The sequence below is a fragment of the Trachypithecus francoisi genome, unplaced genomic scaffold (genome assembly GCF_009764315.1).
Source record: "Trachypithecus francoisi isolate TF-2019V2 unplaced genomic scaffold, Tfra_2.0 Contig00511, whole genome shotgun sequence".
Lineage (NCBI taxonomy): Eukaryota > Metazoa > Chordata > Mammalia > Primates > Cercopithecidae > Trachypithecus > Trachypithecus francoisi.
The window spans coordinates 1-69040 of NW_022680688.1; the positions used below are offsets into that span (position 1 = coordinate 1).

The 69040-nt window shown below is 47.3% G+C and overlaps 4 protein-coding genes and 1 non-coding gene across 8 annotated transcripts in view; 1 reads left to right on the top strand and 4 right to left on the bottom strand.

Annotated features, from left to right (window-relative positions):
• Window positions 1-1017: 1017 nt before the first annotated feature.
• LOC117084877 (sphingomyelin phosphodiesterase 4-like) lies at window positions 1018-6745 on the bottom strand. Its single transcript, XM_033213312.1, has 9 exons — window positions 6515-6745; window positions 5780-5860; window positions 4156-4242; window positions 2787-2929; window positions 2555-2630; window positions 2066-2174; window positions 1909-1961; window positions 1643-1794; window positions 1018-1275 (listed from the first exon to the last, which is right to left on the bottom strand). Exons 2-9 carry the CDS (start codon window positions 5816-5818, stop codon window positions 1263-1265), a joined length of 672 nt encoding a protein of 223 aa, XP_033069203.1. The 5' UTR covers window positions 5819-5860; window positions 6515-6745; the 3' UTR covers window positions 1018-1262.
• Window positions 6746-7109: 364 nt separating this feature from the next.
• LOC117084848 (mitotic-spindle organizing protein 2B) lies at window positions 7110-16200 on the top strand. 3 transcript variants are annotated; one of them, XM_033213305.1, is made up of 4 exons: window positions 7110-7658; window positions 7841-7989; window positions 8997-9176; window positions 15941-16200. In XM_033213305.1, the coding sequence occupies exons 1-4, from the start codon at window positions 7351-7353 to the stop codon at window positions 16096-16098; spliced, it is 795 nt and encodes a 264-aa protein (XP_033069196.1). In that variant the 5' UTR covers window positions 7110-7350; the 3' UTR covers window positions 16099-16200. The 3 variants fall into 3 exon arrangements, with proteins under 3 accessions (XP_033069196.1, XP_033069195.1, XP_033069198.1); XM_033213304.1 differs by lacking the exon at window positions 8997-9176; XM_033213307.1 differs by lacking the exons at window positions 7841-7989; window positions 8997-9176 and having other exon boundaries at window positions 15941-16199.
• A 1019-nt stretch (window positions 16201-17219) lies between these two features.
• On the bottom strand, window positions 17220-24070 carry LOC117084835 (tubulin alpha-3 chain). Its single transcript, XM_033213301.1, has 5 exons — window positions 23961-24070; window positions 21775-21997; window positions 20707-20855; window positions 19407-20087; window positions 17220-17602 (listed from the first exon to the last, which is right to left on the bottom strand). Exons 1-5 carry the CDS (start codon window positions 23961-23963, stop codon window positions 17306-17308), a joined length of 1353 nt encoding a protein of 450 aa, XP_033069192.1. The 5' UTR covers window positions 23964-24070; the 3' UTR covers window positions 17220-17305.
• Window positions 24071-66231: 42161 nt separating this feature from the next.
• Window positions 66232-66303, bottom strand: TRNAE-UUC. Its single transcript has one exon. It is a non-coding gene; the product is annotated as a tRNA-Glu (tRNA).
• A 1085-nt stretch (window positions 66304-67388) lies between these two features.
• Window positions 67389-69040, bottom strand: part of LOC117084901 (coiled-coil domain-containing protein 115) — a 4406-nt gene continuing 2754 nt past the window's right edge. The window contains exons 5-6 of one of the 2 annotated variants that reach the window (XR_004437736.1): window positions 68645-68856; window positions 67389-68317 (exon numbers count right to left, since the gene is read on the bottom strand). Coding sequence is in view for 1 of the 2 variants with exons in the window: in XM_033213321.1 (XP_033069212.1) it covers window positions 68205-68317 (113 nt within the window). In the remaining variant the exon portion in view is untranslated. The remainder of the gene's footprint in view (window positions 68318-68644; window positions 68857-69040) is intronic. The other variant, XM_033213321.1, reaches the window with a different exon arrangement.

The window sequence follows — 69040 nt, forward strand, 5'->3', positions numbered from 1 at the left end:
AACGTTGCAGTGAGCTGTGATCACAACACTGCACTACAGCTTGGGCAACCAAGCCAGACACTGTCTCAAAAAAAATTAAATTAAATTAAATTTAAAAAAAGGCTGGGCACGGTAGCTCACACCTGTAATCCCAGCACTTTGTCTGAGGCCGAGGCAGACAGACTGCCTGAGGTCAGGAGTTTGAGGCCAGCCTGGCCAACATGGTGAAACCCCATTTCTACAAAAAAAAAATACAAAAAATAACCGGGCATGCTGACCTGTGCCTGTAATCCCAGCTACTCGCAAGACTGAGGTGGGAGAATCACTTGAACCCAGGAGGCGGAGGTTGCAGTGAGCCGAGATCGTGCCACTGCACCACTCCAACATGGACAACAGAGCGAGACTCCGTCTCCAAAGAAAAAAAACCCAAACCATACATATACTTCTTTTTGTGTGTGTGTGTGTGTGTGCAGGGGCGCGATCTCAGCTCACCATAACCTTCGTCTCCTGGGTTCCAGTGATTCTCCCGCCTCAGCCTCCTGAGTAGCTAGGATTACAGACACCTGCCACCACGCCCAGCTAATTTTTGTATTTTTAGTAGAGACGAGGTTTCACCGTATTGGCCAGGGTGGTCTCGAATTCCTGACCTCAGGCAATCCCTCCGCCTCAGCCTCCCAAAGTGCTGGGATTACAGGTGTGAGCCATCCCCCCAGCCTACATATATAATTTCTAAAACAAAAAATTAAATTTAAAAACCCAAAAAGTTAAAACAAGGCATCAAAAACTGCTTGGCAGCTGGACTGTGCATCTGAGGGTGTGAATCTGCCTCGCCTCCAAGTCCTCCACAGGATCAGCACCATTTCAGGGTCACTGATCACTGCCGCCAACCGGGCAGCATCTCCTCCCTGCCACTCCCTTTCTCCCCTCCACCCTCTGGGGAATCTGTCCACATGTGTGAACTGTAGGTAAAGGCCTGGCCTGCCTTGTATATGCCAGCAGATCTGGGGTGTGCCAGCATCTGCAGGAAGGGGCCTGCAAGCAGCTTCCCAGGGAAGGTGATGGGCCAGTGAGATTAAGGAGGGTCAGAGGTGCATAGGCAGCTGCTGCCGGGGCAAGAGGGTCTCCTGGGAAGTCGGCCAAGAGGCCCTGCGTTAGGGCCCACTGAGGACCCAGGACAGCCAGGCATGAGAGCCCCTGCTTTACACTCCCTACCTGTGCAGGCGGGCATCAGGCTCAGCCTGTCTGGACTGGCACAACAGGCTCTTTGGCCCAGGGCCTCCCCTTCAAGACCTGCTCCTGGGGCCCAGAGATTTCCATTTTGTTTTTGCTCATAGGACAACCTTTCCACCCTGCTCACTGGCTCAGACACTGCCTGTGGGGAGGGCTGCTCCACGCACAACACAACACATTCCCATGAAGGCCAGGGAGGCCTCCAGGGACCTGATAGCTTCAGTGATGGCCAAAGACACTGAAAACTAAGGACAGATTGCCCTCCACACCCCCACCCTCCAACCTGTGCTAAGACAGCTAGGGGTGGGGAATGAGGCATGAGAAAAATTGGGGAACCCCGGACAAAGGGTGACAACATTGTCCCCGTGGGCGATGCAACTGACCAGGCCACTCCCTCATGGAAGAGCCACGTCTTAACAAAGGGCAGCCTTACCTGGGAGGTGGTGAGGGGCTGGTCCCCCCTGGGCTGGAGGAGAGTGGCGGAGGCACACTGCCTTCGGTGGGCAGGAACCACGACAGGTACCTGTCCACCAGGATGAAATAGGCACAGTCTGAAGTACGGACGTGGAGGGACACAGGGAGTGGCTGGAAAACCAAGCTAGTTGTTAGCATGGGCTCTGGACGCTGCCTGGCCAACAAGTGCAGGGAAGCCCTGGGCCATGGTCCCACCTCTCCCAGCTAAAGGCATCCCTTCCCTACCTTTTGAGTGATGAGGCTCAGGGCAAAGAAGAATATGTAATACTCGAACGGATCTGAGGGCAGCGTCAGGGGCAAACAAGCAGGGTTGATGAGCAACCCCCAGTGTCGAGTGCTGGGCCACCCACAGCCTCCCTACCTCAGGGCCACCAAAGGATACTCAGGGCCAGGTTCAGGCCAAGGCCCCCAGTAGGGGTGAACTGGACCTTGTTGTGGTACAGGGGACTGTCAGGGAGGATGCACTCCTGGATGGACGCCTTCACAGGACCCTGCAGAGAGAGGCAGTGAGGCTTGTGGGCAGGTGCTGGTGCACAGTGCCCGATAGGCAGTGCCCCACATGCACAGCAGCACTTTGGGAAGGCCGCTGGGGAAGAGACTCACACACAGAACCCATCTGTGGGGACAGTGCCCTGCCTCTCAGCAGTGCCTGAACAGGAGTCTTTGCTTAGAACTTCTCCTACCATCTCATAAAAAGCTACACACAGCAAGGGTAGCAGCCATGCAATACCCATTTCCTTTGCCTCTCATACCCCGGGAACAAATCACTCCTCAATTTGCCCTCAGAGGACTGGAGGAGATTGCCCATCACCACAGGGCTGTGCAAGGCCCACTGCCCGGAGCACCACTCTCGCCACTGTGGTTTACTTACAGGAAGGTAGGAGACAGGAAAGTCAAACTTATAGTCTTCAGCTTGAAGCTTATAAACCAATTTCATCATGGGGCCACTGAACATGAAATTGAACAAACACACAAAAAAGCAAATGAACTGCAAATTATCCTGCTTTGATTGCTTCTCAATCGTAAGAAATTCAGAGAGTGGTTTAAAGGCGGAATCACCATGAGGAATCACCCAGCCTCTCTCCGGTGACCAATCTACCTACCCAGGGTCAAGAAATTCCATCACGATGCTGTACTCCACAGGATTCACACGCCCTTGTAAGCAGCGGAGGTTCCAGCCAATGAGGACACCATCTAGGCTGCCAAAAATGTTCTCTACCAGCCATGGGAAGATGGTGTACAGCTCCTGAAACAATGTGTGGTGAGGCCGCGGGCAGGACCGGCACCCACTCCTGCCCCAGCTCTAGTCCTGCACTACCTGCTGCCTAGCTCCCTCTGAGGAGGCCACTCCCTGGCTGAGACCTATGGGATCAGCCCTGCACCCAAAGGAATCCTGGTGCCATGGTGCCAACAAGAGCAGCTTTGGGTTCTTCCAGCGGGGTACATGGCATACCAAGCAGGTCGCTTTAGACTTGGGCCAGGTAAGTAAGTCAGCCTCTGATCAAAACACATTTTTTGTGTGTGATATAAGACTAAATTAAGAAAAAAAAAACCAGAAACAATGAAAAAATAAAAAATAAAATAAAATAAATAAACAAAATACATATGTTTTGAGACAAGGTCTCACTCTGTTGCCCTGGCTGGAGTGCAGTGATGCAATCATGGCTCACTGCAGCCTTGACTTCCTGGGCTCGAGCAATCCTCCCACCTCAGCGTCCTGAGTAGGCACATACCACCACACTCAGCTAATTTTTAAATTTCTTGTAGAGATAGGTTCTCAGTATGTTCCTAGACTGGTTTTGAGTTCCTGGGCTTAAGTGATCCTCCCACCTCGGCCTACCAAAGTGTTGAGATTACAGGCATGAGTCACCACCCCAAAAGATTCTTTAGAAAGTGTTGGAAACTTCTGACTTGAAGGATGCTCTATCAGAAAAGAAAGCAACATCCTTCCCAGAGTGAGGCCCCTAAAACCGAACTGACCTATTGCCATTTGGTATGAACTCCTTGTCTAGGCCAGCTTCCTGGGCTTGACAATTCCAGGTGTGATTTAAATACATATTTTTAGCATTTACATCAGGGTTTCTCAACCTTGGTGCTACTGACATTTTGGGCTAGATACTTCTTTGCCGCAGGGAGCTGTCCTGTGCTTTGCAGGATGCTTCCAGCAACCCTGGCCTCTACTTCCTAGATGCCAGTAGCACACACTCCCCATCTACCTCCAGATGTGACAACCAAAAATGTCTCTGACATTGCCAAGTGTCCCCTGAGGGACAGAGCACCTGTGGCTGAGAACCCCTGGTCTATAAGTTCACATGTTTAAATGTGTCTATAACATAATGGTTATGATAAGGGCTGGCACTCTGTGCCAGCAGTGCTTGGGGTTGGGGCGGGGAGGGAAATTAGGAATTATAATAAAGTTCTTCAAGGAATGTTTAAGACATGCTCCAAAGAGAGACATTAGCAGAGCTATACCTTTGCTGGGAAATCCTCAATGACTTTAACCAAGTCTTGGCACTGCTGTGCAAAGGGCTTATTTATAGAGTCAGCTTTCAGGCTAGCCTAGGAGACAGAACGAAGCAAAAACATCACGAGGACATTCACTCTGCAGCTTTTCGTGATACTCTGGATTGACTCAAACAGAAATTCAGGCAATAGGTTGAGTCAGACACATAAACACTGGCCTGCTTCCCCAGCCTCTCATGTGCGTCAGTGGCCCAAAGAGTCCTACTAGGAGAGGCCACAGTTCGATGCTCTCTGGACCCAGAACTGTCGGGCTTGTTTCCCAGTGCCCCTCAGAGGGCTGCACATGGTCAGAACAGGACTGACTTCTGCCAATCCTTAAGCAAGGGCTGGCCCCAGAGTCAGCCCCAGACCCAGAAGAGGATCTTGATTGTGTAAGGGCACCTCTCACAAACCACAGAGTACCACTGAGTTTGTACACATCAACTGGAAATTCCCAACCTGATGGACCACCATGATGACACCATTGTGATCATCAATAAGAACGCCCAACAACATTAGGGATATGGCAGAAGCTCTCTTAAATGAGCTGTTCTTTATTCAGCAGACAGTAAATCTACTAAACTAATTATCTTAAAACACAGGGCAGACAAAAATTATAGATGGCTTCAGCCAAGTAGACACTAATCATGAAGGCAATGGAGAGGCCAGAAAAGACTCAGGACAAGGATTAATGAAATCTACCTAGTCATGGGATGTGAGGAAAGCACCCTGACTACAAGAAGAAAAAGGGCATCTGTGCAAATAGATTAAGATCAGGAGAAACGGCTAGAATTTCAACCTAGAGAGCTCTGCCAAAGGATATCTAAGGCCTTGTCTACCTCCAAATGAGGGTGGATTTCACAGGGCTTGAGATAGAGACCTGAGCCATGGGCCAGACCTGTTGACTCTAGTGGGGTGCACTGAGGAAGAATGTCCTTCCACATAAATGTTTACAAAAACACCTCCGAAGAACTAAAATTAGGAACTTTCATCGCCAATACTTGCCTCATACCTAACTTCTCATTTCTCAGTATCATTTTTTTCTTTCTTTTTGAGTCTACCATGTTGCCCAGGCTGGTCTCAAACTCTTGGGCTCAAGTAATCTTCCTGCCTCAGTCTCCTCAGTAGCTGGAACTCCAGGCATGAGCTACTGTAACCAGTTCTCAGCATCATGTTTAATACTTAAAGTGCAACCTAGCAGCCCCCAGCACAACAGTGTCTCCATTTTTCACCGATGACTGTTACGACTGATTATTAGAATGCTTCGTATCTATTTGAGAATTTACAGGTCATGAACACTGTGATATGCATCCTTCTCACTTGCTCCTCCTCCTCCTCATACCCTCGAGAAATAGAGAAAATAGAATTTGAATGAACTTGTAGGAGAAAACCCAGAGCACAGAGGCTGCGTAACCCTAAGGTCCTGTAGTAATAAGGAGCCACAGTCAAGCTTAAGGAGTCTGGCACTGTTTCCATCACATGCTCCTAAAAAACAACGACTACAGAGTTCTTCAAGTCAATGGGAAGAACATTCAAGCCCCACAGCTACAGAACTATGGCCACACTGACATTGATGCAAGCAGTTGATATTTACCAGTAGAAAGCTGGGCTGCTGGAGGTGAGGGAACGCCATAGCAGCCTCCAGTGGAGAGTTGAAAACGGCCTTAGCAAACCACTGTGGAAAAACAAAGACAAAAATCTCAATATCTGCAACACAGCAGAATCTTTCTATGTTAGTTTTTGAGAGACAGGGTCTCGTTCTGTTGCCCAGGCTGGAATGCGGCAGCACGATCATAGCTGACTGCAACCTCAAACTCCTGGGTTCAAGCAGTCCTCCCACCTCAGGCTCCTGAGTACAGGCACATGCCACTATGCCTGGCTAATTTTCTTCTTTTGTCTTTTTAGAGACAGGGTCTCACTATGTTGCCCAGGCTAGTTTGTCAGGCTATGATGCCCAGGATCCTGGCCTCCACTGATCCTCCTGCTTTGGCCTCCTAACACCTATTTTCTCCAGGCGCTGCTTCGGACCCCATCTTTTTTGTTTTGTTTTCCTGAGAGCGACAACCCTTGGGCAACACCAATCATTCCAAGCAAATTCTGTCAGGCCAAGATCTCCCTCAGCAGCACGCGCCCACCTGTTCCCAACTCTCCCGCCAACTGGGCTTCAGGACCCTCCGAAACCAAGGCTGGGAGAAGTCGAGCATACATGGGAAGGGTCGAGCTGGGACCCACACCTGGCTCTTCCTCCCACACCGCCTGTTAAGCCCAAGGCTCAACTTCAACACAAAGCTCTCCTTCCCCGGTAGGTTTCTCTTCAACGAACACCTACCGGACTAGGACAGAGTGCAGGAGCCGCGAGGGAAGGTGACACAAAGGCATGGCCCAGCGGGGTGGCAGGAAGACTCAGCCGGGGCTCTCCACTCCCCAGCCTGCCCGGCCTGGGCAAAGCAGCCAGGCCGGCCAGAGTCCTGGGGCTCGCGGAGGAACGGACATGGCCTCCGCAGCGGCTCGGGGAAGGCCCCAGGACGCCGGACTGTCTCACGCGCGCGTCCCGCCCCACTCACCTGTGGGACCCATAGCGTCGCCCGCCTCAGAGGTAGAAGCCGCCATTCCGCCACGGCCGAAACTTCCTCATCAAGCTGCGCGCAGAGCCACGCCCCGCGGCCGGGCGGGAAAAGTGCCTCTCTGGGCCGTTACCTCACAAGGCGCCTGCGCAAAGCGAAGGCCTGCCGGGCGAGGAGGGTAAGTGGTGAGGCAGGAGTGCGGGGGGGAGGGGGTGGTCCGCAGCTGAATGCGCCTGCGTTGTGGTGGCTTCTGGCGTCTCAAGGTGGGGCTCACGCACTTTCGCCCTAGCAAGGAATGCGCGTGCGCGTAAGCAGGGCGGTTGATTAGTGCCCCCCCCCCCCCACCCGCGAAGAGCGATCCCCTAGTGGTGCACCGGCGCGGACCAGAAAATTGCACACTTTCTTGTAAGAGGCATTTACTGAGCGCCCAATGTATGCCTAGCACTGGGCTGGGTGCTGCCACCTAAGCGAGCACGATCAATGCAGTCTGTCAGGGAGGCCCTGACCGCCAAGCAGCGGGCCCCTGCAGTCCGCCATGCCACCCCCGACCCCTAGCGCGCCGCTCAGCACACATTGAGCGCCCAGTAACTGTTGGACTCCAATGACGCCGCGGAGGCGGCCCCGTCCCCGGCCCGCCCTCCCGCCGCTCCCGCTGGGGCCGCCGGGGCCGCCTGGGAGGCAGGACGCTGGCGCTGCAGGGAGAGCGCGGCGGGGGCGCACCTTTTCTCGGGCCGCGCGGATGGCGGCGCAGGGCGTAGGGCCTGGGCCGGGGTCGGGGGCGCCCGCGGGGTTGGAGGCGGCCCGGCAGAAGCTGGCGCTGCGGCGGAAGAAGGTGCTGAGCACCGAGGAGATGGAGCTGTACGAGCTGGCGCAGGCGGCGGGCGGCGCCATTGACCCCGACGTGTTCAAGTGAGCGGGGCGGGTGGGGGCCGCATCCTCGCCAGACACCCCGACCTCTGCTCTCCGGGTCCCCCGGTCCCACTGGTCGGGAGGAGCCCCCCGCGCCCCCCGTCCTCGTCCTTGTCGGGTCTTCAGGGAGGTGGCCGCGCCAGGCGGAGAGGGCTCACCGGCCCCGCGTCTGTCCCCGCCAGGATCCTGGTGGACCTGCTGAAGCTGAACGTGGCGCCCCTCGCCGTCTTCCAGATGCTCAAGTCCATGTGTGCCGGGCAGAGGCTAGCGAGCGAGCCCCAGGACCCTGCGGCCGTGTCTCTGCCCACGTCGACAGTGCCCGAGACCCGAGGTCAGACCTGGGCCCGCTGTCCCTGCCCCAGTGGCGGGCGGGGAGGGGGCAGGCGCGGCACAGCGGCGGCGTGGCCCTGAGTGGCCAGGCGTGTCTGTCGGTCTCGGCCCAGCACCTGCAGGGCCCATCCGTGGGCTCTGCTCCCGGGCTTCGCTACCAGCCTTAGGAGGCACGTCCAGGTCAGGTGGACGCAGAGTGCGTGCCCCAGGGTGGTCCAGGCTGGGTAGGCTCCTCTGCTTAGCTCCTCCCCACCTCTTCACTCAGGCCTTCATTTTACAAAGTCGGGAATCCAGAAGGTTTGGGATTGGGCGCCATGGCTCACGCCCATAATCCCAGCACTTTGGGACGCCACAGCGGGAGGATCGTTTGAGGCCATGAGTTTGAGACCAGTCTGGGTGACAGAGTGAGATTCTGTCTCTAAATATGTTTTTCAAAAGACAGTCTCTATCCCTGTCCTGTGGTATACAGCATCCAGGGAAGTGCCCAGGGAGCAGGGCAGGCAGAGGTCTTCCTGCCTGTACCCCACCTAGGCCCAGTTCCTACGCAGGGGCTTGGCCAGCCCTGGCCAGCTTCCCTCTGATGATTGCAGGAAGGGAGTCAGACGTAGAACTCCCAGGATGCAGAGGCCTGCGGGGTCTGAAGGGCCTCCTCCCTCTCCAGTGTGGTGACTGGGCTGAGCAGATGCTGGGGCTGAGAGTGTCATGGTGGAGCCTCTGTCCCTGCTCATCCTCCCCGCATGTTGCTTCTGCTCCTGATGGCTCTCTCTGAAATGCAGCGCAGCGTCCCAGGCCAATGGAAGAAGGCCCAGAGCTGGCTCCCTGCCTAGAAGCACCAGGATACCCGCGCAGGCATCCTGAGAAGGCGTGGGGAGCAGGGTGCCTTCACAGGGGGAGTGCCAGGGCCTGGGCACCCACACCCCCTGACCCAAGAGGGCCTGGGCACCTGTGTGCTGGCCTTTTCACTGACCCTCACTGTCTGCTCTCTTTGTGTCTCTCTCTGACCTCCAGAGGCCTCCTTTCTCTCTGCCAGGAACAGTAGCCCCCCAGCAAGTTCCTCCTTTTTCTCCAGCCCGCAGCCTTCGGCCTCTCCCGTTCTGCTCCACAGCCTGGCTGCTGCACACTCGCCTCTCTCTCCAGGCCCCCCGGGTTCCCTCCGCTTCTCTTGCTGCCTGTTCTCTCCTTTTGCAGGTTGCGTTTATTGGCTTATCTCTGGGGGTTGGTGTTCTCCCTTGTTTCCATTTAAACTGCCTGGCCCCAGGAGGCCCAAGCAGCTTTGAGCTGCAAGGGCAGGACCATGCAGGCCACCACTGCCCTGCCGCTTAGCAACAGGGCAGGATTTCTGATTCGGTTTATTAGAGACAAGGTATGGCAGTCTCTAGAGCCCACAGTCGGGCTGGCATCCGGGGACAGGACCAACACCCCACACTCCAGAGGCGAACTGTGGTGAGTGTAAAGAGCCCTGCTCCAGGGGAGGACAGCTGGCCAGGGTGCGGTGTGCTGTGCTGGAGAGCACAGCCACGACTGCTGTGCTTGTCACCTCGGCCTCTCAGAAGTTGCCCCCTACCCAGACAGGAAGTTTGGAGGCTGAAACAGAGAGTCCCACCTTCCCCGAGTCTCCTGGATGCCATCTCACACAGATGCCATGTGCTGGTCCCATGGCCACACTCCAGCACTCAGCCCCATTGCCTGCCTCACTCCTGAGTTGGGGCCACTTTCCAGGTGTCACCAGGTGTGATCAGGGGCCCAGAGCCAGCGGCCTGTGAGAGCCCAGGGGTCTTTGGTCACACCTCCTGCATGCGCCTCCCAACAGCGCCCACCTCACTGCCACCCAGAGCTCAGGCCCAAGGTAGGGTGGAGGGGGCTGAGGGACAGGCCTGGAGTAGGGGTGTATGGACTGCAGGCTGAGATGAGCAATTGAGGGGCAAGTTTCCAGCAGGAGGGAGAAACTAGGAACAGAGTCCCTGTCACTCCAGGGGAAGTTGCTGCTCACTCAGCACTCAGGGGCCCTGGGTGCCAGGCCCAGCTCTCAGGGCAGAGGGCGTGGCAGGGAAGTGAGATGGTCACACTCAGTTCAGTGAGAGGCAGTGAGGAAAACTGCCAGTGAGACCCCCATAGTGGCTCACCCCTGTAATCCCAGCACTTTGGGAAGTCAAGGCAGGTAGATCCCTTGAGCTCAGGAGTTCAGGACCAGCCTGGGAAACATAACAAGACCCCATCTCTACAAAAAATACAAAAACTAGCCAGGCAGGGCTGGGCACGGTGGCTCACACTTGTAATTCCAGCACTTTGGGAGGCCGAGGCAGGCGGATCATGAGGTCAGGAGATTGAGACCATCATGGCTAACACAGTGAAACCCCGTCTCTACTAAAAATACAAAAAAAAAAATTAGCCGGGCATGGTAGTGGGCGCCTGTAGTCCCAGCTACTCAGGAGACTGAGGCAGGAGAATGGCGTGAACCCGAGAGGCGGAGCTTGCAGTGAGCCATGATCACACCACTGCACTCCAGCCTGGGCGACAGAGCGAGACTCTTCCTCAAAAAAAAAAAACTAGCCAGGCAGGCGTGGTGGTGGTGCCTGTCTATAGTCCCAGCTACTTGGGAGGCTGATGGAGGATTGCCTGAGCCTGAGGGAGATGTTGCAGTGAGCTGAGAGCTTGTGACTGGACTCCAGCCTGGGCAACAGAGCAAGACCCTGTCTCAAAAAAAAAAAAAACAAAGAAAAGAAAAACCGCCAGCAACGGAGATGGGAGGAGGCTTCAGAGCCCAGAGAGCAGCAAGGGTTACACCGGGCGGAGCAGGAGCCGGGGGCGGGGAGGCGGTCAGCAGAGCTCCACAGGTGTGAGCTGTGGCGGTGGGAGGGGATGTGTGAGGCAGAGTGCTGTCCAGGTGCTGTTAGGCCCGGGGTGGGAGGAGGCAGGTGGGGGGCACAGTCAAGATGTGTGTGGGGGTTGTGGCACTGGAAATGCAGGCATAGAGGGGCCGGGAGGATTGGGGGTGCCGTGTGAGCGAGTGGGGGCTCCGAGAGAATTTACCCAAGGACAGGAGTGGCCTGGAGTGCTGGGCCCCTCGGGGTCTTTTGTTCCTCGAGGGCTCTGTCCTGGAAGCATAGCCCAGGTCCGGTCCTATAGGCTGGGTGGCAGAAAGCCAGGACATGAGGGCACAGAGGCCCTGTGGGGATAGAGTGGAACCTGAGGAGGAGGTGGAAGGGAATGGGGCCACACCAGGAGTGCTGAGTGAGAGGCAGAGGCCACAGATGGAACGCTGAGAGCTCTCTGAAGCCCACGTTACAGCATCTGACCACACGGAGCTCCGGCTGCCCCGGTAATGGCAGAATCTGGGGTGGAGGACATAAGGGGGTTGTCAGAGTGATCCGGCTGGGGGGCATGGAGGCCATAGATTTCCCACAGGACTCGGGTGTGGAGTTCTCCAGGCTATGGGCCAGGCCCACTCAAGCTTGCCTCTGTGAGCTGCAGCAGGCACCCTGGGTCCTCTGGATGCCTGTCCCCCAGCCATCCAGACCGGCTGGGGGAACCACCACCACCAGATTCACTTATACCCACAGGGAAGGGGAAACAGAAAACCCCAGAAGCACAGAGGGGTGATGCTTGTCTTGGTAAGAGTCTAGAGTCACTGAGGGAAAAATAAATGCAGTCAAGCATTCTATTTAAGTTTAGGGAAACTGTACATTTTAAAAGTTGTCCAGAGCATGCACGTAAGATGACACTTTGGAGTGTGGAGGCCGTGAGTCTCACCTGAGCTGTGCTGGCTGATATAGGAACCTCGAGCCACACATGGCTGGTGTGGTCATTGCACTGCATGTGTTATGTACAGCAGATGCCAAAGGACTGGTACAAAAGGGAATGCAAAAAGCCCATCACACCTTGGGAGGCCGAGGCTGCTGGATCTCTTGAGCTCAGCAGTTCAGGACTAGCCAGAACAACACGGGGAGACCCAATCTCTACAAAAAATACAAAAATTAGCAGGGCATGGTGGCACACATCTGTAGTTCCAGCTGCTTGGGAGGCTGAGATTGGAGGATAGCTTGAGCCTGGGAGGTTGAGGTTGCAGTGAGCTGTGACTGCACCACTGCACTCCAGCCTGGGTGAGAGAGTGAGACCCTGTCTCAAAAATAAACAAAAAAGCCCAAAGTGAATGAGGCTGGGCACTGGTTCACACCTGTAATCCCAACACTTTGGGAGGCTGAGGCAGGAGCATCACTTGAAGCTCGGAGTTTGAAACCAGCCTGAGCAACAGCAAGACCCCACCCATCTCTACAAATAAGAAAAAGAACAGAGGTGAATGCAACATCTTATGAATAACTTATGTACTGATTACATATTGAAATAATACGTTGGACATTTTAGATTGATTAAGGTATTTGAGCTAATTCTGCATTTTCTTTTACTACTTATTTATTTTTGAGTCAGTCTCTGTCACCCAGGCTGGAGTGCAGTGGCCACTCATAGCTCACTGCAGCCTCAACCTCCTGGGTTCAGGCAATCCTCCCACCTCCTCTTGAGTAGCTGGGACTACAGGTGCACACTACCACACCTGGCTAATTTTTTGATTTTTTTGTAGAGATGGAGGTCTCACTATCTTGTCCCAGCTGGTCTCTAGCCCCTGGCCTCAAAGTACCCGCCTTGGCCTCCCAAAGTACTGGAATTACAGGCATGAGCCACTGACCCCTGCTGAGCCAGGCTGTTTTTAACATTCAATGGTCATTGACTATCTTTGGGCTTAGGAGGGCCCTCCAGGGACCAGGCCTAGGGGCATCAGTCACCCTGCCCTCACACCCCAACCTGCAGGCACACTTGGTTCAATCCCACTGTCTAGCCCGTCTGACTTAGTGGCCCCTCCCGAGGGAGCAGGGCTAAGCCAAGCTGGTTTTCCCACTGCACGGCACTGCAGACCATTCTATTCTGGGCCTTCTCATCCTTCATAAATTGAGGAGGCCTGAACAGGGCCCCCCACTAACCCCGAGAGCACGCAATTCCTGAAGATTTCCAGGATTTTCTTTTTTTTTTTTTTTTTTTTTTTTTTTTGTTGAGACGGAGTCTCGCTCTGTCGCCCAGGCTGGAGTGCCGTGGCAGGATCTCAGCTCACTGCAAGCTCCGCCTCCCGGGTTTACGCCATTCTCTCGCCTCAGCCTCCCGAGTAGCTGGGACTACAGGCGCCCGCCATCTCGCCCAGCTAATTTTTTGTATTTTTTTAGTAGAGACGGGGTTTCACCGTGTTAGCCAGGATGGTCTCGATCTCCTGACCTCGTGATCCGCCCGTCTCGGCCTCCCAAAGTGCTGGGATTACAGGCTTGAGCCACCGCGCCCGGCCCAGGATTTTCTTAATATCAATTATGGCTTAAAGTTATGTTACTTTCACATTTACAGGGTTTGTCAACCCTGTCAGATTTAAAGATAAGCATTATTAGCCAGGTGTGCCCCCATGCTTGTAGTCCCAGCTACTTCGCATGAGTTTGGGGCAGCAGTGAACTGTGATTGCATCACTGCACTCTAGCCCAGGTGACAGAGCAAGACTCAGTCTCTCAACCCCCCTCTGCCACCACTCAAAACAAAAATAAACAAACAAACATCATTTGCTCTTTTCTGCTTCCCTCTCCTTGTTTCCAGAACGGACTGGGTCATTACTGAGGGGAGGAGAGGAAACTCAGATGGCAGCAAACTGAAGGGAAGCTGGCTCTGAGTCAGGCCCAGGTCTGCGGCCTGCTACGCGGCAGGCTGTGGGGAGCTAGGCCTTAATAACTTCGAGAGCACATGGGCGCCTAAGCACCCAGGTTAGGCCGCGGCTGCAGAAGATCTGCCTCTGTCTGGCCTGGCCTGCGGAGGGACTGTGGCCTCAGGAGGATGCTGGCCCAGTGTGGGAGCTGCTGCAGGGTGGCGGGTCCTGTCTACTCATGGAAGACAGAATCCTCACCCCTTGACCAGTCAGTGGAGACTAGAATAATGGCAGTTTGTACCACAAGAGATGCATGGTGGCTGTTCTCTGCTTTGTGCCGTTTTCACGAGTCACTGCTGGGCTGAGGTGGCCAAACGTCACCCACCACGTGTTCTTGACTGCGCTCCTCCTTGACTCAGGGCAACCCCGACTCCATCTTTGTAGAGTCAAGTATGCCAAGCTGTTCCAAGCATGACACTGCTATAACCCTCACCAGCCAGCAGGCAAGAATGAGCAAAGATCTCATTCTCTGAGGAAGAACTCCCCAGAAACTCATAAGGAGGGCTGTCCTGTCCCTGCAGGGTATGGGGAGAATTTTGTGGTATCAGCATCGGAAGGGAGCTAGAGGTACCTCTGGAAGAGCCAGGGTCCACGGCATCTCAGACACAGGAGTCTCTGCTTGTTCAAGGTGACAGATGGTGAAACAGAAATGACCTAATGGATCCCTAAACACCCGTTACATCTTTTCTCCAGGAATGTAGTTTCCCATTGCAGGCTGTTTGACTACACTTGATAAGAGGCCAGGGAAGGACCAGGATTGAGGCTCGGTGTTCTGTTGGCTGAACCCTTGTCTGGAGTCACCCTGAAAGTGGTGGCAGGGGAGTTCCTGCAAGGGACTGCCCCAAACCTTTCCAGGATGAGAGCCAGTTGGGATTCCAAAGGAAGAAACACTTAATGCCAGAGTGGTCAGTCCAAAGCATTTGTTAGGGAACTTACATACAGAGGGGGCTGCAGTGTGCCCTCATGAGGGACAGCCAGGAAAGAGGTTGTGCCTGGGCACACCGCACTGAGGGGGTGGGGTGTGGAGTTTCTATGAGAGTGCGAGGAATCTGGCTGGGGTGGGACCGGTTTCCACATGCTTAGCAACACGTCAGATCTTTCAGTGTTCCAGGTAACGACCTAAACCTGTGTCAGTGTCTGGGAAGATGCGAGCCCCAGCCAGGGTTTCAGCCTGCAGGGGGAACATGTAGCTGATGAGGTCAGAGTGGTCAAGGCACTCCCTCAGTCAGGACAAAGGAAACGCTGGGGGGACGAAATGGGGGACCCAACACTGAGGCAGGGGACACATGCCCTGTTTAGAGCCCATGGAGCAGACCCTGCCAGGCCAGAGCAGGGGAGAGCCCTGGCCAAGGCACTCCGCACGGTGAGCCTGCCACCCGGGTACATTTGTACTTTGCAGGGTCCTCTCAGTCAGTCTTGCTGATGCTGTCAACACCCTGAGCCCAGGGAAATCCATCCCATTAAAATAAAGCTCTGGCCCAAGTGTGGTTGCAGATCTTTCTTGGCTATCTTAAAGAGTAAGCAAATTACAAATCAAAGAATCTCTGAACCAGTGGTCTTCATCTGAGAAAGACTCTGGTGGTCAGAAGGAAAGTCTCAAGCATTCAGACTGTGGCAGGAACCCTGTCATGGAATCTGGCAGCTAAACCCAAAAGCAAGAGGGTTGACCACTGTGTGCGGAACACTCAGGTAGGTAGGAAACAATGAAAGAGCTTCCAAAATCAAAATCAGAAACCCAATTCCAGGACTTGGTGACTGCAGTACTTCCTGCCCGTCACCATCTGGGGCAGCTCAGATGTACAGTCCATAAGAAAGCACCTTGAGGATGAGGCAGCACGTCCCTGCTGCTGCTGCCACTGATGGCAGCGTCAGGGCAGACTAGGTTTGCTGTCCAGGCCAGGTGTGCACCAGCCGCCCCTGCCTTTCCCTAAATGGACACGTGGCATGTATCCTTTCAAAACGTGCCCTTGGCAGTGTGCTCCTTGCATGGCTTTGCTCCTGGGACACATCCTCAAGGATCCCCTGCACACTGCCAAGGGCTTCTGGGGCATGACCTGTCTAGTGGTTCTGAGTCTCAGGACTTGGGGCTGATGCAGAGCCTCTAGCTGCAGCAGCCTTGATGGAAATGTGTAGACATAAATGTTGCCCAAGAAGCACGAGTACCACAGGTGCTGCAGTGACGGGGCTCGCCCATTCCTAATCATTGTGCTTTGTGTCTCCTCAGGGAGAAACAAGGGCAGCACTGCCCTCGGGGGAGCATTGGCCCTGGCGGAACGCAGCAGCCGCGAAGGATCCAGCCAGAGGATGCCACGGCAGCCCAGCGCTACCAGACTGCCCAAGGGGGGCAGGCCTGGGAAGAGCCCTACACGGGGCAGCACCTAGGATGGGGCAGAGACTTGTCACATCTTTGTTCCCAGCAAAGGCTACGTGTTTTCTCCTTCAGTTGACAATAAACCTTTCTGAGATGCAGAGGGTCCAGGTCAGACGTTCTCTACTTTTTTTTTTTTTTTAATATTAAGGCACAGACTTAGAATGAGTTTTCTGTGCCAGTCCTGGTTGTGCCACAGCAAACTAACAGGATCCCTTTACCATGGGTCAACTTCCTGAACCTAATTTGGGTTCTGAGAAAAGGTATCCGGACTGCCAGGTCTTTTATAAACAGATGTCAACAAGTTTCACTTGAAGTGAAATGTGGGAGGTTTTTTGTTTGTTTTCGAGAGACAGAGTCTCTGTCGCCCAGGCTAGATTGCAGTGGTGTGATCTCAGCTCACTGCAAGCTCTGCCTCCCGGATTCACGCCTTTCTCCTGCCTCAGCCTCCCGAGTAACTGGGACTACAGGTGCCCGCCACCATGCCCGGCTAATTTTGTTGTATTTTTAGTAGAGACGGGGTTTCACCGTGTTAGCCAGGATGGTCTCGATCTCCCACCTCATGGGAGGTTTTCTACCAAGACAGCTGACAGTGCTGAGGGACAGGGTGGCTGTGTGTGTGCAGAGAGGGCGAATGCTGCCCTCCAGGTTACAGTGGAGCACTGGGGTCAGCATGAATGTGTTGTGACCTTCTGTGGGTCATGAATGCTGTGCAGAACTTGGTTAATACACTTTCCCCCTCTAAAATGTCCTGACCTTACACATTTGACCCACTGCTTTAGAGACTTCATGGACGAGCCCCATCCGCAGACCTCCAACATTTCACTTCTAGTCTCTTCCTTTTAGCCAGCATGACCCATCAATAAAGAAGCCCAAAAACTCGCAAATTCAATTGAAAACCCTGACTCTGCTTTCCTAGAATTTAGGAAATCTATACTTTGAACGCTTGGCTTTGAAGAAACACTGTTTTCCCCTGGTCAGTTTACTTCCGTGGCAGCTGCTTAAGTATGTACAGTCCTGCTGCACCCAACCCCACGCCAGCAGGGCAGGCTGGCACCCCACTGCTGTCCATGCAGTCTCTGGGGTCCCACCAGCTCCTGTAAGGCAGAACTAAGCTGCATGACACACAGAGGTCTTGGTTTTGTACAGAACCTTTAATTGCAAACAACTTGAAAGCAGCCATCCTGGGGGTGGCAGGGGAGAACTCACCACACCCTCCCCTCAGTATTCTTCGCCTTCTTCAGCCTCAGCTTCCACGGAATCCACGCCCACCTCTTCGTAATCCTTCTCCAGAGCTGCTAGGTCCTCTCGGGCCTCAGAGAACTCTCCCTCTTCCATGCCTTCGCCCACGTACCAGTGCACAAAGGCCCGCTTGGCATACATGAGATCGAACTTATGGTCCAGGCGGGCCCAGGCCTCCGCGATGGCCGTGGTGTTGCTCAGCATGCACACGGCCCGCTGCACCTTGGCCAGGTCTCCCCCAGGGACCACTGTGGGGGGCTGGTAGTTAATGCCCACCTGCCGGAGAAGGGAAATAAAGCAGTCTGTGAAGCTTATATCAAACCTAGAAATGGTAGCTACTTTTCCTCAAACAGAAGACACCCTGTAGGTGACAAGGAGAATACGCAGTTCACCTCACAAACGTCACTAAGCCCTTCTCTGCGCCAGGCAGGGTGATAGTTCCAGATGGAGAACACAGAAAGGAACCTTGGAGGTAGCCACCCTGGTGGGATCCTAAGCTACCTAAAGGGCTGTGTGCTAGTACCTGTGACATGTGATAGGTGCCCAGGTGAAGACAGTCTTCCCTCTGAAAATGTATGCTGCTTGTCTTTTTTAATTACAATTAAAAAATTTAATTGTAATTTGTAGATTACAATTAAATTCTCTAGCTAAACTTTTTCCACCCAGATAGATTCAGAGTACACAACTCTTCCCCATGCTATCACAAGGAACATCATACCCACTTCTGACCCACAAAACAAGCCACTGTGGCTATGCAAAGGTAGCAGATCATGGGTCAAGAGTCATATGAATGCTGCTACCACAGCATCAGGAAGTGGTCGAAGTGGTCCATGTGCCTGCCTAAGTAGGGGGTGGCATTCCAAGGTGGTAACCAAAGGGGAAGCATTCCAAGTTTCAGAACTCGGGATTAACATGACCTGAGGTCCTGGCAGCAGTGCACAGGGTCAACTAGAGCAGGGATCAGCACACTTGTTCTATAAATGACAACATCAGGCCAAGTGTGGTGGCTCAAGCCTGTGACCCCAGCACTTTGGGAGACTGAGGTGGGCAGATCACGTGAGGCCAGGGGTTTGAGACCAGCCTGGCCAACATGGCGAAACCCCATGTCTACTAAAAATACAAATACTAGCTGGGTGCAGTGGCTCATGCCTGTAATCCAGCACTTGGGAGGCTAAGGCGGGTGGATCACCTGAGGCCAGGAGTTCGAGACCAGCCTGGCTAACATGGCAAAATCCCATCTCTACTAAAAATACAAAAATTAGCAGGTGCCTGTAATCCCAGCTACTTGGGAGGCTGAGGCAGAGAACTTCTTGAACCTGGGAGGTGGAGGATGCAGTGAGCCAAGATCACGCTACTGCATTGCAACCTGGGTGACAAAGCGAGACTGTCTCAAAAAAAAAAAAAAATTACCCGGGCATAGTGGTGCATATCTGTGGTCCCAGCTACTCGGGAGGCTGAGGTGAGAGAATCGCTTGAGCCTGAGGGCAGAGGTTGTAGTGAGCCAGGATCACACTACTGTACTCCAGCCTGGGGTACAAAGCAAGACCCTATCTCAATAAATAAATAAATAAATCTCACCACAGATATATAGTGTGATGACTCAGAAAGAGAGTTCAAAAGACATCACTGGGCTGGGCCCAGTGGCTCACGACTGTAATCCCAGCACTTTGGGAGGCTGAGGTGGGCAGATCGCCTGAGGTCAGGAGTTCAAGACCAACCTGGCCAACATGGTAAAACCCCGTCTCTACTGAAAATACAAAAATTAGCCGGGTGTAGTGGCGGGTACCTGTAATCCCAGCTACTTGGGAGGGTGAGGCCAGAGAATTGCTTGAACCCGTGAGGCAGAGTTGCAGTGAGCTGAGATCATACCACTGCACTCCAGCCTGGTCGACAGAGCAAGACTGTCTCAAAAAAAAAAAAAATTCAGTGATTCAATTATCAACTCTGGTTCACTACTTTATGCCCACATGCCTAGCCCATGGAACAGGGATACTCTCCCCAAAGGATGCGGGCCTTCAGGGACAGTGTTATTTTGTGCGTCTGCTGCTTGCGGAAAGGCCTCCACATCACCCAGTCATACCTTAAATCCAGTCGGGCACCAATCCACAAACTGGATAGTGCGCTTGGTCTTGATGGTGGCGATGGCTGCGTTGACGTCTTTGGGGACCACATCCCCCCTGTACAACATGCAGCAGGCCATGTACTTGCCATGGCGAGGGTCACACTTGACCATCTGATTGGCTGGCTCGAAGCAGGCATTGGTGATCTCGGCCACGGACAGCTGCTCGTGGTAGGCCTTCTCGGCTGAGATGACCGGGGCGTAGGTGGCCAGGGGGAAGTGGATGCGGGGGTATGGCACTAGGTTGGTCTGGAATTCCGTCAAGTCCACATTCAGGGCCCCATCAAATCGCAGGGAGGCCGTGATGGAGGACACGATCTGCCCAATCAGGCGATTGAGGTTGGTGTACGTGGGACGCTCGATGTCCAGGTTGCGCCGACATATGTCATAGATGGCTTCATTGTCGACCATGAAGGCGCAGTCAGAATGTTCCAGGGTCGTGTGGGTGGTCAGGATGGAGTTGTAGGGCTCCACCACGGCCGTGGAGACCTGGGGGGCTGGGTAAATGGCAAACTCTAGCTTGGACTTCTTGCCGTAATCCACTGAGAGCCGCTCCATGAGCAGAGATGCAAACCCAGAGCCAGTGCCGCCCCCAAAGCTGTGGAAGATGAGGAAGCCCTGCAGTCCCGTGCACAGATCCGCCTGAGAGAAACCAGACAACGTGAGTCAATGCCCGTGGAAGCCATACCACCAACCTCCAACAAGCCAGGGCCACTTCTCTTTGCCTCTGAAGACTTGATATGGATTCAAATCATCCATAATAAACACGCAGTACACTTTGAAACAAAGAAAAGCAGACAAAGGTCTACAGACAAATCACTATTGCAGACTCAGTAGGATTCAAGATGCTGGTCTAAGTTTTTGTTTGTTTGCTTGTTTGTGATGGAATCTTGCTCTGTTGCCCAGGCTGGAGTGCAGTGGTGCAATCTCAGCTCACTGCAACCTCTGCCTCCCGGGTTCAAGCAATTCTCCTACCTCAGCCTCTCAAGTAGCTGGGAGTATGGGTGTGCACCACCACACCCAGCTAATTTTTGTATTTTTAGTAGACATAGAGTTTCACCATGTAGGCCAGGCTGGTCTCAAACTCCCGACCTCAGGTGATCCACCCACTTCAGTCTCCCAAAGTGCTGGGATTACATGTGTGAGCCACCGCGCCCGGCCAACATGCTGATCTAAATTTTGATAAAATGACCTCTCTTTCACCTTCCAAGAACTACCCTCCCATGCAAGACAATGGCCACATGAAACCTTCTCTTCTTACCAGTTTGCGGATCCGGTCCAGAACTAGGTCAACAATCTCCTTGCCGATGGTGTAATGGCCTCTGGCGTAATTATTGGCTGCATCTTCTTTCCCAGTGATTAGCTGCTCCGGGTGGAAGAGCTGCCTGTAGGTCCCTGTGCGCACTTCATCTACAAAAGAGACAGTGTGTGCTATGAATCTTTAAGGCCTGTACTCACCAAGATGGACACATTCCAGGACTGTTCACTTCTACAGAGTACATGCTGTTCAAAGTACATGACCTACAAGTCATAGGTCAACAGTGGCAGCATCTGGTAGACAATGTCTCTGTGTGATAACCAAACTGCATATGCAATTTATGACTTTACGAAGTTACACTCAGCTTGTGGTATAAATGTCAGCACGACCAGTTCCTAGTGAAAGGAAATAAGCTCTTGCACTCCTACGCAGGTACATAATTCTTTCCTACGTGTAGCTACATCAAAGGCTGTAAGTTAAAAACTCTTACAACCTGGGAAGTCACCAGATCAGTGTGACTTCTGCAGGGCAGTCCCATCAGGGCACCCTGGATGACCTGGGTCTCACAGGCTTTCAGGTGATGCTGTCATTTCCTGGGGGGCCACTGAAAGGTGCTGCCTCTTGGCAGCTCTCTTTGGAAACTACCTCAGGCTGCTATTCTGAAGGAAGCAAATGACTGTTCTGTACTTACCTTCTATGCCTAAGATGCAGGTCAAGACTCTGGTGCACCAGCATAAAAGTGCAGAGCATTCAGGAGAGAACCAAGGCTACTGTACCCTGCAGGCAGGGCCATCTGAGCAGGGCTGAGGCAGCCACAAGGGAATCTCTCCACAGCCCATCTTACTGCTGGCAAAGCAGCTTTTCCCTGTAGGTCAGGTTTACCTAGATTAGGAGCCAAGTCTCACAGACACTTTCATCACGAACCTTTCAGTTTCTCTCCTAACAACGCCACAGGCATATGCCTGTCCATCCCATCCTTTCGGCAGGAGGATTCAAAGGAACCCATGCGGGGCTTTACCACTGCTCTCCCACCCTCTCAGGAAAGCTGCCATCCAGTGCCCAGGCACCTACCGACCACAGTGGGCTCCAGGTCCACAAACACTGCTCTGGGCACATGCTTGCCAGCCCCAGTCTCACTGAAGAATGTGTTGAAGGAGTCGTCCCCGCCACCAATGGTTTTATCACTTGGCATCTGACCATCGGGCTGAATTCCATGTTCAAGGCAGTACAGTTCCCAGCAGGCATTGCCGATCTGGACACCCGCCTGCCCCACGTGGATAGAGATACACTCGCGCTGTGAACCGGAACATAAATGTGAACCCATTCATTTCAAGGCAACTTGAAGCTATATGGCATGCAAAATATTTGAATTTAATATTTATATAGTGCTTCAGTATCTGGTGCTTTCGCAGTTGGCATTTCCTAGGAGGGTTAGGGGACTGATCCCTTTAGCCCTGTGAAAACTAACTTGCTGTAAATCATACTAGCTACTAAGTTTTACAGGTAGCCCTAGAACCTGTTTTCCACTACACAAAAATTAGGTTAACACTTGGAAGCCATGTAATGTCAATAATCAACCCCACATTATAGCCAGTCACGGTAATTCTCTGAAGAATATATAGCAGTTTTGGATTATGTCCTGATCAAAGGATAAGGTAGTTGGGCTGGGTAAGGAAATACAGAGTAGGTCTCAGGGCCCCATGGTCCAAGCCCAGGTGCTCAGTGTGTGTCCTCTCTCTGCCCCCAGATCTACCCTCCATCATTCACCATCTGCTCTGTGCTCTCGGAGGCCAACCCTTGAGAACAGCATCAGAGGCCTTCCTTGCCCTCTGGTTTCTTGCTGGTTTGGTCAATGGCAGGCAGCAGTGGGATACTGGGAGGCTGGAGGAGAGCAACGCCAGGGTACTCCCTCCTTGGCCCCTTCCTGCTCAACTGCTGTGGGTGACCTGAATCCCTCTTAAGGCCACACTTTCGGCAGGTTGCCCTCTCAATTTCTTGTAACCACTCCCTCTCTCCACCCCTTGAAGTCTACAGGTGTAATGGCTCCCAGACATCATCAGTGCTGGGACACTGCACTGTCCTTTGGTGGTTTCTTTAAACCCTGCCAAGCCGGGTGTGGTGGCTCATTCCTGTAATCCCAGCACTTTAGAAGGCTGAGGCGAGAGGATCACTTGGGACCAGCTTGAGACCAGCCTGGATAACACAGTGAGACCCTGTCCCTATGAAAAATTTACAAATTAGCCAGGTGTGGTGGCAAACACCTGTAGTACCAGCTACTCGGGAGGCTGAGGCAGAAGAACTGCTGGAACCCAGGGGTTCAAGGCTGCAGGGAGCCGTGATCCCGCAACTGTGCTCCAGCCTGGGCAACAGAGCATTTGTTGAGTGCTGTCAAAAAAAAAAAAAAAGAAAAAAAAGGATAACTGACAAACCACAGGTATTCAGACTTGGGACTTGGGAATCTGTTATGTTCATGGGTTGCTTTTTTTGTTTTTTTGAGGCAGGGTCTCTGTGGCCCAGGCTGGAGTGCAGTGGCACCATCAGGACTCACTGCAGTCTCAAACTTCCAGGCTCGGCTGATCCTCCCACCTCAGCCTCCCGAGCAGCTGGAACCACAGTCCCGCATCACCACGCCCGGGGAATTTTTGTATTTTTTTGTAGAGACCGGGTTTCGCCACGTTGGGTCAGGCTGGTCTTGAACTCCAGACGTCAGGTGATCCACCCGCCTCCACCTCCCCAAGGGCTGGGATTCCAGGCGTGAGCCACCGCGCCTGGCCTGACATGTTGCCTCTAGTGAACGAGGCCATGTTTCAGCGGCGTCTGAACCGTAATTCCTAATCTGACCCACGTCCGCAGCCCCAGCCCCGTCAGCGAAGGCTCCTGGGGCTGCTCAGTCGTTGCAGGCAGCACAGACTCTTGCACTCCCACGTGGAGGCTGGAAAGCGGGAGCAGCGCCCCCCCCCCCCCCCCCCCGTCTTCAGCAGGCGACGCCACTATTTGCTCTCTGGGGACTGGACACCGTCAACGGTCCCCGTCCACCGACTGAAGACCGGCAGCTTCATTTAAAACAAAAGCCGCCGTCCCTGCCCTGGGACCTGCAGATCCAGGAGACGATTCCGTGTCCTCCTGTCCCGCACTAGACCCCGCGTCCTTCTCCGGCTTCCTCTCAGCGCCCAGGCCCGCAACTACGTCCCTCCGTCCGCCCGAGGCCAACTTCATCTGCCTGGGCGTCTGCGGGGCGGGAATGACCCGGGTCTTACCATGGCGAACTCCTCCGCTTTCGCCCGACGCTGCTTCCAGACCTCAACCGGCTGCCACAGCTGCTGAGAGCCAACTGCAACCGTCCGCCCGCGCGCCCTGCACGGGATTGGCCTGCTGCTGCTATGCTGCCATTGGCTTGGAGTTCCTGGGAGGCGGGCCGAGGGCGGGGTCCCAGTTCTTATTGGCCGTTGCTCAACACGTGTAGTGGGGATGCTCTCTGATTGGATGCAGGATTGGCGGGAAGGCAGAGGGGTAATCAAAGGATTCGCAGGTGCTGAGGCATTTCCGGGGTGTCTTCTGACCAGGGGAACAGCTACTGCACGGCTTTTGTGGGTCACGGAACATTGCCTTGCTCCCAGTGTGCCACTGCCCCTCCCTGAATGCCCCGAGCCTGCTCCTCTCCAAGCCTTTTTCAGATATTTGCAAACAAGGCCGCTTCTGAGAGGCCTTCCCGCCATCTACCCAAGTCACAGCAGCACTGCAATCACCCCCTCTTCCCTGTTCCCACCCAGCACCCGGGAAGTGGCAGGATTCAATCACTTTTGTGACCCAAAAGGAGAAAACGGGCTGGGCGCGATGGCTCAACCCTGCAATCCAGCACTTCGGGAGGCCGAGGCAGGTGGATCACCCGAGGTCAACAGTTCCCCGAGACCAGCCTGGCCAACATGGTGAAAACCCGTCTCTACTAAAAATACAAACATTACCCGGGCTGGTGGTAGGCACCTGTAATCCCAGCTACATGGGAGGCTGAGGTAGGAGAATTGCTTGAACCTGGGAAGCAGACGTTGCAGTGAGCTGAGATTAGGCCACTGCACAATCCAGCCTGGGCAACAGAGCCAGACTCCGTCAAAAAAAAAAAAAAAAGGAAGGAGGCAAAATTAGCCTAAGTGGAGAGGTTGGGCCAGGCACAGCAGCTCATGCCTGTAATTCCAGTGCTTTGGGAGGCCACGACAGGAGGATCGCTTCAGGTCAGGAGTTCGAGACCAGCCTGGGCAACGTGGTGAGACCCACCTTGCCCGTTTCTACAAAAAATAAAATAAAATTAGCAAGTCATGGTGGCACGCGCCTGTAATCCCAGCTACTCAGGAGGCTGAGGCAGGAGAATTCCTTGAACCTGGGAGGCAGAGGTTGCAGTGAGCTAAGATCACACCACTGCACTCAAGCCTGGGTGACAGAGTGAAACACCATCTTGAAAAAAAGAGTTTATTTGTGCCAAGTTTGAGAAGTGCAATCCTGGAGATGCAAGTTGTCTTAATATACACCTCTAATTAGCAGCAGTTACAAGTGGGTTTTTAAAGGAAAAGAAGAGACAGTTCCTAAGTTACCAAGAATTTTGAAATTAGAGAGGAAGTCTTGCTGTGTTGCCTAGGCTGGTCTTGAACTCCTGACCTGAAGGGATCCTCCCACCTCGGCTGGCCTGGCCTGAGGAATTTATATTAAAATAACATAAGCTATTTATTGGGCCGGGCGTGGTGGCTCACACCTGTAATCCCAGCACTTTGGGAGGCCAAGGTGGGAGGATCACTTGAAGTCAGGAGTTCGAGACCAGCCTGGCCAACATGATGAAACCCTGTCTCTACCAAAAATACAAAAATTAGCCAGGCGTGGTGGTGAGCGCCTATAATCCCAACTACTTGAGAGGCTGAGGTAGGATAATCACTTGAACCCGGGAGGTGGAGTTTGCAGTGAGCCAAGGTCACACCATTGCAGTCCAGCCTGGGCAATAGAGTAAGACTCCATCTCAAAAAAAAAAAAAAAAAAAAAGCTATTTATTGTCTCTATATTGTCTACATTGTCTTTTGTATCACAAATTCTAGGAACAGGAAGATAATGGGTTAAGCTAGTCAGAAACAAAATGTCTTTAAATAGTCACCACGGGGCATGGGTATGAGGGGTGTGACTGAAGTCCATATTCCTGTCTTTTTGGGCCTGATAAATTCTGCACACCTCACATAACTCAAAGTGCTGTGAATACTTTTTCTTTTCTCATTTCTTTAGTGGGAAGGAGTGGGTTTATGGCCAACAGGAAAGGAGAAGTCCCATCCCTGTTCCAGGAAGAGCAGAGTGGGGACCCCATACCCATTTTGGAGGAGTCTGGAACAATCACCTGATTCTTCCTTTTTATTTGTTTGGTTTTTTTGACACTGGTTCTCACTGTGTTGACCAGGCTGGACTCAAATTCCTGGGTTGAAGTGATCCCCAAGCCTCAGCCTTCCTTGTAGGCTGGGACTACATGTGTATGATTCTTCGCGATTTGATTCTTCCATGCCTGAAGATCATCTTAACAGTGTGCATTCAGTTCTGGGAGAAGCACCAGAAGAGACGTGCTGGCTTACCCCCAGCTCATCACTAGGATGCAGCATCCCATCGTGGCACCTCCCTAGAGGGTGGCCAAGCAGGCCCTTAACTTTCCCTCCTGAGAGGAGAGCAGAGCAGAGACAGGGAGCTCCACCAGTGGGATGGGACTGGTGAGGTCCAGGAGTTGAGACTTTTCTGTGGCCTTTGGGGACCTCTGGACAGTGCGATCAGGTCTGCCCTTAGAAGGATGCTTTGGCAGAAGGCGGAGGTGCAGGGACCGAATTCTGCGGACAGCCAGGTAAATCAGAGGGCGAATCCTTCTGTATTAGTCAGCCCCAGGCACCCTAAAAAAATACCATTGACTGAGTGGCTTAAACAACAGGGTTTTATTTTCTCACAGTTCTGGAGGCTAAAAGCCCCAGAGGCCTCTTCCTTGTTTGCACACAGCCACCTTCTCACCAAGTCCTCCCATGGGAAGGTAGCACCCAAGCTCTCTGGTCTCTTATAAGGACATGAATCCTATTGGATCAGGGCCCGCCCTTATGACCTCACTTAACCTTCACTATCTCCTTACAGGCCTTGTCCCCAAATACAGTCACATTGGGGACTAGCGCTTCAGCGTCTAATATTGGCAGCGGGGGACACCATTCAGTCCATAGCCCTCCCCTTCCTCAGGGCTCCAACCACATCATGCACAGAACTCAGCTGTAGCCCGCATCACGCGGTGCTCTTCAGTCCAGCCATGCATCCTTCAGCAGCTGGAATACGTTCTCGACAATGCATCATCAAGTGATTTCATTGATGTGAGAACATCTTAGAGTATACTTACAGCAATGAAGGTGGTGCAGCCTACTGCACACCTATGCCACGTGGTGTAGCATATTGCCCCTTGGCTACAGATCTGTGCAGCAAGGATTTGTGTATCTAAACACAGAAAAGCTACGGGAAAAATACGGTATTATAATTTTATGGGACCACTGTTATATATATGCTGTCTGTTGTTGACCAAAATATCACTATATGCTACATGACGGCAATCTTTATTTTTCTGATTATAAAAGTAACACAAATTCCCAGTAGAAAGTGTAGAAAATTAGCAACAAACTATTTATTCTACTGTAAACGATGAAAGAAAAATGGAGCCTTGGACATGCCCATTTTCACTGTAAGTTATGATTCCATAACTGACTTGTAGTAAACAGTGTTTCTGGCCCCTAAGTATTGCTGCCTTGTGTATTTTATTTAGTATACAGCACTAAAAAAAAGAGTTTTGTGAATTATTAAATCATTTCAGTAAGTCAGCTAACAACATTTACATATAGTCGCTACACAGAAAGGAACACAAATTATTTCCTCTTGTGCTCAGATTCAAACAGGCTTGAGTGACAACTTGAGGACAAGGTGGCACCTCGACAAGATTTCACACAGTGGCTACGGGGGCCAGAGAAGCAGCACCGCATGGTGCGGCAGAAGAAGGGGGACCTGCACAAGGTAGGCAGCTTGGTTCTGGGTGAGAAAGGCTTAAGAGGCTTTGCAGTTTTGTAAGGCTGAGTTCATACAGATGTTTAAAGACCTCCTTGGGACCCCCGCTCATGGACTGTCCCTGCTGCCTGCAGGACACCAGGGCCAAGCCTGGTTCTAGGGCCCCTGCTGTGCCCAGTTGCTACACAGCCCATGTCAGCTGGCTGGGCTTGGCTCCCTGCCATGGGTGCCTTTCAGTGTGCTGCCTGCAGCAGGCACCCACTTCACAGTCATCATCTGCCATCTCCAGTTCAGCCCCACAGAGTAAGCAGCAGCTCCCCCAGCCCGCCCATTCTGAATGAGGAACGATGTCCAGAGGGCACTGTGTTATCCGCAGTGACACGCTGTGCCTGACGCCAGTGACCTCGCCCTTCTCTCTACACCATGCCCACTGCTTTTAGAAGGGGCATCTTAGCAACGACAGGGAACTGCAAAAGAGGACATTTGTTAAAATGTGGCTGATTCCCCATAACTCCTTTACAAATTTGGTTTTTAGTAAGATGTGTGAACTTTATATTCAAATGCCAGTAAGTATATAATAACACAATTAGGTTCTTTTTTCTTTTCTTTTCTTTCTTTTTTTTTTTTTTTGTGAGACAGAGTTTCTCTCTGTCGCCAGGCTGCAGTCCTGCAATCTCAGCTCACTGCATAGGCTCTGTTTTCTAAAATACATTCATTTATACACTGAAGTCCTTGGACACGTAGTTTGTGATCTGTCCTCTAAAATGTGCCAGATTTTAAACCCACATTGCTTCTTAAGATCATCTGTGGTATCGTCCCCCTGCATGACTTGTCTGGGAGTGCAGTGTGGGCTGTGTGGCATCTCATTGCTTGACACAGTCACAGTGACTCTGAGCTGGACCCAGAGAGGCCTGGGGAGGCCTTTCCTCCCCATGTGGGAGCCACCCTGCCAGCTTGCTCCAGGTTTTGTCACTTCCAGTCTTAGTCCAACAGGTGTGGCAGTGACTAAACAGCCAGATTCTTGGCCAGATCGGCTGCAGGAAGGTCAGAGTCATCAGGGCAGCAAGTGGTAAGGTTGGGTTGTCAGTGCAGCTGAACTCATGGTAAGTCCTACTTGTGGCCCTCCACCCAGGGAGACTTTGATTTAAATCTCTTTCTTCTGAAATTTCTTTTCTTTCTTTTTCAGTTTTTTAAGAGATGAGGTCTCACTATTTTGCCCAGGCACTGGTCTTGAACTCCTGGGCTCAAGTGATCCTCCCACCTCAGCCTCCCAAAGTGGTGGGATGACAGGCATGAGCCACAGTGCCTGGTCTGATTTAAATCTTCAGCACTTTGCCTACATGTTTTTTTTCTGCTTCTGCTAATGTTTAAGTAACTAGATTGAATGCCCAAATGTTTTATTCACCTTTGCAACTGTGTAGATGACATCAGGCAGAGGTTGACGTTACAGAGCCAGCTGTCCTGCTGGAAGCTACTCCATGCAGTGCAGGGTCTTTCTTGGTGTGGGGTTGGTGCTCAGCACCTGAGCCCAGGTGGTCTTCCCATTGCATGCTTGGCTGGGGTGAGGCGAGCACAGGGCTTTTTCCAAGCAGGGGATTTTCCCCATCTGTGACTTTCATCTGTAACCAGCATTGGCTGTCACTTGTGACTCTTTAATATAGTGTAAGACTAAATGTCCAGCCTTCCAGGCCTTTGTTAAACAAACGTAAAACATCTCTAAATTTTTTTTCAGCAACTGATTGAAGCTTCAGAGAGATTGAAATCCCAGGCCAAAGAACTGAAAGATGCCCATCAGCAGCAAAAGCTGGCCCTGCAGGACTTCTGGGAGCTCAATGAGCTCATTGCAGAGCTCTGCTCCCAGAAGCAGAAGGTGAGGGACAAGGAGGAGGAGATGGAAGTAGCCATGCAGTAAGTTGACGTGATGTAGCAGGAGATCTGAAGATCCAAGAAACTCCTCTTTCTGTCCCAGCACTTTGGGAGGTCGAGGCTGGCGGATGGCCTGAGGTCAGGAGTTTGAGACTGGCCTGGCCAATATGGTGAAACCCCATCTCTATTAAAAATGCAAAAATTAACCAGGCATGGTGGTGGGCACCTGTAATCCTAGCTATTGGGAGGCTGAGGCAGGAGAATTGCTTGAACCTGGGAGGCAGAGGTTGCAATGTTGCAATGAGCCAAGATTACACCACTGCACTCCAGCCTGGGCAACAAGAGCAAAACGCTATCTCAAAAAAAAAAAAAAGGAGGAAGCTGTTTAGATATTTCAGCAATGGTACTGATTGGACTTTTGTATGACCTTAATAAAACATCTTTGAGAACTTGGGCTGCATTATCTAAATTACTTTAAAATGGATCTTAAGTTTTATGTGAACCCAAGTAAGTTGATCTGCCAAGCATTTATTTTGTGCTCATCCCTCAATATCTATTTGTGAAATTATTAAAAGAGGTTCCTATTCCTAAGTTTTTAAAATTCCTTTTTAAGTAAGTAGAAGGTATTTATGCTAAGCTGTGATATGGCCCAGCTTAATTGAATAAGAGAACCTGCAGTCCATAAAGGGCCAATGGCAGTAGAAAGGCAAATCACAGTCTAGGACGCTTCAAGCCACTTGCTCTAGACCAGTGCTACTGAAGCGTCTTGGTCTAAGCACTCCTTTACACTCTTACACATCACTGGGGATACCAAAGAGCATCTCCTTATGTAGATTACAGCTCTCAATATGCACCATGGCAGAAATCAGAACTGAGAATTCTTTCAATACAATAAAAACCCATTACATGTTAACATAACATTTGTAAAGAAAAGTCACTATTTCTTTAAAAATCTAGTGAGAAGAATGGCATTTTTACATTATTTATTTATTTATTTTAAGATGGAGTCTTGCTCTGTCACCTAGGCTGGAGTGCAGTCATGCAATCTCGGCTCACTGCAGCCTTTACCTCCCGGTTTCAAGTGATTCTGGTGCCTCAGCCTCTTGAGTAGCTGGGAACACAGACATGCACCACCATGCCCGGCTAATTTTTGTATTTTTAGTAGAGACAGGGTTTCACCATGTTGGCCAGGCTGGTCTTAAACTCCCGACCTCAGGTGATCTGCCCTCCTCAGCCTCCCAAAGTGCTGGGATTACAGGCATGAGCCACCTCACCCAGCCACATTTTTACATTTTTTAATGTTTCTTTAATATCTGGCTTAATAGAACACACTTGGGTTCTCATGTCTGTTTCTGCACTCAATCTGTTTTGATACAATGTTCTGGATGAAGTACATGAAGAACTCCTGGTTCCCACAGATAACTAATTAATTATTAAAAGAGGTTCCTGGGTGCTAAGTTTTAAAAATTCCCTTTTCAGTAAGTAGAGGGTATTTATTCTCTGACAATGTCTCAGGATCCCAGGGTTCTCAGCCCACGCTTTGAGAACTGCTGCCCTAGGTATTCTGAATGTTCTGCTGTCGATGAGTGACATGTTTTAAGCAATACTTACTTTAAAATTTGATTAAAGGCCAGGGGCAGTGGCTCATACCCCTAATCCCAGCACTTTGGGAGGCCAAGGTGGGCAGATCGCTTGAGCTCAGGAGTTCAAGACCTGTCTGGGCAACGTAGTGAAACCTCATCTCTACCAGAAATACAAAAAATTAGCTGGGTGTGGTGGCGTGCACATCTAGTACGAGCTACTCGGGAGGCTGAGTGGGAGGATCGCTTGAGCCTGGGAGGTGGGGGTTGCAGTGAGCCGAGACTGTGCCACTGTACTCCAGCCTGGGCGACAGAGTGAGAATCTGTCTCAAAAAATTTCTATTAAAATTTACTTAATGAATCCCACAAATGAGAAGGCCTGGAAGCACATGCTCAAGTTCAGGGCTCTTTGCTGTTTAGCCACAGGATATCTGTTTGTTTTCTTCTTAGTTTATTTTGCAACCCAAATATATTTGAAGTTGTAGCCAGTTACAACTCGAATTAACGAAACCCCTAACTAAGGATTACCGTTCCACATACGGATGCAGTGATACGTTGCCTGGGATTTGCTCTCAAATAGTTTGTGCGTAGGCAGAGATGAAGCAAGCTCAGCTCAAGTTGCTCACTGTCAGCCAAATACGGTGGCTTGCCTGTAATCCCAGCACTTTGGGAGGCTGAGGTGGGTGGATCACCTGAGGTGAGGAGTTTGAGATCAACCTGGCCAACATGGTGAAACCCCATCTCTACTAAAAAATATACAAAAACTAGCCGGGTGAGGTGGTATGTGCCTGTAATCCCAGCTAAACTGGAGGCTGAGGCATGAGAATCGCTTGAACCCAGGAGGTGGAGGTTGCAGTGAGCTGAGATCACACCACAGCACTCCAGCCTGGGCGACAGAGCAAGACTCTTGTCTGAAAAAGAAAAAAAAAAGGTCCTCTCCTCACTGTCAAAGCTGGGTGCCAGGCATAGGAGGAGGTTCATTACTCTCTCTTCTTCTGTGTGTGTTTGAAATTGTCCGTTTAAAACATGAATCAATGTTCTACAGAAATCAGAAGTACTTGTTTTCACAAATCAGTACTCTTTCTTAAATTAGAATTTAAATTTGTTTTATTACTAACCAACCACTTCGGCGGAGCCCTGCACTGTGCTTACTTTCTGTTAATGACAAGTGCATCTTCGTTTTGTAGCTGGAAGCTCAGCTTAAGGACGCTGTTCCTGAGGCCTCAGAGGAATGCAGACTTCATGAGCACATCGCAGACTTCAAGCAAACAGAAAGTGAGCCTGAAGCCCTCGAGGTAGTGCTGGGTTAGAGTCTTTACTCTTAACCCTGAGACAGAAAGCTCATCCTTGCTGATCCCAGCACGTGGACATTGCCTTGTATAATGTGCTGGTCCTAGCTAAGCATTACCCAACGCAGTTCCAGACAAGACAGGGATATGGAGAGGTGGGGAGGGACCCTGCCTTCGTGATTGTTTTCATTTGACTATATATCTCAAATAAGGGCTGCTCCTTCAGCCTAGTTCCCAGAATGAGCACCTCTCAACTTTCAATGAGACTGATCAGGCAGAGCTGCCTACATGAGGAGCTACTGCTAATGCACCAAGCCAAGCCACAAGTATGTGGTTTTGGTTAAGTCACTGGGATTTGGAGGGATTATGCCTGCACTGAAGCTGCCTAATGTGATAACCAACACTACATTACCCACAGATGCATGTACAGCTTATTCCTTTTCCTTATAGAAGGCATAGAAACCCGATATGCCATTGATCAAGTAATTCTAACAAACCCAAACTGCAAAATGAGGAGCAGAATATCAACAATTTCAAGAGGGATCAAGACGTATTTATTAAACATTCTTAGTACTCTTCCCATTTATATGTAAGAACATGGCAGCTTCCCTCACGCTTACATTTCATCTAGCATATAATGAAATTACAGATTTTGCAGTTGGAATGGCAGCTTTTGCAGCCCTGCTTTCTCCATTCTTGAGAGAAATCCTCTTCTGTTCTTGGAGAATCACAGTGGATATGGAAAATCAGAACTGTCTGCCCTCACTTAGCAAACAAAAGGATTCTCTAATACAGTATAACTTCACTCACACCAGTGTCAAATTTACCAAAACACATGCTAGGTTCACAACTCAAACAACCATCCTTCAGCTTTCTTCTAGTTCCCAGTTTCTGAGTGAAGGTGACAATTGAGCCAGACTGCAAGGAATGAGCAGGATTTGGGCTGGTGAAACAGAAGGAGGACATTTAAGGCAGATGGTGCAGTTTAAACGAAGGCACAAAGTATGCTGGAATATGAAGAGCTGAGGGCGGTTGTGGCAGAGGGTGGAGGAGTGGCTACAGATAGGATTGACAACAAGCTGGAGGGCCATCCTCAGAGCCCGTGTCCTTGATTCTACCCTAGAGCAAAGCTCAAGAAACAATAGGTAAACACTTCTAAGTTTTATGGACCATACATGTATATATTCCTACCTGATTTAAAAATGGCTTCACTTTAATAAATACATTATTTTGCATAGCAGTTAAAAACACTGGCATTTTCAGCAGACAGGTCGATTCTATACTATAGCTCTGCCATGGATGTGCCCTGTTCAACCTGGGTACAGTGATTAACCTGCCTGACGGAGCCTCAGTTGCCTCTTCTGAATAATGGTGATAATAGTGATCATCATTCTTGTAAACGAGGACCATTGGCTATGAAGATGCAGGTGAATTCTTGGCAAAATATGTGAGTCAGAAGTAAAAGCTCCAGAAACAGCACTTTCTGAAATTGTTTTTACACAATTGTTCAGAAATGAAAGCTTAGTCATATGCCCCCCGGAGGTTTGACCACCTGCACCCCTTAGTTGTGCTGACATTCTGAAGACTGCTTCTTATCTGTTTTAAAAGGTGCCTAAGACAAAGCCAATTCGCTGATTGATATGGACTAGATGGAGAGCCACAGTTATGCCCCTCAGTGCCTGTCTCAGCTGAAACAGGGCTAAGCTCACACCGTTCAAAGCCAGCTGAAGGCCTGATTTTCACTGGTGACCATACCAGATACGACCATGGAGCGGGGAAGAAAGCGAATGCGCCTGGCGACTCCTCTTCTGGAAGCTCTCTGGGAAATCAGTCCTCTTGGCCACTATCAAGGCTTGGGGGCAGCTTAGGCTGAAAACTGTGGTGCCCCATTAGCAGGCAACTTTCCTTCAAGAAAATGTTATTTTTCTTTCCTTCATTGAATTACTGGCTTCATTATTTTGGGGTTTATTAGGGAGAGGAAATTTCTGTCTTCCTTGAATTAAAATCTGTGGTTAGACACGGTTCTTTTTTACGTTTGCCATTTGGTAAGGTTTTGAAGAAGGGAAAGGATGAAGGAAAAGAAAATGATGAGGATAAAACCACTAGTTGGTTTAGTTCTCTGTAAATATTTTCTAGTTCTAGTTTCAGATGAAAGTATTTAATCAATGGGTCTTTAAAACCATATGATCGTACTGTGAGAACTTTGAGAGCGTGTTATCATAGAAATGAGGAATGTCACCACCCAGAATCATTTTTCCCTTTTCCCACTAAAATTAAAACATAGGAGCACAGGGCTTGAATGGACAGTAAACATTGGCATTTGTTTTGCACTATCTCCCCAAAATCTAAACAAGAAAGCTACTTCTCTTATCAATCAAATAATCTTAATAAGATATATTGACCTAATTTATGGTATGGAGTGTCAATCTGAGTGTCCCAGCTGCTCTTCATTGCTGGTGGGTTGGGTGTTCCCCTTAAATAACACATTTCTGTTGGGTGATACTAATGATTGTAGATAATGTTTCTTAATAAAATTATCACAACAATCAGTTCTCTTTCTCGCTCTCTCTTTCTCTCTCTCCCCTGCCTGTCTCCTCCATTTTCCTCTCTCTGTCTCTTCTTCCTTTTTCCTTCTGTCTTCTTTCTCAAATTTTTTTGTTTGCCTACCATTCATTCATTTAATCTACATTTACTAGCACTTAAAGAAGCTTCGAGGCTAGGCGTGGTGGCACACACCTGTAATCCCAGCACTTTGGGAGGCCAAGGCAGGTGGATCACCTGAGGTCAGGAGTTCGAGGTCAGCCTGGCCAACATGGTGAAACCTAGTCTCTATTAAAAACACAAAAATTAGCTGAGCCTGGTGGTGGGTGCCTGTAATCCTGGCTATTCGGGAGGCTGAAACAGGAGAATCTCTTGGACCCAGAAAGCAGAGGTTGCAGTGAGCCAAGATTGGGCCATTGTACTCCAGCCTGGGCAACAAGAGTGAAACGCTGTCTCAAAAAATATATAATAACAATAATAATAATAATAAGCTTCAAGAGCAGAGAAGGGAAGCCTTGGAAGGAATCATGATTCAGAAAGACACAGCAGCCCCCTCATCAATCATAAAGGTCAGATTTCTCAAAACACTCAAGGGGAAAAAATCTAAGTGCTTAAAGCTGTAAATCACATGGGTGTTTTGAATTAACAGGCAGGCCTGTTAAACTCTGCCTATTTTTATTACTTACAATAACCAAAATAAAATGTCCACTGCTTTTCCTATTTCCAAACTCGAAGTTCATGATAACCTCTGACTAAACTCTGTGTTCCACTGAGCTTCCAGAGGCACAGAGTGGCTTGAATGTCAGTGTGGAGGTGAGAAAAAAGACTATTTCAATCACTGGTTAACTTGGTTTCACTTATTAGGCTAATGAATTTATATACATCTCTGCCTAATTCTTAGTGTACAGGATGACACTGATGACAAATGGGGAATTTTCCTCTTTATCCCTGAGGCTTCAGGTATGAGATGCTCAGCTCAGAGTCCATTTGCCAGGTGCTCCCTCTGACAGGCCCTGGAGGGAGGTGTGAGGTGACCTGTAAATATACTTCTGCCGAGGATACAGTGACTGCCCAGACTGGAGTATATTTCTAAAATATAAAAAAATGGCAGGGCCGGGCGCCGTGGCTCACGCCTGTAATCTCAGCACTTTGGGAGGCCGAGGCGGACAGATCACAATATCAGGAGTTCAAAACCAGCCTGACCAACATGGTGAAACCCCATCTCTACTAAAAATACAAAAATTAGCTGGGCGTGGTGGCATGCACCTGTAATCCTAGCTACTCAGGAGGCTGAGGCAGGAGAATCACACAAACCCAGGAGGCAGAGGTTGCAGTGAGCCAAGATCTTGCCACTGCACTCCAGCCTGGGTGACAGAGCGAGACTCTGTCTTAAAAACAAAAACAAAAAAAAGCAAAATACCTTCAGAGTTAGGTAAAAGAAAGATCTGTGTTTACATCTGTTTGGGTGAATGACTACCCTAGTAACAATAAATACTATTGGCCGGGCGCGGTGGCTCAAGCCTGTAATCCCAGCACTTTGGGAGGCCGAGACGGGCGGATCACGAGGTCAGGAGATCGAGACCATCCTGGCTAACACGGTGAAACCCCGTCTCTACTAAAAAATGCAAAAAACTAGCCGGGTGAGGTGGCGGGCGCCTGTAGTCCCAGCTACTTGGGAGGCTGAGGCAGGAGAATGGCGTGAACCCGGGAGGCGGAGCTTGCAGTGAGCTGAGATCCGGCCACTGTACTCCAGCCTGGGCGACAGAGCGAGACTCCGTCTCAAAAAAAAAAAAAAAAAAAAAACAATAAATACTATTATGTTTATGTTCTATTAAAAAATCATACTAGAAGTCAGCTCTCATGGAAACAACTGACTTATTAGTAGAATATCTTAACAAACCACTTGAGAATAGCAGCTGAGTCACTGAGAGCATCGGTTAGAAAAGAACAGGATATAAAAGGAAGAGTTCAACTGCTCTCAATTAGAAAAACACAGGAATATGGGAACCAGAGAAAATATAAAAGAAAGAAGAAACGTTTTGAAAGAGATGCCCAAGCCACGTGCAGACAATTTCCATGAGAATCTTAAGAAATGGATATGTCCAATTTTATGGTGCATTCTGTGCTGCCTGTAACTCCTTCTACCTGCCTAAAACTGCAGCAAAGACACTGAGTAATTTGTTTCTTTGTAAAAACAATAGAAAGGGGTTGGATCTACGTTCAGTCAGTGCCAAGGTATGAATAATAAGGAATAACAGCAAGCATGGAGCAGAGAATGATTCAGCGGTGTTTGGAAGTCACGGCTGGCGATGATTATGGGAATGTTAACCTCTCCAAGAATTCACAATGCATGGGTAATGGAGACAAAATTCTGGGCACTATGGGGGAAAAAAATCCAGAAGTACAGATACATTTATTGGAATTACCCAACACAGAAACTCACTGTTGGGGACTGATTAGTGTATGATAATGTAGGTTTGTGCAAAACCTTTTGGAGTCCCCTAGTATAGAATGACTCATTGAGTTGAACAGAAAGGAATTCACCCTACATACCAGAATTTGGTCAAATGACCACCTGCCCAATATAGTCCATTAATGATGACTAGAGCAGATAGTTCTTGCTAGACAAACTTTCCTTCAAATTCCTCAATATAACACTCCTGCTAGAGGATAAGAACAACCTGCTTATGAGATCCATTGCTGGAAGTGCCCAAAGGCTGTTCTGTAATTGGATTCTCCTCTCCATGTCCTCTCTGAACTCTCCCCTGCCCTAGAGGACTTCAGCGTTGGAGCATCTGAGTGCCAGCCAGGTAGACAAGTACAAGGATTTTGCTTTAAGGTAGGGTCATAAAGCATTGAAGGACCTGAAGTAAGTTCAGGAAGATCAAAGGGTGGCCCAGGAGGCAAATCCTTAATTAGTTGAGTTAAAGCCGGTAAAAAATCAGTTCATATGTCCAGGAGTATGAGCAGAGCCAAATCAGGATGAGAAACCTAGACTAGAAAGAAAAAGGAACTGTAATAAAATGGGAGGAATTCAGAGGCTGGGACAGAGGAGATTGCCTCGGCTAAGCTGATGGGTCCCAGGCTTATACATACTTGCTGTCAGCCACTTGGTTTGGGTTTCTGGCTGTGTTGGTTCAACTTAAACGTACAGGTTCAGGACAAGCTGGTGCAAAGAAAAAGCACAGAGGACTCAATGGTAGCTGAGTCCTCATGGGAGTGACAGAACCCAGAATGACTCAAAAGTTCGGGCTAATTCACCAAATCGATGACCAAGGCTTTGCGGTACAGTCGAAAGAACATCAAATTCAAAAGAAAGTAAAAATGACCGATGCCCAACTTGTCCAACAATTTACTAGTTTTTATTTTTTTAGTTCAGGAGACCTGTTTCATGGTTCTGAGCCTATTCAAATTAAAATGTAAAAAATACCTATCTTGGGCCGGGCATGGTGGCTCACTCCTGTAATCCTAGCACTATGGGAGGCCGAGGTGGGTGGACTACCTGAGCTCAGGAGTTTGAGACCAGCCTGGGCAACTGGGTGAAACCTTGTCTCTACTAAAATACAAAAATTGGCTGGGTGCAGTGGCAGTCACCTGTAGTCCCAGCTACTCGGGAAGCTGAGACAGGAGAATGGTGTGAATCCGGGAGGCAGAGGTTACAGTGAGTGAGATCGCGCCATTGCACTCCAGCATGGATGACAGAGCGAGACTCTGTCTCAAAACAAAACAAAACAAAACAATCTACCTTGCCAGGCTGTCTGTGAGGATCAAATAAACTACACCTGTGAAAGTAAATCACGCAGTGTTTAGCAAATACTTGCTGGCATCTTTTTCTTCCCTTTCTCCCTTTCTTTTTCTAGTTCTCCTCTTTATCTTCCACAGTAGACACCTTAGAAGCATCCCTACCTGAGAATCAGACCCACCAAGCCATTCACTGCAGTCTGATTTTCTGACATTGTCACAGTGACCTTCAAGGGTATTAATTTGTTAGTTTCCTTCCACACCGCCGCAGCTGGGGGGATGCTCTATGCCCACATGGATGTAAGCAGAGGGCGACTGGAGCCCTGGGTCAGGGTGCCTCAGGGAAGATGAGTGGAAACCACAGCAAATTCAAAGCATGTGCTTCATATATCAGGAGAGCACACAAGGGCCGACTATCGGTCAACTGTTTCCAGGGGCGAATAGGGAAGGCCTTGCTGACGGCACCCCACCAGTCACTGTTCATGCCTCTTCAGAGGTGACTCATTCCCCTCTCCCCTGCAGCAGATTTGTCTTAATAGCTAAAATGGTATCAGTACGGAAACATCCTCTAAAAAGCAGTTACCTATAGAATTACGAAACAGGGCTTAAGCAAACCATATAAATATTCATGTGACCAAAATTGTGCATTATTTATTTTGTAAGCAGATGAGAAAAGGGTGATAGCTGAAATCGTGCCACAGGTAAGATCACTCAGAGAAAGGGATCAGGGTGAGATCACTCAGTGGAAAGCAGTGTTTAAGGAGCGGGCAGAGATGAGCTGGGCGTGGAGGCGGGCGCCTGTAATCCCAGCTACTCCGGAGGCTGATGGAAATGAGGTGAGATGAGGCTGAAGGGCAATTTGGGCATTGTGAGAAATTGAGGAACTTATCCTAGGAGAAATGGGACACCATTGAAAGGCACCTCTCTCGTCTTCAACCTGTATGTCAATCTACACTCCTAGCTTGTTAACCCTCCGACATCTTGACATTCTTAGACTTGATTCTTTAGAGATACTACTTTATTCTGGCTGTATTCCCATTACTCTGGCTCTGTTTTCTTCAATCTCATATTTCTCTGTCTGCTCCTTTTTTTTTTTCTTTCTGAGATAAGAGTTTTGCTCTTGTTGCCCAGGCTGGAGTGCAGTGACGTGATCTCAACTCACTGCAAACTCTGCCCCCCAGGTTCAAGCGATTCTCCTGTCTCAGCCTCCTGAGTAGCTGGGATTACAGGGATCCACCACCATGACTGGCTAATTTTTGTATTTTTAGTACAGATGGGGGTTTCACCATGTTGGTCAGGCTGGTTTCGAACTCCTGACCTCAGGTGACCCACCCGCTTCGGCCTCCCAAAGTGCTGGGAGTACAGGCATGAGCCACCACCTCTGGCCAAGCCAAATTCTTTAATTTTATAGAATCATGCTTCGTTCTATCCTAGTACTCTTCACAATTTATAATTATGCACGCATATGTGTTTTTGGTGAGCATGTCTCATCCACTGGATTGTAAACTTTATTAGAGTGAGACTTGAGACATTCTTAGCACAGCAGGATTTTAACTAAACAGCAATGGAATAAAGTTTCCCACTGGAATAAAGTTTGATATAGAAACAGACTTCCTGTACTGGCTTCCCATTAGTACATGCCTAAACAACCCCATCAGAATTGCTTTGGTGTTTCTCCATGATTTGGCACTCAAGACATACCATGGCCCATCTCAAGTCTACAAGCTTGTGGGTTAGGTTGGTACAGGATGAGCTATTAAGAAGATTTTACAGTCAATAGTTCGTAGTTTTCGGAAGGGCCACAGACACCTTTACAAATCCAATGAAAGCTAGATTCTGTTACGGGTTGAATTATCTCCCCCCCCAAAAGAGATGTTGGAGTTCTAACCCCAGTGCCTATGAAAGTGACTTTACTTGGAAATAGAATCTTTGCAGATGATTACATTAAAATAAGGTCATTTGAGTGGGCCCTAATTCAATATAACTGACATCCTTATATATGGGGGAAATTTGGACACAGAGATGAGTACGTATGGAGAAGACACAAGGAGATCACCATCTGTAAGTGAAGGTTGCTTGGAGCTACCAGAAGCTAGGAGAGAAGCATGAAACAGGTTCTCCCCCACAGCCCTCAGGAGAAACCAGTCCTGCTCACACCATGACTTCAGACTTGAGCTTTCAGAACTGTGTGGCAATACATTTATGTTGTTGAAGCCACTCAGTTTGTGGTAGTTAGTTAAAGCAACCCCAGGAAATGAACAGAGACATTTTCTCTAGAAATAAAATTTCTTGAAAACATACCCAACTTTGCATGCAATTTCCAGGTGTTCATAGATCCACGGAGGTTCAGATTCATCATTTGATAACATCAAAGATGCTATAAAATTTCCAAACTAAAATCCCCCGGGAGAAAGGAAAAGGAAGGAAGCAAATTGGCATCAGCTACTAGTTGCTACGTTTGGCCCCTGCCTAAGCACCTGGCGTGTAGTACTCCACTGAATCCTCATAACTACTCTGTGCAATACATGGAGATAGAGACCCAGGGAGACTGCATGTCATGCAGAAATTCACACATCTAGAGGCTGTGCTGAGAATAGGACCTGAGTTTTCTTTCACCCTGAAATCAGTGCTTTTTCCATTCTTGCCCTACCTCTGAGTGACCCGTGAGAGCCAAAGCACATGATATGTGGCTTCCTGGGCTGTGCGGTACAGTCAGACCAGGGTTACATGTGTGTCAGTGGTTTAAAAGGAAAGTGGAGAAGATTTTTTTTAAAAAAATAAGTTAAGCCGAGCATGGTGGCTCCCGCCTGTAATCCCAGCGCTTTGGGAGGCCAAGGCAGGCAGATCACGAGGTCAGGAGTTTGAGACCAGCCCGGCCAACATGGTGAAACCCTGTCTCTACTAAAAATACAAAAATTAGCTGGGCATGGTGGCAGGCACCTGTAATCCCAGCTACTTGGGAGGCTGAGGCAGGAGAATCGCTTGAACCAAGGAGGCGGAGGTTGCAGTGAGCCAAGACCATGACACTGCACTCCAGCCTGGGCAACAGAGCGAGACTCTGCTTATTAAAATACTGTTCTGCATTATTTTTTGGCATTATTATAAGTTCTTTTGAGCTCTCTATGGATTTTGGTACACAATAATTTTTGTTCTTGTTTTATTGTTTGGAGACAATAAAGTTTTAAGTCAAACTGATGATGCTAATCATCAGCAAGAACTTTAAATTAGGATTTTCAGAGTCAGGGGAGGGACAGTGATGGGAATGAGACAGGAAAGCAAAAGAAATTCGAATTTTTGTTCATCCAAAGATATTTACTGATCACCCATTTGGAGGCAGGCGCCATGCTCTGTGGACAAAGTCTGGCCACATACAGCCTTGTGTCTAGTGAAGAAAAAAATAGTTCCGTCAGTCAATACGATAAAACAAATACAATAAGCAAAGAGCAATGTACTATATATAGCAGATTATATGAGTAACTACCCACTTCTTGTTGGGGAGAACACTAGATCTAAGTTTATCCTGAAGTCTGAATAGTGGTTTCCCCGGACAGGGATATAGGAAAGAGGTGGTTCCCAGCAGAGAAAACACATGCAAAAGTCCTAAGGTGACAGAGAATAAACGTAATACACTTGAAGACGTGAACACAATTCACCCCAGACTAAATGCAGAATGAGAATGGGGCAAAAAGAATCATAATTACACTAGAGAGGTATGCAGGAGCCGGACTCTGAAGGGTCTTGCCTGCAGCTATGATGGAGATTGTATTTCCTTCACAGAGCAGGGGGACGCCATTAAAGATCTGCAAAAAAAGGACTGAGCACGATCCTGAAGAGAGGGCTACTGGTTGGGGGAATCAGGCAGGTCAATGAATCTGAGTCTCAGTCGTCTCATAATAAAGGATAATAAGGACATTGTGAACAATCAAGGAGGCATTTCATACAGTACTCTCAGAACAGTGCCCCAGGAAATATCAGCTCTCATATTAGAACAGAGACATAGGCGAGCCCTGCCTTCATCAGACACAGTAGTCTAAGTCATGCCTTTCATTTCACCTGCTCGCCTTAGAACCACTCCCTAGTGACAAGTGTGGCAACAGTGCCCTGTGCAGTGTCCCTGGATCACGTAGATGTTTTAACAGGTGGTCCCATTCCACCTTGGTTTTCCTTCTACCATTTTCAGGCAAAGTCTGCAAGCCTGTAAGTCTACTAGGAGGTAGGCAATGCATTGGGGCAGGGCAGCGGGCAGAACCCAGGGCACTGGACATTCAGTGGTGAGTTGCTGGCCAGTGGCCCTTGGAGCCTCACACTCCATCTGAGCTTGGACTCACCAAGGCTTGTCTCCTTCCTGGGTTGTCGTGGGCTGGCAGAAACTCACCCTGGAAGCATGCATGCATCTGAAGCTTGATGCCCTGTCCTTTTTGGGTTTAGTTCACTGAGGCTTGGGGAAGGTAAAAGTTAAAATATCACCGTGGCTCTCTGCCATAGGAAAATCCTGGAAAATTCAATTCAGTTGAGAGCTTCCTTCTTGTCTCTTTTAGGTGCAATTTTAGTGACTCAGGCAAAATGTGTACATGTGTGCATAACGACTCCTCCAAACACAGCATGCCCCAGGACACAAGGGATGTTCTCATCTTCAGCCACAGTGCCTCTAAGAGTGGAACAGAACACCTAGATGTATGGGACCAGAGAATGCAAAGGTAATACTCTTGGTTCTGAAGATTTCTTCTAATAAGGACAGAAACTTACACGTGCTGAGTACACATGCTCAGGGAACCGCTGTAGTTGTTTATGCACACATATTATCATTTTATTTTATTAAATCTGTGAAGTAATGATCAGGATCCTTGATGTTATATGTATAAAAAATCGGCTTCAGAAAGGTCTATAGATTGGACCAGAATTTCACAGGCATCATTTGACTTGAAAACCTGTGGCATTCCGGTATTCCACTGCAGTTCAGCTGAATTGCTTTAACTGAGTGGTTAGAACCTGACCAGCATAAATCCCAGCTGTATCACTTCCTGGCTGACATTGGACATGCTGCTTAATCTCTCTGTACTTCAGATTTATCAACTATAAAAAAAGATAATAAAATAGGACTGTTATAAATTAAATGAATTAATACTTGTCAGATACTTAGGACAGTGCCTTATGATTCATAAGTGCTATAAACAAGTTAGCTATTATTGCTATAACTGGAAAGGGCACCAAAGTCCCAGCTTCATCAGGGGAAAATAGGATATTGCCCAATGTCTGGGATAAAAGTAAATACATATATAACCACATCAATTTACAAAAAAGGAGACAAAGAACACTCAATATCTAACCTCAACAGCTTTTTCCAAGAAATCTTCCCTAAAAAAAGAAAGAAGGAAAGAAAACGTTGAGACCAGTATATGAGAAATGTTGGCTTTAAAAAACTGTTTTCCAGGCAGAGCTAATTCCTTTATTCGTATCTCTCACACTCCCCTTCTCTTGCCCCGCAACTTCATTAAGAACTGGGATGAACTGAATAATACCGTCCTCGTCCCATGATTACCATTATTATTGGCATCCCAAAATAAAGCCCATCCAGGGACTGTTAGAGAAGCTTTATCGCCATTAAAATCTTCAACCTCAAAGTTTATTCAGCTTATCAGCTACAACTGGGATGATGGAAAGATAGGGATTCAGTGACAGTCCTTAACTGAGTTAAGCACTAAATCCTAAATTGTAGCTGTGGCTACAGGTCCAGAACTTTCTATGGACTCTCTCTTCCCAGGATCTGTTTGATTTATGAGTTCAGTTCAATTAGCAAATCTCTATTGATCCTTTACTTGGGCAAATAACAATGGGAAACTCAAAAATGTTTAAGATGGGGATTTGCCCTTGAGGAAAATAAAGCCTAACTGGAAAACCAAGGGCTGGCCCCACATTAAAAGTAGTCAGTGGGCCAGTCGCGGTGGCTCATGCCTGTAATCCTAGCACTTTAGGAGGCCGAGTCGGGTGCATCACAAGGTCAAGAGATTGAGACCATCCTGACTGACAAGGTGAAATCCCATCTCCACTAAGAATACAAAAATTAGCTGGGCGTCATGGCGCGCTGCTGTAATCCCAGCTACTCGGGAGGCTGAGGAAGGAGAATTGCTTGAACCTGGGAGGTGGAGGTTGCAGTGAGCTGAGATCGTGCCACTGCACTCCAGCCTGGCAACAGAGCGAGACTACGTCTCAAAAAATAAACAAATTAATAAATAAATAACAAGTAGTAAGTGACTGTCTGAGTCTGGCTAGGATATCTCTCACACACTGGCTGATACATATTCAAAATCGTTCTATCATAGTTTCATGTTTTTAATTCAAACTTTTAGCCCCCCTCAGAAACCAAGTGACTGCTCTTCCTGCTCACCTTAGAAATACTCTCCTCTGGGCCAGTGGTCCTCCACCAGCATCGGTATCACCTGGGAGCTAGTTAGAAATGTGAATTCTCAGGCCCTGGCCCAGATCTACTGAATCTGAAACTCTGGGAGCGGGGGAACCAACAACCTGTTTTATCATCTGTCTCAGGTGATTCCAAGTCATGCTACAGCTCGAGATCCACTGGTCTAGGAATTTTACTCTAATCCCCTACCCGAAATTGGACTTGTGGAGGACACAACATATTTTTGCCCAAGCGTGTGCATATTGAAGGAGTGAGAATCCAAAGATTCAATGGCTGGTAAGGAGAAGACCCCCAACATTTCAAAAGCCCATTGGGTTGAATTAATACCCTTTGATGGAAGATTAAGAACGGATGGATACAAAATTGCCCTAACTCTCAAAGATTAACTGAGGAAGGGCCAATGTTTAAAAGTAATGTGGAGGTGACTCCAATAAATGGTCAAATGATTCATTAGAACTTAAAAGTTCTACAGCACAAATCCACACTGCCAGAATTTAGCTGGAAATATGTTTAAAGCTGGCAATACTTAAATGCCCTTCTCAGTACAGTCAAGTGTTGCTCAACAGCTGGGATACATTCTCAGAAATGGATCACTAGATGATTTCATTGTTGTGAGACGATCATAGAGTGAACACAGACAAACCTAGATGGTGTAGCCTACTGCACACGTAGGTAACATGGTACAGCATATTGTCCTTTAGCAACAGACCATACAGCAAGTATTTGTGCTAAACACAGAAAAGCTACAGTAAAAATATGACATTATAATCTTATGGGACCACTGCTGTATATGCAGTCTGTCATTGACCAAAACATCATTATATACTGCATGACAATAATATTTATTTTTCTGATTATAAAAGTAACCCCTAATCCCAGTAGAAAGTAAATCTTACTAGTACCAATCCTCCATAATTGGGGATACTTCAAATTTTCATTATAATAAACAGCACTTCAATCAAAATGTTTAGGCATCAATCTCTTTTTGCATTTCTAGTTATTTCTCTAGAGCTAATGAGACAAACGATTGGATCAAAGGGCATGGACAGTTGTGGATTCTTGCTGCGTGATGATAAATTGCCTTCCAAAAGGTTGTCCCAGTTAGCATTCTCACAAGTAGAGTTTGGGAATGCCAGTTGCACACCTCCTTATCTTTTAATAGTTTCCTGAGGTCACCAGAACGTGAACATTTGGAGGCCAGGGGCTTGCTTGGGCATCACGGACCCCATGTCCAGCTCAATGTACAGCACATAGTAGGGAATTGCGTTACATGAATGAAGATGTTTTTGATTAACTTTTTGGAAACAGTCTTAAAATTAGAGAAAAGTTCCAAGTTTTACACAAAGAACATTTCCCCCCAGAAACATTTGAGAGTAAATCACCCCAGATTACTTTGGTGAGTGTTGCTACAGATCAGGTCATTCTAACTACAATGCAGCTTTCATAATCAGAAAGTTAATATGAATACATTGTTAGGTAATACATTCTATTACGCAATCCTCAGATTCTTTTTAAGTTTTATTCCTTGTCTGTAATGTCCTTTACAGCAAAAGGATCTCATTCAAATTAATGGATTGCATTCAGTTGCCATGTCTCTTAGACTCTTTCAGTCTGGAACAGCTCCTCAGTCTTTCCTTGACTTTCATGACCTTTGATCTTTTGAAGAACAAAGTCCAGTAATGTAGAACTTTCCTCAGTTGGGTTTCTCTGATGTTTCTTTTAGTATTAGACTTGGACCATGCATTTTTTTAATGAGTATCCTGTGATCTCATTGCGTCTTACCATGGGACCTACAATTTTGATTTGTTTTGGTTTTGGTGATGTTAGCCTTGATCACCAATGGTGGCATTTGCTGGGTTTCTCCTCTGTCATATTATTTTTTCACCTTGTAATTAATTTGTATTTTGTGAAGAGGAAATTTGAGACTATGGAAATATATCTGTTTCTCATTAAACTTTCCATTTACTCATTTACTGGTATCAATATGGATTCATGGTTTACTTCATTCAGTGGGTTATAATTTGTTAATGTTTTTAATCAGCTTTTCTTTTTAGAAATGTTTTATTTTTACAATTTCAGATTCAGAGAAAAATTATAAGAATTGTACAAAGAATCATTGGATGTAATTCCTCAGATGTTAACACTTTACCACATTTGCTTTATTCATTCTCCTCCTTTTCTCTTTCTAGATAAATACAAATATATATATATAATGATTTTTTGTGAACATTTTGTAAGTTGTGAACCTGATGCCGCTTTACTTTTAATACTTCAGTGTGTGCTTCCTAAAAATAATTATCTTACATGGTTATGGTATGATTCACAAATCAGGAAGTTCAAGTTTGTCTAATATTAATATCTGATCTACAGACCTTATTCAGATTGTGCCAACTGTCTCCCTAATATCCTTTGTAGCCAAAGAAAATCAAAGATGAGGATTCACAATCCATGATGTTCTGTGTTCCGTTGTTCTGTTTCTTTAGTCTCTTAATCTGAGATAGTCCCTCAGTCTTTTTGGTTTTCATGGCGTTTATGCTTATTTTTGTTTCTTTTGTTTTGCTTTTGTTGAGACAGAGCCTCATTGCTGAACGTAAAAGTACATTGCCTATCTGATATGTGTATATACATGGATGTTGTAAATACTTTGCAAGTATGTTGTGTTTTGTCTATTTTTTTTCTTATATATGGGGTGTTTTAATTTTTATTTTGCTAAACCAACCTTCAAAATGTTTCCTTGTGAGGTCTTTAGGAAGGTCTTTGTCAACATGAAAATGTGTCTGTATGACAGGCGTGGTGGCTCATGCCTGTAATCCCAGCACTTTGGGAGGCTGAGGTGGGTGCATGACCTAAGGCCAGGAGTTCAAGATCAGCCTGACCAACATGGTGAAACCCCGTTTCTACTAAAAATACAAAAATTAGCTGGGCATGGTGATGCATGCCTGTAATCCCAGCTACTTGGGAGGCTGAAGCAAGAGGATTGCTTGAACCTGGGAGGTGGGGGTTGCAGTGAGCCAAGATCGTGCCACTGCACTCTAGCCTGGGTGACAGAGCGAGACTCTGTTTCAAAAAAAAAAAAAGTATCTGTATAAATAGACATTTGTGTTTTCTTCTGATAGTTTTCTCATTTTGTATATTTAAAATTTTTAATCTATATTCCACCAGGAACCTATTTTTGTGACATAAAAATCCAGCTAGTTTTCTCCAAACAGCAGGTATTCCATTTATGAATAATTCATCTTTTTCTACTAATATGAAATGTCGCCATTATCGAGTTCTAAATGCTTTCATATATATGGGTGTTTCTGGATTTTCTACTCCATTCCATTCATTTACGTCTTTCAGCTGTTAGTAAATGATTTATAGAAATTAATAGCACATCTTGACATGTAGGAAGGCAAGTCATTTTTCATTGCATTACAAAAAAATTTTAATGTCATAACAGTAAAAGACAGCATGTGTAATTTTTTTTTTTTTTTTTGAGACGGAGTCTCGCTCTGTCTCCCAGGCTGGACTGCAGTGGCCGGATCTCAGCTCACTGCAAGCTCCGCCTCCCAGGTTTATGCCATTCTCCTGCCTCAGCCTCCCAGCATGTGTAATTTTTAAATGTTAAAACTTTGGTATTTTTATTTGGTTTAGGTAAAATCAATAAATACAGAAAGAGACCGCATCTTGAGAAAATTCTTGCTATTCAAGAACACGAACCATCATCCCACTTTCCTTCTAAATTTCCTCAGTAAAGTATGTATTTACATAGGGGTACATGGATAGAAAATGGATATTGGTTTGTATCTAAATAATTATTAGCCCAGAAGTTCATACATTATGGGAACTATTTCTCTCATTATACACTTCTCTATAATGTGAATGACATGTTTTAAGGTGTGTACCTTAAAAATATTATATAGACTTAATTTTGTGAGTTAAATCACTTTAAAGTTGTCTCTAAAGTGCTCTATAGGGAAATGATGGGTGCATTGGAAACCAGCTAAAGTGTTGTTTTCGTTTTGCTGCTCGTAAAGAGTTCCAGGCCCTGACTCCTCCAAGGCTTCCACATCCCAGGTGTTGTGGGGCCTGTGGAGGCAAGAAAGTTAGGCCTTTGTCAGATGCATAGTTTGCAAATATTTTCTCCCATTCTGTGGGTTGTCATTTACTCTGTTGGTAGTTTCTTTTGCTGTGCAGAAGCTCTTTAGTTTAATGAGGTCTTATTTGGCAATTTTTGTTTTTGTTGCAATTGCCTTTGGTATCTTCATCATAAAATCTTTGCCAAGACGTACTTCTAGAATGGTATTTCTTAGATTTTCTCCTAAGATTTTTATAGTTTTAGGCTTTATATATGTTTTTAATTCATTTTAAATTGATTTTTGTATATGGTGTAAGGAAGTGGTCCAGTTTCAATCCTCTGTATATGGCTAGCCAGTTATCCCAGTACCATTTATTGAATGTGGAATGCTTTCCCCATTATTTGTTTTTGTCAACTTTGTTGAAGAGAAGATGGTTGTAGATGTGCAGCTTTATTTCTGTACTCTCTATTCTGTTCCATTGCTCTATGTGTCTGTTCTTACACCAGTACCATGCTGTTTTGGTTACTGTAACCCTGTAGTATAGTTTGAAGTTGAGTATTGTGATGCTTCCAGCTTTGTTCTTTTTGCTTAGAATTCTCTTGGCTATTTGGGCTCTTTTTTGGTTCCACAAGAATTTTAAATTAGTTTTTTCTAGTTCTGTGAAGAATGTCTTTGGAAGTTTGATAGGTATAGGATTGAATCTGTAAACTGCTTTGGGCAGCATGGCCAATTTTAATGATACTGATTCTTGCTATCCATGAGCATGGAATGTTTTTCCATTTGTTTGTGTCATCTCTGATTTCTGTGTGCAGTGTTTTGTAATTCTCAGTGTGTAATGGTCTTTTACCTCCCTGGTTAGCTGTATTCCTATATATTTTATTTTGTGTATGTGTGGCTATTATGAATGTGATTGTGTTCTACATTTGGCACTCAGCTTGAACACTATTGGTGTATAGAAATGCTTATTATTTTTGTACATTGATTTTTTTTATTATACTTTAAGTTCTAGGGTACATGTGCACAACGTGCAGGTTTGTTACATATGTATACATGTGCCATGTTGGTGTGCTGCACCCATTAACTCGTCATTTACATTAGGTATATCTCCTAATGCTATCCCTCCCCCCACCTCCTCCCCACAATAGGACCCGGTGTGTGATGTTCCCCTTCCTACATCCAAGTGATCTCATTGTTCAATTCCCACCTATGAGTGAGAACATGCAGTATTTGGTTTTCTGTTCTTGCGATAGTTTGCTGAGAATGATGGTTTCCAGCTGCATCCATGTCCCTACAAAGGACATGAACTCATCCTTTTTTATGATTGCGTAGTAGTCCATGGTGTATATGTGCCACATTTTCTTAATCCAGTCTGCACTGATGGACATTTGGGTTGATTCCAAGTCTTTGCTATTGTGAATAGTGCCTCAGTAAACATACGTGTGCATGTGTCTTTATAGCAGCATGACTTATAATCCTTTGGGTATATCCCCAGTAATGGGATGGCTGGGTCAAATGGTATTTCTAGTTCTAGATCACTGAGGAATCACCACACTGTTTTCCACAATGGTTGAACTAGTTTACAGTCTCACCAACAGTGTAAAAGTGTTCCTATTTCTCCACATCCTCTTCGGCACCTGTTGTTTCCTGATTTTTTAATGATTGCCATTCTAACTGGTGTGAGATGGTATCTCATTGTGGTTTTGATGTGCATTTCTCTGATGGCCAGTGGTGATGAGCATTGATTTTATATCCAAAAACCCTGCTGAAATTGTTTGTCATACCTAGGAGCTTTTGGGGAAATACTATGGAGTTTTCTAGGTATAATATCATATCATCTGCAAACAGAGATAAATTTGACTTCCTCTCTTCTTATTTGGATGCGGTTTGTTCCTTTTTCTTGCCTGATTGCTCTGGCTAGGACTTCCAGTAGTATATTGAATAGGAGTGGTGAGAGTGGGCATCCTTGTCTTGCTCCAGTTCTCAAAGGGAATGCTTTCAGCTTTTGCCTGTTCAGCACGATGTTGACTGTGGGTTTGTTATAGATTGCTGTTATTATTTTGAGGTATGTTCCTTTAATGCCAGTTTTTTGAGAGTTTTCAACATGAAGGGATGCTGAATTTTATCAAAATCCTTTTCTACCTGTATTGCGATGATCATGTGGTTTTTATTTTTTGTTCTGTTTAGGTGGATGAATCACATGTATTGATTTGTATATATTGAACCAAACATGTATTCCAGGGATAAAGCCTACTTTACCATGGTGAATGAGCTTTCTGATGTGTTGCTGGATTCAGTTTGCTAGTATTTTGTTGAGGATGTTTGCATCTATGTTTATCAAGGATATTGGCCTGAATTTTTTTATTGTGTCTCTGACAGGTCTGGGCATCAAGATGACACTGGCCTCATAGAGTGAGTTAGGGAGGAGCCCCTTCTCCTTGATTTTTGGAATAGTTTCAGTAGGAATGGTACCAGCTCTTCCTTATATGTTTGGTAGAATTCAATTGTGAATCAATCTGGTCCTGGGCTTTTGGTAGGCTTTTTGTTATTGATCCCATTTAAGAATTCATTATTAGCATGTTTAAGGTTTGACTTTCTTCCTGGTACAGTCTTGGGAAGTTGTATATTTCTAGGAATTTACCCGTTTATTCTAGGTTTTCTACTTTGTGTGCGAAGAGGTATTCACAATAGTCCCTGATGGATTTCTGTGTTTCTTTAGGGTTGGTAGTAATGTCCCCATTGTCATTTCTTGCTGTGTTTATTTGGATATTCTCTCATTTTTCTTAATTAGTTTAGCTAGTGGTCTTACTCATCGTTTCAAATAAGCAACTCCTTTTAATTACACTGATTTTTTGTATAGTTTAATTGATCTTTTCACATCTCAATTTCATACAGTTCAGCTCTGATTTTCATTTTTTCTTGTCTTCTGCTAGATTTGGGGTTGGTTTTCTTTTGTTTTTCTAGTTCCTTCAAGGTATGATGTTAGGTGGTTAATTTGAGATCTAACACTTGATGTGAGCATTAAGTACTATAAACTTTCCTCTTAACACTGGTTTAATTGTGTCCCCAAACTGTATGCTGTCTTCAAGAGACCCATCTCCCATGCAGTGACACCATAGGCTCAAAGTAAGGGGATGAAGAAAAATATACCAAGCCAATGGAAAACAAAAAAGCAGAAGTTGCTAATCTAATTTGAGACTAAAGAGACTTAGACCCAACAACAATAATAAAAGACAAAGAAGGATACTACATAATGGTAAACTGTTAATTCCACGAGACGTACCTACCTTAAATATGTGTGTACCTGACACAGGAGAAGCTAGATTTATAAAACAGGTTCCTAGAGGCCTATGAAGAGACTTAGATAACTACACAATAATAGTGGGAGACTTCAACACCACTCTGACAGTATTAGACACATCACTGAGGTAGAAAACTAACAAAGATATTTGGGAACTGGACTTGACACATGACCAAATGGACCTAACAGACATCTGCAGAACACCCAAAAGCAACAGAATATATTATTTTCATCTGCACATGGCACATACTCTAAAAATGACCACACAATTGGCCATAAAATAATTCTTAGCAAATTCAAAAAAAACAAAAGTCATGCCAACCACGCTCTCAGATCACAGTACAATAAAAATAGAAATCAATATCAAGAAGATCATTCAAAATCATATGATTTCATGAAAATTAAACCTGTCCCTGGATGACTTCTGTGTAAACAATGAAATAAAGGCACAAATCAAGAAATTTATTGAAACTAATGAAACAAAGGTGCAACATACTAGAACCTCTGGTACACAGCAAAGCAGTATTAAGAGGAAAGTTTACAGTGCTAAATGCACACATCAAAAACTTAGAATGTATGACCTGATTCACAAGTTTATTATAACCAGTCACTTCATATTTTTGGCTAAGGTTGATTTTTTTTGATAACTGTGAGGTTTTTTCAAAATAATATAAAGATTGCTTTTTTTTCTTCTTGTAAATCCTTTTAACTGCCAGTTTCTCAAATTTCCTCTCTAATTTGTCTCTCTTCTTCTACCATTTTATCCCACTCCTGACTCTTTCATCAACTGGTTTATGATTTCTAAGAGAGTTACACAGAAGTAACAAGCATCTCTGGTTTAAGAACAACAGGTTGTCAACATGCTCCAGGACAATAGTAGCAAAATGTGAGATTAGAGTCTAAATCATTTCTGCAGGAAGCATAAAAGATAAGCACATTTAAGTAAAACTGTTCACTTATATGTAATTCTTCAGTAATAAAGGGCAACTACAGAGATGTTCTCACTATATATCCACCTCCCTCAGAGTCCATATAATCCATGGTTTTTTGCATTATAACAATTTTTATTTAAATATAGACCCTACTCAGTAGACACCCATCTGCTCAAACATAAAACCATCTCCTTTAAATTTGCTCATTTGGTAGATTCACTGGACAATATATATCTAAGGAGAGATAATATCGGAATATATATATGTATATATTACACACATATATACATATATAGAGAGAACATAAGATCTGGAAAATATTAAAGATTAATTTTTTCATTTCTTTATAACATGAAATACTCCGTTTCATTATTTTTAACTCCAAAAAAGTCTGCATCTGATTGCTAATGGTGTATCAATTCAACTTAAAAATTCCATTTAGGTGTACAGTAAACAAAACCCAGAAATACTACTTTCTTCCTAAAGGAAAGCAAGAACATGGTCATCCACTTTAATTACATGGTCTGTATCACATAATTTATGGAACTTGTGGGTTTTAACTGTGTAAATTTGGTGTGAAAAAAATTGACATGGATATGATTAATAACTAGAAGTCTTTAAATAAGATGAGTTTAACTGCTGCTGCTTCTGCTTCACTTACCATAAGTCCATCAACATCCTCTTCTAGTCTTACAGTTGAGTCTGAAGCCTTTCAGCATTAAAAAATACGCATATAGGCCAGAGTGTGGTGGCTCATACCTGTAATCCCAGCACTTTGGGAGGCTGAGGTGGGCGGATCATGAGGTCAGGAGTTCAAGACCAGCCTGACCAACATGGTGAAACCCCGTCTCTACTAAAAATACAAAATTAGCTGGGTGTGGTGGTAGACACCTGTAATCCCAGCTACTCAGGAGGCTGAGGCAGGAGAATCGCTTGAACATGGGAGCGGAGGTTGCAGTGAGTCAAGATCGCACCACTGCACTCATCTGGGTGACAGAGCGAGACTCCATCTCATAAAAAAAAAAAAAAGAAAGAAATACATATATAAAAGACTCGTTTAACTCTGTGTCCCATAAGGTTGAATTCTAAGTCACTTTCATTAGTAATAAACATATGCAATATATATGATTTCGAACCTAAATAACAGTAACTGGTTGAGCAAGGATAAAATGCATCTCTGTGAAATCAATCCAGAATGCCTTAGAATTTCACATGCTGGAGATCTTAAATTAACTGTCAACTCATTTGACAGATCCTTCTATGTGACAGGTTATCCTGTCATAACCTTGCCTTATATTTTTTTCTCTTCTTAAAAAGAAACCAGACTTTCCCCTACAGGAAGGCATTCCATCAGTCTTTTTGAGATGGAGTCTCACTCTGTCCCCGGGGCTGGAGTGCAGAGTGCAATGGCACGAATACAGCTTGCTGCAACCTCCTCCTCCCATGTTCAAGCGATTCTCCTTTCTCAGCCTCCCAAGTAGCTGAGATTACAGGTGCACGTCCCCCTGCCCAGGAGAAGCCCTTTTAGTGGAGACAGGGCTTCAGCATGTTGGCCAGGCTGGTCTTGAACCCCTGACCTCAAGTGATCGTCCGCCTCGGCCTCCCAGAGTGCTGGGGTTACAGGTGTAAACCACCACGCCTGGCCCATCAGTCTTTTTACTACAATACTCTCCAGGATATTTTCACAGGTGAAAAAGGCACTTAATACTCCTATTCTCTGCAGCATTTTTTAGCCCTCCTCAGAGAGTCTGATCCATCTGTTCTAATGCTCTGCCTGATGCTGAGAGAATGAGGAAATGTCATCTATTGAATGCCTAGTAAAACGTATTAGGTACCTACCTATAAAGCACTCCATTTAGCTTTAGAGATGCAAAAGTGTTCAAAAGAAACTTCCTGGAACTCGGTAGGTGGGGAAGGCAGAAATAGACACAATAAATTATAGAACAGTTTATTACAATAAATTATAGAACAGTTTATTACAAAATTACAAGTCAAACACTGAAGAAGCAGAGAAAGCAGCTGGAAATACATCCTAAACAGAAAAAAGCTAGAGGGATGGTCTTTCCCTTGCGCTAAGGTGCAACATCATATAGAGGAGAGAAATACAGAGAGACGCTAAACAAAAACAAGTCTATAACCTGAGTTAACCAAGATGAGAGGAAGAGCAAAGAATGAGGGTCTCGCAAGGTCATTCCTGAGTTTTAACATAATCATATAGGAAAGCTTTCAACAGAATGCAAGGGGAATCAGAAGGCAACACCATCTCCCACTTTCACCTATTATATATGTACCTGTTCTTCAGCCCAGGCTGAAAACATGATTCTCAAGGAATATAAAAAACCCAATGCTGCTTCAATCGACAAAGCACTGAAACAGAATGTCCCTCCCCATGTAATGATAAAAATGCCCCAAAGTCGGGCGGGCGCAGTGTCCCACGCCTATAATCCCAGCACTTTGGGAAGCCGAGGCAGGCGGATCATGAGGTCAGGAGATCCAGAGCATCCTGGCTAACACGGTGAAATCCCGTCGCTACTAAAAACACAAAAAATTAGCCAGGCGAGGTGGCAGCACCTGTAGTCCCAGCTACTCGGGAAGCTGAGGCGGGAGAATGGCGTGAACCCGGGAGGCAGAGCTTGCAGTGAGCCCAGATCGCGCCACTGCACTCCAGCCTGGGCGACAGAGCCAGACTCCGTCTCTCAAAAAAAAAAAAAAAAAAGCCTCAAAGTCAAGAGTTAATCAGCTAGGGCCTGTCGCAGTCTGCCAAATGCAATAAAGGTAAGAGGCAGACACAGTTCTTTACTTCTTCCCTAATTCCATTCACCCTCCCTCAGCTACCAAATTATGGTTTCTGATCCTGCAAGAGACAAATTTGCAAAGGGTGGTTGAGTTCTTATCTGACTGACAGAATTGTAAGATAATTGCCAGCAATCTTTATATGGCATTGAAAGGTGACAACGTGCTAGCAGCCCTTGCTCGCTCTGGGCGCCTCCTCAGTCTCCGTGTGCGTTCTGGCCGCGCTCTAGGAGCCCTTCGCCGCCGCTGCGCTTGGGCCTGGCGAGGCCGCAGCCCCAGCCCCGCTCCCTCTGCTAGCGGGGAGGTGAGGAGGGAGAGGCGCGGGTGGGAGCCGGGGCTGCCCGGGGCGCTCCCGGGCTGGCGCAGGTTCCCGGTGGGCGCGGGCTCGCGGCCCGCACTCGGTGAGGCCAGTCGGCGCCTGCTGGGCTTGATCGTGGGACAAGCTCCCTCTGGGCTGCCTGAGTGTCTGGCCTAGGTGCGGCACAGTCCCGCCCCCAGTGCCGTTGAGAGATGAAGCCAGCTGGGCTTCTGGGTCCGGTGGAGACTTGGACAACTTTCCAGTCTAGCTAAAGGTTTGTAAATGCACCAATCAATCAGCGCTCTAGCTAAGACATTGCTCTTTCCTGTCTAGCTAAAGGTCGGGTGGGGATTTTTCTGTCTAGCTAAAGGATTGTAAACACACCAATCAGCATTCTGTGTCTAGCTAGAGTTTCGTAAACGCACCAATCAGTGCTTTGTGTCTAGCTAAAGGTGGGGTGGGGACTTGGAGAATTTTTGTGTCTAGCTAAAGGATTGTAAACGCACCAACCAACACTGTCAAAACGGACCAATCAGCTCTCTGTAAAACAGACCAATCGGCTCTCTGTAACATGGACCAATCAGCTCTCTGTAAAATGAACCAATTAGCAGGATGTGGGTGGGGCCAGATAAGGGAATAAAAGCAGACCACCGGGGCCAACAGCCGCAACCTGTTCTGTCAGCTTCCGGGCTGTGGAAGGTTTGTTGATTCTCATTGCAATAAATCGCTGCTGCTCGCTCTTTGGGTCTGTGCCATGTTTATGAGCTGTAACGCTAACTTTGAACGTTTGCAGCTTAACTACTGAGGCCGGTGAGATCGTGAACTCATTGGAAGCAAGAAACTGCAGACACATCGGAACATCTGAAGGCACAAACTCCGGACACACGATCTTTAAGAACGGTAACACTCACAGCAAGGGTCCAGGGCTTCATTCTCGAAGTGAGCGAGACCAAGAACCCACCAATTGCAGACACAGCATTTATTTTAAAACCAACTCCTTCAGGAGTACTTCTCTGCCCATAGGTGTCCTCACCTGTAATTACTTTAACCTAAATGAATGCACTCCTTCCTGGCCTTTATTTTCTCATAGCTCCTAAGGAATCCAGAGGTTCACTTTGAATTATACTCTTGTGAGGCGTCTTCATACTTTTAGCAGGCCCTTTCACACGGGATCTAAAATGGATCCTGCCTCCCCACAATGGCTCAGTGTCTTGTGCCTTTGACCAACATCTGGGCCTCTGTAAACACTCAAGCATTCTTTGCCAAAACAAATTCGGAGAGTGCAGGCCAGGCTCAACACAATAACAGTTCTCCCTTTCTCAGACAAAGCAACTCACCAGCCCTTCTCTCAGGCTTGATTTCCTGGATGAGTCAAGCACCTGCTTCCGGAAACGCAGAACATTCACATTAAGCTCTCAGAAGTAGAATTTAAGAAGGAAGTGTCCTCCCACCCTCCCTGTTTGGCAAGATAGTAAAATTTTTTAATGAAATGCATTCTCACATTCATAACATGAGAAACTCATTATATTGTCATGCTGATGGAAGATGGAAATAGTTCAGAAAAAATCACTTTTATATATAATTTAATTTTCTGTTGTGAAAGGGAAGGAAAGATTATATTCCTGACTAAAATAAGGATTCATGTGTGACAGAGTGGGGACAGAAAGGTATTTGCATAGAAATAAGATATTTGTTTCGAAGGTACCAACTCTCCAAATCTTTATGTCCACTGTGCAGTATTATTTTTTCAATCCAAAGATCAAGTCTGTATTTCAACATATTTTATTAAAACATGACATTAAAATTAAGAAATATGCTCATAACTAAATGGATGTGGTTTTCAAAGTGACTGTAGAATTTTGTATTCTAACAAGCAATGTATGAAGGTTATAGTTTCTCCACATCTTTTACATTACTTCTTATGGTCTGCCTCTTTATTGTCCATTTTAAAATGTTATAACCATTTAAATTCTGATTGTAACTGAATTACAACTCTCTACTCTTAGATTTAAACATTGTATATGCAGTTAATCTGAAGCATAATTACTGCATCTTAATTGTTTCCACTGATGTACATAAAATTATGATTTACCAACAACCAAATATTTTAGTATAAAAGATAAATGGTACTATCAAGAGATAATGGATATCCTTCAACAATTTTAGCTTACAAATTAAAAATGCTTCCAAAGAGCTAAGGAACAATTTTTATTCGCATCTGGTAGAGTCACCGACCATAGGATCATTACTTTCAACTTTATGACTGACATTTCTCAAATAAGCTGCTCTAAATCCTGGTTGTTCTTTTTTTAAATATGTGTGCTACAAGGTTGCTAATTTGCAATAGGTGTCATCATGGCAATAGACTGACAAGGTATCTCACACCCTTAATTCAAGAATGGATGGGAAAGCACTGCTGAAAGACTAATGCTTCCATTCTTGGATGAAACTAGCAATGCATCCCTATCAAGAAGACAGTTATCGGCCGGGCGCGGTGGCTCAAGCCTGTAATCCCAGCACTTTGGGAGGCCGAGATGGGCAGATCACGAGGTCAGGAGATCGAGACCATCCTGGCTAACATGGTGAAACCCCGTCTCTACTAAAAATACAAAAAACTAGCCGGGCGAGGTGGCGGGTGCCTGTAGTCCCAGCTACTCGGGAGGCTGAGGCAGGAGAATGGCGTGAACCCAGGAGGCGGAGCTTGCAGTGAGCCGAGATTGCGCCACTGCACTCCAGTCTGGGCGACAGAGCGAGACTCCGCCTCAAAAAAAAAAAAAAGAAGACAGTTATCATCTCACTTCCAGTTTCTTTCTTCCCCTCAAGAACAACTTGAATCTCTTTGGCATCCAAAGTCTCAGAGGCCAATAAAGCCTCTGCTAGATTCTTACACTCTTTTGCCTGAGTGTTCAATATATGTTTTGCTCATTCATATGAGTCCGGAAGTAGAAAAGCAGATACATAAAAAGCAGAAAATGTGCGCTGGGTGCGGTGACTCATGCTTGTAATCCCGGTATTTTGGGAGGCTAAGGCAGGTGGATCACTTGACCCTCAGGAGTAGGAGACCAGCCTGGGCAACATGGTGAAACCCCATCTCTACAAAAGATACAAAAACAAATTAGCCAGACATGGTATCACAATCCTGTAGTCCCAGCTACTCAGGAGGCTGAGGCAGGAGGATCACTCAAACCCGGAAGGCAGAGGTTGCAGTAAGCTGAGATTGTGCCACTGCACTCCAGTCCAAGTGACAGAGGGCAGACCTTGTCTCAAAAAAGGAAGGGAAGGAGGGAGGGAGGGAAGGAAAAGAAAGAAAATAAAGAAGGGAGGGGAAAGAAAGAGAAAGAAATGTAGGGGGAAAAAAACCAAACTCAATAGGGAAAGCAATACAAAATTTATCCTTAAAAATGTGAAATCTGTATATTTAAATTTATAAAAGCTTGGTTCTGTAGTGTAAATAATTTGTGCATCATAACATAAATAGTAAGGAAAAGAGAATATGCATTCTGGAAAGGCAGAGACCTCCTCTTCTGAAAGTCTCTAAACCTTTCCATTATACAAACTTCCATATCCTTAACTAGTCTAAAGCATTCCTTTGACCTCCTCAAATTAAAACCTGGCTCTTTCCTGCCAAGACTACCTTTCCTAAGTACTCTCAAGTGTTATTTCTTCACTTGAGGGTGAAGCAGTCAGCTCTTTGTACCCATCACTATTTCCAGACCATTACTAACCCATTCTCTTGTAGAAAGCAGTCTTCCTGTGAAGAGACCAAACCATTCAACCAAAGTTCTATCCAATCCCCTTTGTTGTGCCATCTAAAAAATACCCTAATTACATTCTTCATTCACTAGGGACTCTGGCACTTAGCTCAGTATTCCTTTTCATTCCAAGACCTCCCTGAAAGGTAACTTCAACATCCAGATGGAACACATAGCCAACCTCTCCACTGAGCTACAGACCCACATAACCATTTCTACCTTGAAATCTTCAACCAAGATGGCTAAAATTCAACATGTATAAAACTAAACTCATGAAGCTGGGTACAGCACACACCTGTAGTCCCAGCTACTCAGGAGGCTGAGGTGGGAGGATGGGATCCTTTCAGCCTAGGAATTCAAGTCCAGGGTGGAAAGCATAGCAAGACCCTATCTCCAAAAAACAAAAATCTACCCACTTCCAGCCCAGTTGAGTCTCCAGTTTCTGCAGTGAAAGGCACAAACAGTTGCATGAGGCAGAAATCTGGAAAACAGCTTTAATTGCTCTTTGACCCCTCACATCCAAACATTGCAAAGACACACTAATTCCACTACATCAGTCTCTCTTGAACTCACCCACATTTCTTCATTTCTACTTTCACCAACCTAACCTAACCATCACTGCTCTGCGAGGCCAGCCTTCAGGGCTTCCCATTCCTGAATCAACCGCATGACCTCCTTGTTGGGGGTCTGGGGCAGGGCAGGAAGAAGGGTTCCCTCCCCTTTCATTTATTTTTTATTTTATTTTGTTTTTGTTTTTGAGACGGAGCCTCGCTCTGTCGCCCAGGCTGGAGTGCGGTGGTGCGATCTCGGCTCACTGCAAGCTCCGCCTCCCGGGTTCCCGCCACTCTCCTGCCTCAGCCTCCCGTGTAGCCGGGACTACAGGCGCCGCCACCTCGCCCGGCTGATTTTTTGAATTTTTAGTAGAGACGGGGGTTTCACCGTGTTGGCCGGGATGGTCTCTATCTCCTGACCTCGTGATCCGCCTGCTTCGGCCTCCCAAAGTGCTGGGATTCCAGGCTGAGCCGCCGCGCCCGGCCTTCACTTTTCAGGAAGCACCGGCCAGCGGCCCCCGCGGGTGTGAGCCCTTGTCCTGCACGGGGTGCGAGGGACACGCTGCGACAGCATCAAGGCAGACGACACCAGAGCAGTCCACGAATACTATCAAGAACTCGAGGGATGCCCTGGATCCGGGAAGAGGCTGCAGGCACCCCAACCCCGTGAGCGACCAGGCCCCGGGCGGTGCTTGCAGCGCAGCCGCCCGCTGTACTGTGCGGTGGAATGGGCCGCAGAGAGTCACTGTGTTGCCAGCCATGTGTCCGCGTCCCCTGATGAAACTCTCAGCCGGCTCCATGGCACCTGGACGAGAGCCACAGCCCCTCACTCCTTGCCCGCTTCTGTGGAGTCTTTTGACAACCAGAAGTAGCCAGTTTGAGCTGCCCGAAGCGCTTGATACCTTGGTTTAGGAGAAACTCGGGATGACTCAAAGTTTCACAATTTGGAAATGAGATTCCCCAGACACTCTGTAGACAGCAAAAAATAGCTGCGTCCCGGAGTGGTGCTGCCACGGAGTGGGGCCAGTCTGTAAGCAAGGGCGGCCTAGTGGCTCTCATGTAGCCCACCAAACCACTCTGCTTGCTGGGCCCGCTGCTTCAGTAGGTTTTATTATTATTTGGGTAACATTATTCAGATTAGGAAATGACTGATACTGAAAAGATAGGATATGAGTGACCCTGAAACATTTTACCCACAGTTCCCGAGAGAGCAGGTGTTATGGGGTGGGGAGGGAGTTGATTAGGGCAGGTGTGCAGAACTCAGAGTGAGAGAGTCCAGTGGTTGCAAGTATGAACTTAACTGGGTGCCCAAGAAGGGAAACTGGCCTCTAGCCAGGGCCTCAAAAGTGGGTCAAGGCAGCATTTTTAAAACTTTGTTATAGGAATCCACTGGTTTTGCAGTTTGTCCCTCCAAGTGCCCTGTCTTGGGTTGAACAGTGTCAAAAAGAAAAAAAAAATCGTGTCTACCCACAGCCTCAGAATATGATTTTCTTTGGGAATAGAATCTTGCAGATGTGATGAAGATGATTTGTACTGGATTACAGTAGGTTCTTCTTCCTGTTTTTGTTGTTGTTGTTGTTGTTGTTTCGCTCTTGTTGCCCAGGCTGGAGTGCAGTGGCGCTATCTCGGCTCACAGCAACTTCCGCCTCCCGGGTTCAAGTGATTCTCCTGCCTCAGCCTTCTGAGTAGCTGGGATTATAGGTATGCACCACCATGCCCAGCTAATTTTGTATTTTCAGTAGAGACGGGGTTTCTCCATATTGGTGAGGCTGGTCTCCAACTCTCGACCTCAGGTGATCCGCCTGCCTCGGCCTCCCAAATTGCTGAGATTACAGGCGTGAGCCACTGCGCCCAGCTTAGAGTAGGTTCTATATCTAGTGACCGCTGTTCTTGCAGGAGGAGGAGAGGACACATGGATACATATGGAGAAGAAGGCCACGTGAAGGATGGGGCCAGAGATCAGAGCGCTGTAGCTACAACTCAAGGAACACCAAGGACTTTCAGAACCACCAGAAGCTAGGACAAGCAGAGAAGGGTTCTTCCCTAGAGCCTTCAGAGGACACATGGGTCTGCCAGCACCTGGATTCCAGACTTCTGACTTTCAGAACTGTGAGAGGATAAATTACGAAGTTTGTGTTAAATTACTGTGGCAGCCTAGGAAACTAATACAGACATTGGTGCCAGGAAGTAGGATGTTTCTGTAACTAATACTTAAAATGTGGAAGGAGCTTTGGAATCAGGGAGAGGCTGGAAGAAGTGTGAGGCACGTGATAGAAAAAGCCTAGAATCCATTGAGGAAACAGCTGGTTGAGCTGTGAAGAGTAATTCCAATGAAAACTCAGAAGGAAGTGAGAAGACCTGTAGAGAAGCTTCTATTCTCTTAGCAGGGGTCTCCAACCCCCAGGCCAAGGACTGGTGCAGGTCCCTGGCCTGTTAGGAACCAGGCCACACAGCAGGAGGTGAGCGGCCAGCAATCCAGCATTACCACCTGAGCTCCACCTCCTGTCAAACCAGCAAGGCATTAGATTCTCATAGGAGCACGAACCCTACTGGGAAGTGTGCATGCCAGGGATTGAAGCTGTGCAGTCCTTATGAGAATCTAACTAATGCCTGATGATCTAAGGTGGAACAGTTTCATCCTGAAACCAGCCTGTCATCCCCCCAACTCCCCAGCCCCTGTCCCTGGTGCCAAATAGGTTGGGGACTGATGCTCTTAGAGAATACATATAGTGTCATGAACAGAATGTTGGTAGAAACATAATGTTGAAGGTGCTTCTGGTGAGGTCTTAGAAAGAAATGAGGAACATATTCTTTGACATTTGAGTAAAAGAGATCTTTGTTATAAAGTGGTAGAGAACTTGACTAAATTGTGTTCTGTTGTTATATGGAAAGTAGACATGATAAATAATAAGCTTAGATATTAAAAGCTTGGATATTTAGTTGAGGAGATTTCTAAGGGCAGTGTTGAAGGTCCACCTGCTTGTTGCTAATAGGAACTGTGAGAGGAAAAAGGTACATTGAGTAAAGAACAGTCAAGCAGAAAGGAGCTGGCACTTAATGGTTTAGGGGCTCCCAGGATGTCCAGATTACAAAGACTACAAAAATCAGGAAACTCACCGTTAGAAAGTGTACTCTGGAAAGAGGACCAAGGGTGTGGCTGGATAACATTTTGCTAAAGAGATTGGACATGTGACTCACAGAACCACTCCACCATCTCAGCAGAAGCCAGAAATAGAGATGGGGTTACCAAGGAAAGATCTGTGGAAGGCCCGTTTGTCTGTTGGCTGAAACCCCATGAATTATGCAGGAGACAAAGGTTTTGAGACTCTGACAGCAGTAGAAACATGGCAGCCTTGACTAACGACAGAGATGGAATGGAATAAAGGAAGGCCATGGGGCTTCCAAAATTCCACAGGCAGGCAAGTGACTGATGGAGGCATTCTGCTGCAGAAATGTTTGATCTCCCATCTTGTAATTTTCTGTTGAAAGCCAAACATGCATGAGGTGAGAGGAACTGAGGTAAATAGGCTTTTACTGTGAAGTTTTATATTTATCTGACTAAGGAGCAAGACTGTTTCTTGTTTGCTGTAGTTGTAAATGTCAGAGGCTAAAATTTCCTCTAATGTCCTTGTTTTTGCATCCCCTGTTGCCTTTGGGTTTCCCTAGAGTCTTACATAAATTCTGGGCTTTGCAGTTCTTTCAGCTGTAATCCCCTGTTAATATATCGGAGCCGTAAGTGATGTGGCAGTGAGATGTGGGGACAGTGGGGAGTGGTCTATAAACCCATGATCAGGGCCCAGCCTTGTTGTGAACCAGTGGTCCCTAGGCTGTGCCCCTCACAAGTGCTTCTCAGCTTTTTTTATTTGAGATTGGAAGACTAGAGAGGACTGGAGGTGGATATTTTCCTTCCCTTGGGTTGGGTGGGCTCTGGTAGTTGCTCTGACTTTAAGCCTTTGTTAAGGAGAACAGGACATTCTGTGTGCATTTCAAAGTGGTTACACTTCCCTCCCCTTGCCAGAAGCTCCAGCAGATTTTTCTCTGATTTTCACCCAAGAACCTAATAGAATTCCTGGAGATAAAACCCATGAGAATGTGGGAGCCCCTCAAGGCTAGGTCCCCAGCATTTTCCTCTCTCATGCTTACATGCCCAGGCTCCGGCAGTTAGTCAGCTACCCATTAAGCTTCCCTACAAGTTGCTGGCTACAGCATCAGCTTCTGCACCTGGTAAGCTGTGGCTTTGTATTTGCCTTTCCTTCTAATTTTCAGGGGAGTGGTTTGCCACGTGACCTCAATTTTCTGAGGGATCTGAGAGTTGTTGATTTTCCAGTTTGTTTGGCTTTTTTCTTGTAAAAATAGAAGTGATGATTTTGAAGCTCTTTATGTGCCAGAACAATAATTTTCATTGGTATGCTTACTAGCGATAATTATAAAAATAATTATAAAAAACAAAGGCAGGAATGAATGAATGAGTGTGGCAGTAATTCCTGAAGACATGACGTCAGTCCTACTCTGAGTCCATAATCTCCCTGAATTAATTAAGCAAGCAAGCCGAAAAACAGTGTCTTTTTTAGGTAAGAGGTCTGACTCTGTGGCCCAGGCAGGAGGGTACTGGCGCAACCTCGGCTCACTGCAGCCTTAACCTCCTGGGCTCAGGCGAACCTCCAGCCTCAGCCTTCTTAGCAGCTGGGACTGAAAGTGCCCACTTACCCAGCTGGGTTCTCCTTTAAAAGGGATGTGTGTGTGTGTTTGCTGGCAGGAAGGCATCATTGAAGTTTGAAGTTGGTTTTCTGCTGAGGGAGTGGAGTCAAGCCTGGACTGTCCGAGTGAGAAAACAGGAACCCTGACTACTGGACCAAACAAAGCAGCAGCAAGAGAGAAAAGTAAATTTTTCCAGAGTGCTATGCTCCCAGCAGACTGCCTAGGACTTCCTCTCCCCGCCTTGCAGAGGCTGCTCATGGACCCGAGGTGGCCCCTGCCAACCTGAGCCAGTGCACTGGAGCATGATGGGGGCCCGTGGGGACTTGTCTTCTGCTGGGGGTTCCACAGCAATACATTTTGAGTATTTTCAATGTTATCGGGCATTTCACTAATTCCAATATTCACACCTGTGATGCACATGGCATCTAATATACTCAGTAAGCTATTGATGGTCAAAACAACTAGCTAATGCCGTGATGAAAATGGTCACTGCCATCAAAACACACAGCCATGGGGCCCGGATCTCCCTGGGCATTTCTCCAAGTTCAAATGAAGAGGAAATACCCAATCTGTCCTGGAGCATTCTAGTGGCAAAAAGTCAAAGTTCTTCTGGTGAACATTTTCAAGTTGAAAGAAAAAAAATACACCCGCAAAAAAAAAAAGCCACTTTTGTTCCCATACCGGGAGTTGAACCCGGGCCGCCTGGGTGAAAACCAGGAATCCTAACCGCTAGACCATATGGGAACCGCTGAGAGATGGCGCCACCATGTCTGTATACATGACATGCAGCAGCTTCGCCGCCAGCACCTCCCAACTACCACTGCGCAGCGCTGCGCTCCTGCTGTCCCTGTGGAAACCGGTGTGACTGCAGCCTGCCAGACTCGCTGCACGGACCCGTCTCCCGACTTAGCTCTGGTGGGACAAGGCACCTCTCCCCGGCAGGCAGAACCCCCTTTCCTGGCGGTCTCCCCCAGAGCTGGAGTTAGGGCAGAAGATCAGGGCAGCGAGTTAAGGACGCTTTGCTGAAGATTTGCTGTTTTCATCAATCCCATTTGCAGAGCCCACGGTCCCACCCGGACCCGACCTGCGAATCCAGCCCTGAGCCCGCAGTGGCGGCGCCTGCCCACCCCAGTGCCCGCCCACGACCAGCAGCGAAGGGCGTGCTCCCTGGGGTCGCACCTCCTCCTTGAAGAATTTGTGGCCCCAGCAAAATTGACTTATTTTTTTCCTTACTTTGGCTTCAGAATCTCACTAACCGGCACCTTGTGGATAGGATCTTGTTATGAAAGGAAACCTTTGGTGAGGGCTGACGGCAGATATCCATTTTTCCTGCAGTCAGGGGGGTTCCCTTTGAGTTCCTCCCTTAGTCTTTTCCCTGACAACTCAAGGTCAACAGGCCAATAAACGACCCCTCAACCAATGGCAAATCTGCCCTACAGGGATTATGTTAAAGTTCAAGAAGTAAAACAATGTAGTACTGGTGTGTTGACAGTAATGTCCACCGAACAGAATGAAAACCCCCAAATTACATTGGGTTTACACTGGAGTTAGCAAAACAAAAGGGCAGCATTAACCAACATACAGCACGTGGGCGGACGGTGGAAAAGCTGGCCATGACTCACTGGTCGTTTCAACCGAAACCACAGAGGTTCTTGAAAATGCTGGAGAATTCCCTGACTGCCTTATCAGTTACAAGCCCAAATTCAGAATCATGTGACAGCTGGATACATTCAACTGTACGTACAAATAATGATCAAAAAACACAAAAGTTGGGTAGTGGGTACCATAGCTTTCACTGTAGTTATTCATTAAGCTATTCAACTGTTCTGTGTGGTTTGATGTAATATGTTTTATTTTATAATAACAAGTCAAAAAAGTCATAACCAAAAAGATAAACTGGAAAACAAGACTTACATCTCATCCATATGAACATAGGACCAATTACCTCTAAACATAAACAGCTCCTAGAAATTATTGCAAAGATCAACAACCCAGTAGAAAAATGAAGTTCCCAAAACAGAAAACACAAGTGGCCCTTCCAAAAAATGAAGAGAGGCTCAGCCTCTTATGGTAAGATAAAGAGATAGGATTTTAAAAACCTAGGCCTCTTCCTAGAGTTCCCTTAAAAATCTAGGCCGGATCATTTTTACTTCCTGGCTTAGACCCTGCCAAGGGCTGCCCAGCTACTCAGGTGTTTGTATCCTTGTGGACTCAAGTCATATTGTCCTGATCTTTTGGCCCAGTACGGTTTTCTCCTCCAGCAAAGACAATTTGGGGGATGTAGTAAGCATGAAGCACTACTTCCTGTCCCCCACCACCTCCCTTCGCACAGTGTTCCGTCATCCAGCCACGAAACCACAGCTGAGTGATCCAAGAGGCAGTTCCAGTTGTTGACTAACGTGTACCTGCCCACGTGAGTGTGTCCTATGGGAACTCAGGCCTCAGAATGGTTTCAAAATAGTGGCTTTCAAAATTAGTTTGCCTCTTCAAACTTCACCCCTAAGGAAACATGCAGAGCAGGGACAGAGTGGGCATTAGCTGGCGTGGGGTAGGGGCAAGAGCTATTTGTGAAGGAAGAAGGCCTGAGATCAAATAGCGATGTCGGAGAACAGCTGAGCTCACTGCCCTGCCTCTGTGCATGCATGTCAGGCAGCCCCAGGCTCCAGCTGCTTGAGTTTCTCTTGGAGCCCCCGGAGCTGGCTTCGACCCCAGTCAATGCGGTTCTGGAGGCTGGCTATGTCTGCGGCCAGCTGCAGGCCTGGAGGAAAGGAGAGAAGGTTAGGATGGTATCTGTGGTATAACACAGGACCCAGGAGGATCTGGACATCCCCAGAAATTGGAAAGGCTCCAGGCCTCTCTGCCCCCCACACTTGTCCCAAAACATTCCAGGTACGGCCCTGCATTGGCTGCTCCAGAACCTCTGCAGTCTTATGCCTCCTTCAGGTCTTTGCTAAAATGTCACCTCCTCAGACTTCCTGGACCCATTATATCACCCACCAGGAACTAAAAATTCACAGACAGTAATACCATCTCATGCCCTCATTTCCTTCCTTCCCCCATTCCTACAGCCTCTCGCTCCCCTCACCTGCTCTCCCTCCACTTCTTTTCTCTGCCCCAACAGTAGTCCACACTCTGGATCCACCTCTAGGTGGCTTGTGCCGGTGTTTCTGCTGGAACAGCTGCTGCCCAGTCCTCCGGGCAGCTCTCAGTCTTCAGCCTCCTGTTCAGCAGCAGGGCTGACCACACATTGGATCACTTGCTCCAGGAAACACTTTCTCTTCTTGGCCTCCAGGACACCTGCTCCCAGGTGTTGCTCCTAAGTTTCCTTGACTGGCTTCTCCCCTCCTCTCCCTCACCTCCTGTCCATACTCCCCAGGCCCTCTGCTGATCTCATCCTATTTCAGCTTTAAACCAGTGTTTGGCCGGCCGGGCGCGGTGGCTCAAGCCTGTAATCCCAGCACTTTGGGAGGCCGAGACGGGC

What these genes read in the sequence shown, in the direction of transcription:
- LOC117084835 (XM_033213301.1), bottom strand. An exon ending in CCTGGAGCCCACTGTGGTCG is followed by an intron (nt 20,856 to 21,774) that starts GTAGGTGCCTGG and finishes TCTCTTTTGTAG; the next exon opens with ATGAAGTGCGCACAGGGACC. An exon ending in TGGACCGGATCCGCAAACTG is followed by an intron (nt 20,088 to 20,706) that starts GTAAGAAGAGAA and finishes GGTTTCTCTCAG; the next exon opens with GCGGATCTGTGCACGGGACT.
- LOC117084848 (XM_033213305.1), top strand. Translation starts at nt 7,351, where the DNA reads ATGACGCCGCGGAGGCGGCCCCGTCCCCGGCCCGCCCTCCCGCCGCTC. An exon ending in ATTGACCCCGACGTGTTCAA is followed by an intron (nt 7,659 to 7,840) that starts GTGAGCGGGGCG and finishes TGTCCCCGCCAG; the next exon opens with GATCCTGGTGGACCTGCTGA. An exon ending in GACAGTGCCCGAGACCCGAG is followed by an intron (nt 7,990 to 8,996) that starts GTCAGACCTGGG and finishes TCTGACCTCCAG; the next exon opens with AGGCCTCCTTTCTCTCTGCC.
- LOC117084877 (XM_033213312.1), bottom strand. Translation starts at nt 5,818, where the DNA reads ATGGCGTTCCCTCACCTCCAGCAGCCCAGCTTTCTACTG. An exon ending in AGCAGCCCAGCTTTCTACTG is followed by an intron (nt 4,243 to 5,779) that starts GTAAATATCAAC and finishes TCTGTCTCCTAG; the next exon opens with GCTAGCCTGAAAGCTGACTC. An exon ending in TGAGCCTCATCACTCAAAAG is followed by an intron (nt 1,795 to 1,908) that starts GTAGGGAAGGGA and finishes TTGGTTTTCCAG; the next exon opens with CCACTCCCTGTGTCCCTCCA.